Below are 72089 nucleotides of genomic sequence, written 5' to 3'. Positions count from 1 at the left end.
AACCGATGGACAAGAATTTTAAGGAGATTGTTGATACCCTACACTGCCATAACGGGACAGGACTGGCAGATTCTCTACGAGACAAATTCGTCTGCGGTCTCCTAAGTGAAGGAACACAAAAAGAGCTACTTTCTGAGAAAGATTTGACACTGGACAAGGCTTTTAGTGTGACTGTATCATACGAAGCAGCAGCAAGAGGAGCTGCAGAGATACAGCAAAAGCCACAGGACTTCGGCACCCATGAAATGACACGGGGTTTTGAGAGATGTTATCGCTGCGGCAGATCCACCCATGACCAGAGGGACTGCTGGTTCAAGGACAAAGCTTGCAGGCAATGCGGAAAGATGGGACACATTACACGTGTATGCCGATCTGGAAACAAAAAATCCACTGACAGAAAAAAAATCAATAAAGAAAAGTACAGAAAGGTACAAATGATGACAGACAGTAGCTCCAAAGACCAGAAGAGCAATAGCGACTCCGGGAACAAGAGACTAAACTCTCTCAAATTACATAATGTAATTGCCAAAGAAGATTACCAGACCATTTGGGTTACCCTCACGACAGCGGGGTCCCCAGTTAAAATGGAGCTAGATACAGGATCAGCCCTAACCATCATAAGTCGACGGGATTACGAGCGGCTATTTCCACATATAACTTTGAAAGACGAATCCATTATCTTGAAAACATATACGGGGCAGAAAGTATACCCAAAAGGGAAAATAAAGGTGCCTGTTGTATACAACGGCAACAAAATACAAAAGTTGTATTTATACGTTCTGCAAGATGGTGGTCCACCGTTGTTGGGACGTGAATGGATCAGGAAGATACGTTTAGACTGGCACTCCATTCAGGCACTGACTGTGACCAGTAAGAAAAAAAATGATGAAGACGTCATACCTGAACGATTAAAAGACATCTTGGCCAACACCAAGGAAGTGTTTCAACAGGAACTAGGAACCTTGAAAGGCATCACCGCCTCAATAAAAGTGGAAGATGCAGCAATTCCCAAGTTTTTTAAGGCAAGACCGGTGCCATACGCAATTCATCCAGCAGTCGAGGCAGAGCTGGAGAATTTGGAAAAGGCAGGCGTATTATCCAAGATAGATTGGAGCAAGTGGGCAACACCCATCGTCCCGGTCATGAAGAAAACATTGAACAATGATAAATCTGAAGAACAGAGAAAAATTCACATCTGTGGGGAATTCAAAGTGACTGTAAACCCGGTCCTTCACACGGTACAGTATCCTCTTCCGAGGATAGGAGATATTTTCGCTTCACTATCCGGAGGGAAACGTTTCACCAAAATTGACTTGGCACAGGCATATCTACAGATGGAAGTTGAAGAGGCCTCTAAAAAGTATCTCACGATAAACACACACAAAGGCCTGTACCAGTACAATCGACTGGTTTTCGGAGTAGCATCAGCTCCAGCTATCTGGCAAACAGCTATGGAGCAAGTCCTCCAAGGGATTCTGGGGACTCGATGCTACCTAGACGACATCCTTGTAACAGGAGAAAACAACAACGAGCACCTTGCCAATTTGGAGCAGGTGCTCACTAGACTGAGAGAACGGGGCCTACGAGCAAATCGCCCCAAGTGCGAATTTTTCCAGAAACAAATATCATATTGTGGCCACATAATTAACGAGGAAGGGTTGCATAAGTCACCTGAAAAAATTGAAGCGGTCATAAAAGCCCCAGCACCTGAAAATGTCTCACAATTAAGGTCGTGCCTGGGATTGATAAATTACTATCATAAATTTGTACCAAACTTGTCAACTGTTCTGCACCCTCTTAATGAACTGCTACAAATGGGAGTAATTTGGAAATGGAGCGAAGCCTGTAAACGTGCCTTCCATAAATGCAAAGGCTTGATCATGTCCAAGGAAGTTTCGGCTCATTACAACCCATCACTGCCAATCAGACTGGCGTGCGATGCATCCCCTTACGGCGTAGGAGCGGTAGTATCACATAGATTCCCTGATGGCTCGGAGCGGCCGATAGCTTTTGCATCACGCTCATTGAACTCAGCTGAGCATAACTATGCCCAGATCGACAGGGACGCACTCAGCCTAGTATGGGGAGTGAAGAAATTCAACCATTACCAACACAGACAAAAACTTACCTTGTTGACTGACCATCAACCCCTCGTCTCCATATTCAACCCTAAAAAGGGTGTTCCCATTATGACAGCGCAAAGGCTATAGAGGTGGTCCCTTTTCCTAGGGGCACACCAATATGACATAGAATACAAAGGATCAAAACAGCATGGGAATGCTGACAGGTTATCGCGTCTACCGTTGCCAACGGTAGAAGAGGCACCTACAGTGGACCCAGTGGAGATGTTCCACTCAACCATAGTGGAATGTCTACCAGTAACAAATTCTGCCATTGAAAAGGAAACGAGAAATGACCCGACTCTCTCACGAGTCTACGATTTAACAGTGAAGGGATGGCCAGCACATGGCGAACCACTGTTGCCAGCATTCTTGCAAAGAAGAGAACAGCTGTCAGTGTGCCGAGGAACCTTGATGTGTGGATCCAGATTGGTGATTCCACCCAAACTCCAGGATAAAGTGCTAAAGGAGCTTCACGAGGGGCATCTGGGTGGAGTGAAAATGAAGAACCTAGCCAGAGCGTTTGTGTGGTGGCCAGGTATCGATGGAGACATCCAAGAAATGACCAAGAGCTGCCTAGGATGCCAGAAGGTCCAAAACGACCCACCGCAAGCCCCTCTACATCCATGGGAGTGGCCCTCATCTCCATGGCAAAGGGTACACATCGACTTTGCTGGTCCATTTATGGACTCAATGTTCTTAATCACGGTTGATACACACTCCAAGTGGCCGGAGGTAATAAAGATGTCCTCCGCCACCAAGGAAAAAACCATCACAGTATTAAGGACCATATTCGACAGGAATGGGCTGCCTGAACAGATCTGTTCTGATAATGGACCGCAATTTGTGCCCGAAGAATTCAGGAAGTTCTTAAAAAACAATGGGGTTAAGCACAACACGTCCGCCCCATACCATCCCGCCACCAATGGATTGGCTGAAAGGTTTGTCCAGACCTTCAAGAAGGCCATAAAGGCCATGGGTAATGAATTCATAAATCTACAGCATAAGGTAGATAACTTCTTGTTTGCATACAGGAATGCAACACGTGGTTACAAACCAAACTCCCGCCATGATGTTCTTCAATAGAAGCCTAAGATGTCAGCTAGATTTGATCAAGCCAAACATCAGAAGGGACGTGGAGAACCGGCAATTTCAAGGCATGAATGAAAGGCCAACTAGAACCTTCCAGATAGGTCAACAAGTTTTGGCCCGGGACTACCGTACCGAGAAATGGCAGCCTGGAACTATTTGCACACGACCTGGACCACTGATGTATACCGTGGACATTGGAGAAAGCATAATAAGGCACCATGCTGACCAGATCATAGAGTCATCTGAAAAGGGACACCCTACACCACAACTCTATACGCCTAATGATGAAGCAGAGATACCCATAGTATCTACCTCCGATCCGGTGATACTGGAGCCAGATGAACCCGACACTGGCATTCAAGCCGAATCGACCTTGCCAAAAGAACCTACTACACCACCAAAAACTACTACACCAATGAGGCGTTATCCAGACCGAGTCAGGAAGCCTCCAGAGAGACTGACCTATACGTGATTAACTGCCGCAAATGTGTAGATTCTTGTTCTTGTAACATGTTAATTAATGATTACTTAAAATGTTATGTATTGGTTGTCTAAAAGGGGAGGAATTGTGGTGTATGTGCCTTTAAGAGCCCCTGTGTACTGTAATGTCGGTAATGATCACTCGGGCTATATAAGCCTGTATAGTGTCTTGTATCAGTTAGTTCACCTCCAGACTTTGTTCAGTAAACACCTGTAAACCAACTCCTGCATTCCGTGTCTTCTTTAACACACGGATACAACAAGGGGATTTTACGACCCCTACACCACTCAGTTATAGAAACCACTCAATTAGAGAAAATGTGCAATTTTAGAAACCATCAATTATAGAATCTGCTCAATTATAGAACCAACTCAATTATAGCATCTGTTAAATAAAAAATGCCGTTCATTCCCAGATCCCACTCAATTATAGAACCCGCTTAAGTATATAACCCACAATATTATAGAACCCAACAATTATAGAACCTGCTCAGTTATAGAACCCAACAATTTAGAGAATCTATTCAATTCTAGAACCCTTTCAATTATAGAACCCTCTCAATTATAGACCCCAATTGATAATAGAACATACTCAAATAAAGAACCCATTCAAAAATAGAACCCACTCAATTATAGAACCCGTTAAATTATAAAACCCATTCAATTATAGAACTCACTCAATTATAGAACCCGTTCAATTCTAGAACCCACTCAATGATAGAATCCATTCAATTATAGAACCCACTCAATTTTTGAAACCATTCAGTTATCGAACCCTTTCAATTAGAGAACACATTTAATTATAGAACCCACTCAATTATATAACAGACTCCATTATAGAACCCCCTCACATATATAACCCCATCAATTATAGATCCCACACAATTATCGAATCCATTCATTTATACAAACCATTCATTTATGAATCCATTAATTAAATAATTAAATCAATTATAGAACACACTCAGTTATAGATCTCGCTCAGTTAAAGAACCCACTCAGTTATAGAACACGCTCAATTATAGGACCCGTTCAATAATAGAACCCGTTCAATTATAGAACTCACTCAATTATAGAAGCCGTTCAATTATAGAACCCACTCAATGATAGAACCTGTTCAGTTATAGATTTCATTCAATTATAAAAGCCGTTCAGTTATAGAACACATTCAATTATGGAACCCATTAAATTATAGAAACCACTCAATTAGAGAAAAGGTTCAATTTTAGAAACCAACAATTATAGAATCGACGCAATTGTAGAACCAACTCAATTATAGAATCCATTCAATTATACATCCCGTTACTTCCCAGATCCCACTCAATTATAGAACCCGCTCAAGTATGGAACCCACAAAATTATAGAACCCACTCAATTATAGAACCTGGTAAGTTATAGAACCCGAAAATTTAGAGAACCTATTTAATTATAGAACCTGTTCAATTATACAACCCTCTCAATTATAGACTCCATTTGATTATAGAACCCACTCTATTAAAGAACCCATTCAAAAATAGAACAAACTCAATTACACAACCCCATCAATTATAGAACCCGTTCAATTATAGAACTCACTCAATTATAGAACCCGTTCAAGTATAGAACCCACTCAATGATAGAACCCATTCAATTGCAGAATTTGTTCAATTATAAAATACATTCAGTTATAGAACACGTTCAATTATGGAACCCATTCAATTAAAATCCAACTCAATTATAGAACCCGTTCAATTATAGGAAACTCTCAATTATCGAACCGGTACAAATAATGGTCCCACGCAATTATAGTACACGCACAATTATAGAACTCACCCAATTTTAGAACCGATTCAATTATAGAACCCCTTCAAATATAGAACCCACTCAATTATAGAATCCGTTAAATTATAGAAACTGCTCATTTATAGAACCCAATCAATACTCGAAGCCATTCAATTATAGACCCCGTTCAGTTATAGTAACCACTCAATTATAGAACCCGATCATTTATAGAATCCATTCAATTACTGAACCCACTCAATTGTTGAACCTGTTCAGTTATCGAACCCTCTCAATTAGAGAACCCGATTAATTATAGAACCCTCTCAATTATAGAACCCACTCAATTATATAACTGACTCAGTTATAGAACACCCTCAAAAATATAAAACCTCAATTATAGATCCCACTCAATTATCAAACCCATTAAATTATACAACCCATTCAATTATGAATCCATAAATTATAGAAGTCAATCAATTATAGAACACACTCAATATAGATCACACTCAGTTAAAGAACCCACTCAATTGTAGAGCCCACTCAATTATAGCGCCTGTTCAATTATATTACCCACTCAATTATAGAAACCACACAATTAGAGAAAATGTTCGCATTTAGAAACCATCAATTATAGAATCTGCTCAATTATAGAATCCGTTAAATTATAGATCCCGTTCATTCCCAGATCCCACTCAATTATAGAACCCGCTCAAGTATAGAACCCAAAAAATGATAGAAACCACTCAATTATAGAACCTGCTCAGCTATAGAACCTGAAAATTTAGAGAATCTGTTCAATTATAGAACCCATTCAATTATAGATCCCTCTCAATTATAGACCCCATTTGATTATAGAACACATCCCATTAAAGAACCCATTCAGACATAGAACCTACTCAATTATAGAAACCGTTCAATTATATAACCTGTTCAATTGTAGAACCCACTCAATGAGAGAACCGGTACAATTGAAGATCCCACACAATTATAGAATACACTCAATTATAGAACTCACTTAATTATAGAACCCCTTCAAATATAGAACCCACTCAATTAAAGAATCAATTAAACTATAGAAACCGCTCATTTATAGAATCCAATCAATTCTAGAAGCCATTCAATTATAGAACTCGTTCAATTATAGGAACCACTCAATTATAGAATCCGATCATTTATAGAATCCAGTCAATTATTGAACCCACTCAATTGCTGAACCCGTTCCGTTATCGAACCTTCTCAATTAGAGGACCCATTTCATTATACAACCCACTCAATTATATAACAGATTCAGTTATAGAACCCACTCAAATCTATAAGCCCCTCAATTATAGATCCCACCTAATTATCAAACCCATTCAATTATGCAACCCATTCAATAATGAATCTTTTAATTATAGAAGTCAAACAATTATAGAACACGCTCAATTATAGAACCCGTTCAAGTATAGAACCCACAATATCATAGAACCCACTCAATTATAGAACCTGCTCAGTTATAGAACCCCAAAATCTAGAGAATCTATTCAATTCTAGAACCTGTTCAATTATAGAACCCTCTCCATTATAGATCGCATTTGATTATAGAACCTACTCAATTAAAGAACACATTCAAAAATGAACCCACTCAATTATAGGACCAATTCAATTATAGAACCCATTCAATTATAGAACTCACTCAATTATAGAACCCGTTCAATTCTAGAACCCACTCAATAATAGCATCCATTCAATTATAGAACCCACTCAATTGTTGAACCCGTTCAGTTACCGAACCATCTCAATTGGAGAAAATGTTTAATTATAGAACCCACTCAATTATAGAACCCACTCAATTATATAACAGACTCCATTATAGAACCCTCTCAAATATATAATCCCCTCAATTATAGATCCCATTCAATTATCGAACCCATTCATTTTTACAAACCATTCAATTATGAATCCAAAATTTATAGAAGTCAAACAATTATAGAACGCGCTCATTTATAGATCTCGCTCAGTTAAAGAACCCACTCAATTATAGAACCCGCTCAATGATAGGACCCGTTCAATTGTAGAACCCGTTCAATTATAAAACCCGTTCAGTTATAGGACCCGTTCAATTATAGAACTCACTCAATTATAGAACCCACTCAATGGTAGTACGCATTCAATTATAGATTTCGTTCAATTATAAAACCCATTCAGTTATAGAACACATTCAATTATGGAACCCATTCAATTATAGTAACCACTCAATTCGAGAAAACTTTCAATTTTAGAAACCAACAATTGTAGAATCGACGCAATTGTATAACCAACTCAATTATAGAATCCAGTCAGTTATAGATCCTGTTAATTCCCAGATCCCACTCAAATATAGAACCCGCTCAATTATGGAACCCACAAAATTATAGAACCCACTCAATTATAGAACCTGCTCAGTTATAGAACCCAAAAATTTAGAGAATCTATTCAATTATAGATCCCGTTCAATTATACAAACCTCTCAATTATAGACCCCATTTGATTATAGAACCCACTCAATTTAAAGAACCCATTCAAAAATAGAACAAAATCAATTATAGATCCCCTTCAATGATAGAACCTGTTCAATTATAGAACTCATTCAATGATAGAACCCGTTCAAGTATAGAACCCACTCAATGATAGAACCCGTTCAATTACATAATTTGTGCAATTATAAAACCCATTCAGTTATAGAACACATTCAATTATGGAACCCATTCAATTAAAAAACCCACTCAATTATAGAACCCGTTCAATTATAGGAACCTCTCAATTATCGAACCGGTAAAAATAAAGATCCCACACAATTATTGAATACACTCAATTATAGAACTCACTCAATTATAGAACCCATTCAATTGTACAGCACCCTCAAATATAGAACCCACTGAATTATAGAATCCGATAAATTATAGAAACCACTCATTTATAGAACCCAATCAATACTAGAAACCATTCGATTATAGAACCCGTTCAATTATAGAAACCGCTCAATTATAGAACCCGATCATTTATAGAATCCATTCAATTATTGAAACCACTCAATTGTTGAACCTGTTCAGTTATCGAACCCTCTCAATTAGAGAACCTGTTTAATTGTAGAACCCTCTCAATTATAGAACACACTCAATTATATAACTAACTCAGTTATAGAACACCCTCAAAGATATAAACCCTCAATTATAGGTCCCACTCAATTATCGAATGCATTCAATTATACAAACCATTCAATTATGAATCCATTAATTATAGAAGTCAATCAATTATAGAATGGGCTCAATATAGATCTCACTCATTTAAAGAACCAAGTCAATTATAGAGCCCACTCAATTACAGAGCCTGTTCAATTATATTACCCACTCAATTATAGAAACCACACCATTAGAGAAAATGTTCAGTTTTAGAAACTATCAATTATAGAATCCGTCAATTATAGAACCAACTCAATTATAGACTCCGTTCAATTATAGATCCCGTTCATTCCCAGATCCCACTCAATTATAGAACCCGCTCAAGTATAGAACCCACAAAATTATAGAACCCACTCAATTATAGAACCTGCTCAATTATAGAACCCGAAAATTTAGAGAATCTATTCAATTATAGAACCCATTCAATTATAGAACCCTCTCAATTATAAACCCCATTTGATTATAGAACCCATTCAGTTAAATACCCGTTCAAGTATAGGAACCTCTCAATTATCGAACCAGTACAATTAAAGATCCCACACAATTATCGAACAAACTCAATTATAGAGCTCACTCAATTACAGAACCCTTTCAATTATAGATCCCCTGCAAATATAGGACCCAGTCAATTATAAAATCCATTAAATTATAGAAAACGCTCAATTATAGAACCCATTCCATTATAGAAAACACAGATTTACAGAACCAGTTCAATTATAGAACCCTCTCAATTATAGAACCGACACAATGATAGAACCCATTCAATTATAGAAACCACTCAATTATAGGACCCGTTCATTTAGAGAATCCATTAAATTATAGAACCCACTCAATTGTTGAACCCGTTGAGTTATCGATATGTCAGATTTAGAGAACGTGTTTAGTTATAGAACCAATTCAATTATAGAAACCATTCAAACATAGAACCCATTCAATTATAGAAAATTCAATTATGAATCCCTTAATTAAGGAACTCAGTCAATTAGAGAATGCGCTCAGTTATAGATCTCACTCAGTTATAGAACCTGTTCAATTATAGAACCCACTCAATTATAGAAGCCGTTCAATTATAGAACACTCAATTATAGAACACACTCATTTATAAAACCCTTTCAATTATAGTACCCGCTCAATTATAGAACACTCAATTATAGAACACATTCAATTATAAAACCCGTTCAATTTTAGTACACGCTCAATTATAGAACCTGAACATTTATAGAATCCATTCAATTATAGAACCCACTCAATTAACGTATCAATTCAAAAATAGAACCAATTCAGTTATAGAACCGGTTCAATTATGGATCCCACTCAATAATAGAACACACTCAATTATAGAACCCGCTCAATTACATAACCCATTCAGTTATATTACCCACTCAATTATAGACCCCGAGTATTTATACAATCCTTTCAATTATGGAACCCGTTCAATTATAGAACCTTATCAATTATAGAACTCATTTAATTATAGAACCCACTCAACGTATCCATTCAAAAATGGAACCTATGCAATTATAAAACACGTTCAATTATAGATCGCACTCAATTATAAAACCTGTTCAATTATATGAAGCGCTAAATTATAGAACCAATTTAATTAGAGAAAAGCACAATTTTGGAATCCACAACATTATAGAACCCATTCAATTATAGAAACCGCTCAATTTCAGAACCCGTTCAATTATAGAACCAACTCAATTATAGAATCCATTCAATTATAGAACCCATTCAATTATAGAATCCATTCAATTATAGATCCTGCTCAATTATAGAAACTGTTTAATTACTGAAACCGTTCATTTATAGAACTCATTCAATTCTAGAAGCCGTTCAAATATAGAACCTGTTCAATTATAGAAACCGTTCAATTATAGAACCCGATCATTTATAGAATCCATTCAATTATAGAACCCACTCAATTGTTGAACCCGTTCAGCTATCGAACCCTCTCAATTAGAGAACCAGTTTATTTATAGAACCCACTCAATGATATAACAGACTCAGTTATAGAACCCCCTCAAATATATAACCCCCTCAATTATCGAGCCCATTCAATTATACAACCCATTCAATTATGAATCCATTAATTATAGAAGTCAATCAATTATAGAACGCACTCAATAGAACTCGCTCAGTTAAAGAACACACTCATTTATAGAACCTGCTCAATTATAGAGCCTGTTCAATTATATTGCCCACTCAATTATAGGAACCACTCAATTAGAGAAAACTTTCAATCTTAGAAACCACCAATTATAGATTCTGCTCAATTATAGAACCAACTCAATTATAGAATCCATTAAATTATAGTTCCCGTTCATTCCCAGATCCCACTCAATTATTGAACCCGCTCAAGTATAGAACCCAAAAAATTATAGAACCCACTCAATTATAGAACCTGCTCAGTTATAGAACCCGAAAATGTAGAGAATCTATTCATTAATAGAACCCGTTCAATTATGGATCCCTCTCAATTATAGACCCCAGTTGATTATAGAACACACTCCATTAAAGAACCCATTCAAAAATAGTGGGCCCACGAGGTCGATATGAACATGATCGAATCGCCGCTCCGGTACCTCGAAAACGGCGACAGGAGCTTTAACGTGGCGCTGCACTTTCGCTCTCTGGCACACGACACAGGTGTTGGCCCAGTCGCGCACATCTTTTCGCATTCCCCTCTAGACAAACTTGGATGCTAACAACTTCTGTGAAGCCCGCACACCCGGGTGGGCGAGGTTGTGCATGATATTGAAGACTTTCCTGTGCCAGGATGACGGAACAATTTGGCGTGGGTCTCCCAGGGAGACATCGCAGAGCAAGGATGTGCCGTCTGAGTGGAAAAGTACGTCCACTGGCCGCAGGCCGGACGAATCGGAACGGAAAGCATGCGTCTCCGGGTCAGCCACTTGGTCGGCCACCATTAGTGAATAGTCGAGACCCAGTTGGATGGCCTGGACGGCCGCACGCAAAAGGCAGTCGGCAACCACGTTGTCCTTGCCGGCCACATGACGGATGTCGGTGGTAAACTTGGAGATGAAAGTGAGTTGCCGTTGCTGTCGGGCCGACCACGGCTCAGTCGTCTTGGCCATGGCAAACGTTAGGGGCTTGTGATCCACGAAAGCGATGAATTGGCGTCCTTCCAATAAAAAAAGAAAGTGGCGGATAACCAGGAACTACGCCAACAGCTCTCGGTCAAATGTGCTATAGCTACGTTCGTTACTACGTAACTGGCAGCTAAAAAACGCCAGCGGTTGCCAGGCCCCATCGACCCATTGCTCTTGCACGGCGCCGACGGCGTAGTCTGACGCATCTGTCGTGAGCGCGATGATGGCGCCGGGCAGCGGGTGCGCTAACATCGTCGCATTGGCGAGGGCCTTCTTCGTGTCCCCAAAGGCGCGGTCCATGACTGATGACCAGATGACCGGTTCTTTCCCCGGTTTCCCTCGGAGTGCCTCGTTGAGCGGCCGCATGAGCTGGGTGGCCCGGGGGACAAAGCAATGGTAAAAGTTTACCATGCCGAGGAATTCTTGGAGCGCCTTGATGGATTGTGGCCATGGGAACGCCGCGACAGCTGCCACTTTAGCCCTGAGTGGCAGTGCCCCTTCCGCGGTGATGCGGTGGCCCAGAAAATCAATCTGCCTCAGTCCAAATTGGCAGTTGTTTGGGTTAACTCTAAGGCCATGCTCCTGGAGACGGTGGAAAAGGATGCACAGGTGATGTAGGTGTTCTTCCTTTGATGCGCTGGCGACGAGGTTGTCATCGAGGCATACGAAAAGGAATTTGAGATCCCGGAGCACCGAATCCATGAGGAGTTGGAACGCTTGCGCCGCATTTTTAAACCCGAAAGGCATCCGTAAAAATTCAAAAAGGCCAAATGGGGTAATGACCGCCGTTTTCAGGATGTCCTGAGGGAGGACGGGCACCTGCTGGTATCCGCAGATGAGGTCGATCTTGGAGAACCACGACGTGCCGGCGAAATGGGCGGAAAAATCTTGAATATACGGTATCGGGTACCGGTCTGGAGTTGTGACCTCGTTGAGGCGCTGATAATCACCACAGGGCCGCCACCCACCGCCGGGCTTTGGCACAATGTGTAGCGGAGACGAGCAGGGAATATCAGATCGGCAAATGATGCACAACCGCTCCATAGTGGCGAATTCCGCCTTCGCGGCCTCGAGTTTACTGACGTCTAATCGCCAAGCCCGGGCATAAACCGGGGGGCCAGTCATCGCGATGTGGTGTTCAATACCGTGTTTGGTGGTTGTTGCAGCGAAAGTGAATCGAGCAAGCTCCGGAAATTCCTTGAGCAGGCGGGCGAACTCGTCGGGCGGCGACTCAGTGCGGGCAACCGCGTGGGTCGCGCCGGAGCCCCGAAAACAGGGGATGGGGGCTCATGAGGTGGCATGGATCAGGTGGCGATTACGTACGTCGACCAGTATGTCATGCGTGCAGAAAAAATCAGCACCGAGGATTGCCAGTGGTATCGTGGCGGTGATAAACTCCCAGTGGAAGAGTTGGCCGCCGAAACACAATCGGATACGCCACTTCTCGTACGCACGGATGGTGCTGCCATTGGCGGCCTGTAGTGGAGGACCGCGCCGCCCAGATCAGACGTCGAGAACCGAAGCGGGAGGATGCTGCACTGAGCGCCCGTGTCGCATAAGAAACGCCGGTCCGAAATGGAGTCGGTGATGTACAACAATTTCCCGGAATCACCAACTGTCATTGTGGAGGTGAAACCGACCTCGGGGCTTCCCTTCCGGTCGCGCAATCAGTGTTGCTGCTTTCTTGGTGCCGGCGGCACGAATTTACACGGGGGTTGGCAGCATCTGGTTTTCTGACCGAAACAGGCGTGGTAGTAGCAAAGGCCAGTCTGTGGAGGTGCCGAGGCGGGGTTCTTGGAGGCGGGGCGCATCGAGGTGGCGCTATACTGTTGCATCACCGGGTAAATGGTGTCGGCTTCGGCCGCGAGTGCCACACTGTCCTTAGCCGTCGACCTGGCCAGGGCTGCTTGTACCTGCTCAGGGAGCTGGCTCAGGCACAGTTCACGAAACATAAAACACTGCGGCTCAGACCCGAGGAGGTCGAGCATGTGGCTCATCAACTCGGAAGGCTTAGCATCGCCTAACCCAGGGAGTGCGAGCAAGCGTCGTGCGCGCTCCGCCTTTGTGAGACCGAATACTTGCATGAGGCACGCCTTGAGCGTTTCGTCCTTGTTCTCCATGGGCAGGGTCTCCAGCAGGCTGATAATGCGGGAAGCAGTCAAGCTGTCCAGTGCGGAGACCACATAAAGGTAACGGGTCTGATCCAGCACTATGTTTCGCAGTTGGAACTGATCCTCCGCTTGAGCGAACCAGGAGGCTGCCTGATGTTCCCAAAATTGAGGGAGCTTCAAACTCGCTGCATTTACATCCATCTTTTTCTCGAGCTTGCCTCCGTGAAAATCATCCACAAAGCTTCGGGGTCACCAATGTAGGAATCAATGAATTCTTATCTAAATCACTGAGGTCGAGTCAGTTCAGTAAATTAACTGAATTTAATTAAACTGGTGAACAAAACAAAAACATGCAGGAGCAACAGCAAACTGGTCTATACAGTAACTTGTTCCACGAGGTCTGAACTCAGAACCACCCACCTCTGACGTCATGACGTCATCACGCTTCCCGCCACTCGGGGCACCATGTGACCAACGTGATGACATCACCGCAATGTTTCAGGGTTTTTACAGAAAGCTTGTTTACGCTCAGCAAACGGACATAGGTGCTGTAACATTGCTTTAAATACAGTTATTCATTTGTACAGGAGTACATTGGTGGTTTTACCACAACCCACTCAATTATGGAACCCGTTCAATTATAGAACCCGTTCAATTATAGAACCCACTCAATGATAGAACCCATTCAATTATAGAATTTGTTCAATTATAAAACCTGTTCAGTTATAGAACACATTCAATTATGGAACCCGTTCATTTATAGAAATCTCACAAATATGGAACCCGTTCAATTATATGAACCTCTCAATTATCGAACCGGTACAATTAAAGTTCCCACACAATTATAGAATACACTCAATTATAGAACTCACTCAATTATAGAACCCCTTCAAATATAGAACCCACTCAATTATAGAATCTGTTAAATTATAGAAACCGCTCATTTATAGAACCCAATCAATTCTAGAAGCCATTCAATTATAGAACCCGTTCAATTATAGGAACCACTCAATTATAGAATCAGGGACTAGAAATTGAGTTTGCGCTGCGCCAGGGCTTTAGCGCCGGAAGTTAGCGCCGGCGCTAAGTCCCTTTGCGCGTGCCAAAAATTCAGTAGCGCCGCGCCCAAATGGCTGCTGGCGCTACTGAAGAATTTTAGCGCCTGAAAACTGGCGCTATTCCAGCGCTGCGGCGCCCGCTGCGGTGCGGCAGGCTCGGGAAGTGCAGGCCTCCTCCTTCCGTTAAGGAGGAGCTGCCTGCACCCGGCCGCGGCCCGCGCAAATCTCTGCAAAAATGAGCCCGGCACCTCGGACAAGTGCCGGGCTTGCATCTGTTCCGGTGGGGGGGGGGAGAAGTCCGGGGAGGGAGCTGCGGGCAGGCGGCCGGCGGGAAAGCGGCCGGCCGCCGCGCCTCCTTAAAGCACCGGCGCAGACTCCGGCAACACTCGTTTGCCGGAGTCTTAGTTGCGGCTGCCACTGGCGAGGCGGCCGCAACTGAATTTCGGCTTGGGGCCGGGTTACCACGGCAACCGGGACGCTGCGCACACCGATGACGTCATCGGTGCCGGCGCAGCGCTACCGGTCGACCGCCGCGGAAGGGCCCCAGGCAATTTAGGAACCGGCACCAATTGCAGCGCTAGGCCCTCTAGCGCCGCAAAATCGGTGCTAAGGGCACTGAATTTCTAGGCCCAGATCATTTATAGAATCCAGTCAACTATTGAACCCACTCAATTGTTGAATCCGTTCAGTTATCGAACTCTCTCAATTAGAGAACCCGTTTAATTATAGAACCCACTCAATTATAGAACCCAATCAATTATATAACAGATGCATTTATAGAACCCCCTCGAATATATAACCCCGTTAATTATAGATCTCAACTAATTATCGAACCCATTCAATTATACAACCCATTCAATTATGAATCCATTAACGCACTCAATTATAGAACCCGGTCAATTATAGAGCCCATTCAATAATATTACCTACTCAATTATAGAAACCACTCAATTAGAGAAAATGTTCAATTTTAGATACCATCAATTATAGAATCCGCTCAATTATAGAACCAACTCAATTATAGAATCCGTTCAATTATAGATCCCGTTCATTCCCTAATCCAACTCAATTATAGAACCCGTTCAAGTAAAGAACCCACAATATTATAGTACCCACTCAATTATAGAACCTGCTCAGTTATAGAACCCAAAAATTTAGAGAATCTATTCAATTCTAGAACCCGTTCAATTATAGAACCCTCTCAATTATAGACCCCATTTGACCATAGAACCTATTCCATTAAAGAACCCATTCAAAAATAGAACGCACTCAATAATAGAACCCGTTCAGTTATAGAAAATTCAATTATAGAACTTACTCAATTATAGGACCCGTTCAATTCTAGAACCCACTCAATGATAGAACCCGTTCAATTGCAGAATATGTTCAATTATAAAATCCATTCAGCTATAGAACACATTCACTTATGGAACCCATTCAGTTAAAAAACCCACTCAAGTATAGAACACATTCAATTATAGGAAACTCTCAATTATCGAACCGGTACAAATAAAGATCCCACACAATTATATAACACACTCAATTATAGAACTCACCCAATTATAGAACCCATTCAATTATAGAACTACTGAAAATATAGAACCCACTCAATTATAGAATCCATTAAATTATAGAAACTGCTCATTTATAGAACCCAATCAGTACTAGAAGCCATTCAATTATAGATCCAGTTCAATTATAGTAACCACTCAATTATAGAACCCGATCATTTATAGAATCCATTCAATTATTGAACCCACTCAATTGTTGAACCTGTTCAGTTATCGAACACTCTCAATTAGAGAACCCGTTTAATTATAGAACCCTCTCAATTATAGGAACCACTCAATTAAATAACTGACTCAGTTATAGAACACCCTCAAATATATAAACCCTCAATTATAGATCCCACTCAATTATTAAACCCATTCAATTATACAATCCAATCAATTATGAATCCATAAATTATAGAAGTCAATCAATTATAGAATGCACTCAATATAGAACGCACTCAGTTAAAGAACCCACTCAATTGTAGAGCCCGCTCAATTTTAGCACCTGTTCAATTATATTACCCACTCAATTATAGAAACCACACAATTACTGAAAATGTTCACATTTAGAAACCATCATTTATAGAATCTGCTCAATTATAGAATCCGTTAAATTATAAATCCTGTTCATTCCCAGATCCCACTCAATTATAGAACCCGCTCAAGTATAGAACCCAAAAAATTATAGAAAACACTCAATTATAGAACCTGCTCAGCAATAGAACCCAAAAATTTAGAGAATCTATTCAATTATAGAACCCATTCAATTATAGATCCCTCTCAATTATAGACCCCATTTGCTTATAGAACACACTCCATTAAAGGACCCATTCAAAAATAGAACCCACTCAATTATAGAACCCGTTCAATTATACAACCTGTTCAATTATAGAACCCACACAATGATAGAACTGGTACAATTAAAGATCCCACACAATTATAGAATACACTCAATTATAGAACTCAATTAATTATAGAACCCCTTCAAATATAGAACCCACTCAATTATAGAATCCATTCAATTATAGAAACCGCGCATTTATATAAATCAATCAATTCTAGAAGCCATTCAATTATAGAACTCGTTCAGTTATAGGAACCACTCAATTATAGAATCCGATCATTTATAGAATCCAGTCAATTATTGAACCCACTCAACTGCTGAACCCATTCAGTTATCGAACCCTCTCAATTAGAGAACCCGTTTAATTATAGAACCCACTCAATTATATAACAGATTCAGTTATAGAACCCCCTCAAATCTATAAGCCCCTCAATTATAGATCCCACCTAATTATCAAACCAATTCAATTATGAATCCATTAATTATAGAAGTCAAACAATTATAGAACATGCTCAATTATAGATCGCACTCAGTTGAAGAACCCACTCAATTATAGAACCCGTTCAAGTATAGAACCCACAATATCATAGAACCCACTCAATTATAAAACCTGCTCAGTTATAGAACCCAAAAATTTAGAGAATCTATTCAATTCTAGAACCCGTTCAATTATAGAACCCTCTCAATTATAGACCACATTTGATTATTGAACCTACTCAATTAAAGAACCCATTCAAAAAAGAACCCACTCAAATATAGAACCCATTCAATGATAGGACCCGTTCAATTATAGAACTCACTCAATTATAGAACCCGTTCAATTCTAGAACCCACTCAATAATAGAATCCATTCAATTATAGAACCCACACAATTGTTGAACCCGTTCAGTTATCGAGCCCTCGCAATTAGAAGAAACATTTAATTATAGAACCCACTCAATTATAGAACCCACTCAATTATATAACAGACTCCATTATAGAACCCCCTCAAATATATAACCCCCTCAATTACAGATCCCAGTCAATTATCGAACCCATTCATTTTTACAAACCATTCAATTATGAATCCAAAATTTATAGAAGTCAAACAATTTTAGAACGCGCTCAGTTATAGATCTCGCTCAGTTAAAGAACCCACTCAATTATAGAACCCACACAATTATAGGACCCGTTCAATCATAGAACCCACTCAATGATAGTAACCGTTCAATTATAGATTTTGTTCAATTATAAAACCCATTCAGTTATAGAACACGTTCAATTATGGAACCCATTCAATTATAGAAACCACTAAATTCGAGAAAACTTTCAATTTTAGAAACCAACAATTATAGAATCAACACAATTGTAGAACAAACTCAATTATAGAATCCATTCAATTATAGATCCCATTAATTCCCAGATCCCACTCAATTATAGAACCCGCTCAAGTATGGAACCCACAAAATTATAGACCCCATTTGATTATAGAACCCACTCAATTAAAGAACCCATTCAAAAATAGAACAAAATCAATTATAGATCCCCTTCAATTATAGAACCTGTTCAATTATAGAACTCACTCAATGATAGAACCTGTTCAAGTATAGAACCCATTCAATGATACAACCCATTCAATTGCAGAATTTGTTCAATTATAAAACCCATTCAGTTATAGAACACATTCAATTAAGGAACCCGTTCAATTAAAAAACCCACTCAATTATAGAACCCGTTCAATTATAGGAACCTCTCAATTATCAAACCGGTACAAGTAAAGATCCCACAGAAGTATTGAACACACTCAATTATAGAACTCACTCAATTATAGAACCCATTAAATTATAGAACACATTCAAATATAGAACCCACTCAATTATAGAATCTGATAAATTATAGAAACCACTCATTTAGAGAACCCAATCAATACTAGAAGCCATTCAATTATAGAACCCGTTCAATTATAGAAACCGCTGAATTATAGAACCCGATCATTTATAGAACCCATTGAATTATTGAACCCACTCAATTGTTGAACCTGTTCAGTTATCGAACCCTCTGAATTAGAGAATCCATTTAATTGTAGAACCCTCTCAATTATAGAACCCACTCAATTATATAACTGACTCAGTTATAGAACACCCTCAAAGATATAAACCCTCAATTATAGAACCAACTCAATGATAGAACCCGTTCAATTACATAATTTGTGCAATTATAAAACCCATTCAGTTATAGAACACATTCAATTATGGAACCCATTCAATTAAAAAACCCACTCAAGTATAGAACCCGTTCAATTATAGGAAGCTCTCAATTGTCAAACCGGTACAAATAAAGATCCCACACAATTATATAACACACTCAATTATCGAACTCACCCAATTATAGAACCCATTCAATTATAGAAACTGCTCATTTATAGAACCCAATCAGTACTAGAAGCCATTCAATTATAGACCCAGTTCAATTATAGTAGCCACTCAATTATAGAACCCGATCATTTATAGAATCCATTCAATTATTGAACCCACTCAATTGTTGAACCTGTTCAGTTATCGAACACTCTCAATTAGAGAACCCGTTTAATTATAGAACCCTCTCAATTATAGGAACCACTCAATTAAATAACTGACTCAGTTATAGAACACCCTCAAATACATAAACCCTCAATTATAGATCCCACTCAATTATTAAACACATTCAATTATACAATTCAATCAATTATGAATCCATAAATTATAGAAGTCAATCAATTATAGAATGCACTCAATATAGATCGCACTCAGTTAAAGAACCCACTCAATTGTAGAGCCCGCTCAATTATAGCACCTGTTCAATTATATTACCCACTCAATTATAGAAACCACACAATTACAGAAAATGTTCACATTTAGAAACCATCATTTATAGAATCTGCTCAATTATAGAATCCGTTAAATTATAAATCCTGTTCATTCCCAGATCCCACTCAATTATAGAACCTGCTCAAGTATAGAACCCAAAAAATTATAGAAAACACTCAATTATAGAACCTGCTCAGCAATAGAACCCAAAAATTTAGAGAATCTATTAAATTATAGAACCCTTTCAATTATAGATCCCTCTCAATTATAGACCCCATTTGCTTATAGAACACACTCCATTAAAGAACCCATTCAAAATTAGAACCCACTCAATTATAGAACCCGTTCAATTATAGAACCTGTTCAATTATAGAACCCAGTCAATGACAGAACCGGTACAATTAAAGATCCCACACAATTATAGAATACACTCAATTATAGAACTCAATTAATTATAGAACCCCTTCAAATATAGAACCCACGCAATTATAGAATCCATTAAATTATAGAAACCACTCATTTATAGAAACCAATCAATTCTAGAAGCCATTCAATTATAGAACTCGTTCAATTATAGGAACCACTCAATTATAGAATCCGATCATTTATTGAATCCAGTCAATTATTGAACTCACTCAACTGCTGAACCCGTTCAGTTATCGAACCCTCTCAATTAGAGAACCCGTTTAATTATAGAACCTACTCAATTATATAACAGATTCAGTTATAGAACCCCCTCAAATCTATAAGCCCCTCAATTATAGATCCCACCTAATTATCAAACCCATTCAATTATGAATCCATTAATTATAGAAGTCAAACAATTATAGAACATGCTCAATTATAGATCGCACTCAGTTGAAGAACCCACTCAATTATAGAACCCGTACAAGTATAGAACCCACAATATCATAGAACCCACTCAATTATAGAACATGCTCAGTTATAGAACCCAAAAATTTAGAGAATCTATTCAATTCTAGAACCTGTTCAATTATAGAACCCTCTCAATTATAGACCACATTTGATTATTGAACCTACTCAATTAAAGAACCCATTCAAAAAAGAACCCACTCAAATATAGAACCCGTTCAATTATAGGACCCATTCAATTATAGAACTCACTCAATTATAGACCCCGTTCAATTCTAGAACCCACTCAATAATAGAATCCATTCAATTATAGAACCCACACAATTGTTGAACCCATTTAGTTATCGAGCCCTCGCAATTAGAAAAAACATTTAATTATAGAACCCACTCAATTATAGAACCCACTCAATTATATAACAGACTCCGTTATAGAACCCCCTCAAATATATAACCCCCTCAATTACAGATCCCAGTCAATTACCGAACCCATTCATTTTTACAAACCATTCAAATATGAATCCAAAATTTAAAGAAGTCAAACAATTTCAGAACGCGCTCAGCTATAGATCTCGCTCAGTTAAAGAACCCGCTCAATTATAGAACCCGCTCAATTATAGGATCCGTTCAATTATAGAACCCATTCAATTATGGAACTCACTCAATTATAGAAGCCGTTCAATCATAGAACCCACTCAATGATAGTAACCGTTCAATTATAGATTTTGTTCAATTATAAAACCCATTCAGTTATAGAACACGTTCAATTATGGAACCCATTCAATTATAGAAACCACTCAATTCGAGAAAACCTTCAATTTTAGAAAGCAACAATTATAGAATCAACAAAATTGTAGAACAAACTCAATTACAGAATCCATTCAATTATTGATCCCATTAATTCCCAGATCCCACTCAATTATAGAACCCGCTCAAGTATGGAACCCACAAAATTATAGACCCCATTTGATTATAGAACCCACTCAATTAAAGAACCCATTCAAAAATGGAACAAAATCAATTATAGATCCCCTTCAATTATAGAACCTGTTCAATTAAAGAACTCACTCAATGATAGAACCTGTTCAAGTATAGAACCCACTCAATGATACAACCCGTTCAATTGCAGAATTTGTTCAATTATAAAACCCATTCAGTTATAGAACTCATTGAATTAAGGAACCCGTTCAATTAAAAAACCCACTCAATTATAGAACCCGTTCAATTATAGGAACCTCTCAATTATATAACTGACTCAGTTATAGAACACCTTAAATTACAGAACACATTCAAATATAGAACCAACTCAATTATAGAATCTGATAAATTATAGAAACCACTCATTTAGAGAACCCAATCAATACTAGAAGCCATTCGATTATAGAACCTGTTCAATTATAGAAACTGCTCAATTATAGAACCCGATCATTTATAGAATCCATTGAATTATTGAACCCACTCAATTATTGAACCTGTTCAGTTATCGAACCCTCTGAATTAGAGAATCCATTTAATTGTAGAACCCTCTCAATTATAGAACCCACTCAATTATATAACTGACTCAGTTATAGAACACCCTCAAAGATATAAACCCTCAATTATAGATCCCACTCAATTATCGAACCCATTCAATTATACAACCCATTCAATTATGAATCCATTAATTATAGAAGTCAATCAATTATAGAATGGGCTCAATATAGATCTCACTCAGTTAAAGAACCAACTCAATTATAGAGCCCGCTCAATTATAGAGCCTGTTCAATTATATTACCCACTCAATTATAGTTTATTTGCTCCAGATTATGAGCTGGTTATTTGATCCAGATTATGAGCTGGTTATTTGATCCAGATTATGAGCTGGTTATTTGATGCTGATTATGAGCTGATTATTTGATCCAGATTATGAGCAGGTTATTTGATCCAGATTGTGAGCAGTTTATTTGATCCAGATTATGGGCTGGTTATTTGATCCAGATTATGAGCTAGTTATTTGATCCAGATTATGAGCAGGTTATTTGATCCAGATTATGAGCAGGTTATTTGATCCAGATTTTGAGCAGGTTATTTGATCCAGATTATGAGCAGGTTATTTGATCCAGATTATGAGCTGGTTATTTGATCCAGATTATGAGCTGGTTATTTGATCCAGATTGTGAGCAGGTTATTTGATCCAGATTATGAGCTGGTTATTTGATCCAGATTATGAGCTGGTTATTTGATCCAGATTGTGAGCAGGTTATTTGATCCAGATTATGAGCAGGTTATTTGATCCAGATCGTGAGCAGGTTATTTAATCCAGATTGCGAGCTGGTTATTTAATCCAAATTATCAGCTGTTTGTTTGATCCAGATTATGAGCTGGTTGTTTGATCCAGATTATGAGCAGGTTATTTGATCCAGATTATGAGCTGGTTGTTTGATCCAGATTAGTGAGAGAGAGAATGTGTGTGAGAGTGTGTGTGAGAGTGTGTGTGTGAGAGTGTGTGTGTGTGAGAGAGTGCATGTGAGAGAGAGATAGTGTTTGAGAGAGTGTGCATGTGGGAGAGTGTGTGTGTGAGAGTGAGTGAGAGAGAATGGGTGTGTGTGAGTGTGTGTGTGAGAGTGTGTGTGTGTGAGAGTGTGTGTGAGAGTGTGTGTGTGGGAGAGTGTGTGTGTGAGTGTGTGTGAGAGAGATGTGTGTGTGAGAGTGTATGTGTGTGAGAGTGTGTGTGAGAGAGAGTGTGTTTGTGAGAGTGTGTGTGAGAGTTTGTGTGTGAGATTCGGTGTGTGTGAGGCAGTGTGTGTGTGAGTGTGTCTGTGTGAGAGAGTGTGTGTGAGAGTGCATGTGCGTGAGAGAGTGTGTGTGAGAGAGAATGTGGGTGAGAGTGTGTGTGAGAGTGTGTGTGTGCACGAGAGTGTGTGCGAGAGAGAATGTGTGTGAGAGAGTGTGCGTGTGTGGGAGTGTGTGTGTGAGAGTGTGTGAGAGAGAATGTGTGTTTGAGAGTGTGCATGTGAGAGTGTGTGTGTGGGAGAGTGTTTGTGTGAGAGTGTGGGTGAGAGATTGTGTGAGAGAGAATGTGTGTGTGAGTGTGTGCATGTGGGAGTGTGTGTGTGAGAGTGTGTGAGAGAGAGTGTGTGTGTGCGTGTGTGTGTGAGAGTGTGTGTGTGTGAGAGTCAGTGTGTGAGACATTGGGCCAGAAATTCGGGTCGGGTGCTTGCCGTGCGTGCAAGCCCCCAATGAGCACCTACCCGGTGCGCTGACATTTTAATTCTGGCCCGCAATGCATTTCCCCTCACTGGCCCGCTTGAGGCGCTGTGCGTGCGTGACCCAGCGGCGTACTTAGTGCGATGAGCTGGCTGGGATCACGTGGGCACTGGGCAACCAATGGGAGGTTGCAAAAGTTCATTCATAAGTTTGACAGTGAGAGCTGTCAAACTCATGAAAACTGCTGGCCCCAAAACACTACTTAATCCTGAAAGAAAATTAAAAAAAACATTGCAATACTTAAATGAACCATAAATAACTATGAAAAACTATTTTAAACAATAATTTTTAAATTTGAAAAAAAAAATTTATAAAAAATCGGGGCTAAAACTAAACTTATCTTACTGTAAATTCTTTAAAAATAACAAACCTGCGGAAAAAAAAGTTCTAAATTGTACTAAAAGCCCACTTACCTGTAAAACTAAGTACTTACACTTGTTTTTTCCTCGCGTAAAAACCGGAGGGCTTTACACACGCGCAACTCTGAAAAAAAAAGGGAATTTCACTGCGCAGTCGCACGCGCTGTGCCTCTGAACCCCTTCGTTCAGAGGACTGGAAATGCCGGCGTTCCCCGCATGCGCGGTGTTTCCTGAACGCCGGCATTTCATTCGGCCAGATGCGTGAGTACCCAAACCGTACTCACGCATTTCGACCCGAATTTCTGGCCCATTGTGTGTGTGAGTGTGTCTGTGTGAGAGAGTGTGTGTGAGAGTGTGTGTGTGTGAGAGAGTGTGTGTGAGAGAGAATGTGGGTGAGAGTGTGTGTGAGAGTGTGAGTGTGAGCATGTGTGTGAGAGAATGTTTGTGAGAGTGTGTGTGCGTGCGAGAGTGTGTGCGAGAGAGAATTTGTGTGAGAGAGTGTGCGTGTGGGAGAGAGTGTGTGTGTCAGAGTGTGTGAGAGAGAATGTGTGTGTGAGAGTGTGTGTGTGCGAGAGTGTGTGTGAGCGTGTGTGTGAGAGAGTGTGCGAGAGAGAATGTGTGTTTGAGAGTGTGCGTGTGAGAGTGTGTGTGTGTGAAAGTGTGTGTGTGAGTGTGTGTGGGAGAGTGTGTGTGTGAGAGTGTGTGTGAGAGAGTATGTGAGAGAGAATGTGTGTGTGAGTGTGTGTGTGTGGGAGTGTGTATGTGTGAGAATGTGTGTGTGAGAGTGTGTCTGTGAGTGTGTGTGAGAGAGTGTTTGTGAGAATGTGTGTGTGTGTGTGTGTGCGCGAGAGTGTGTGCGAGAGAGAATGTGTGTGAGAGAGTGTGCGTGTGTGAGAGAGTGTGTGTGTGAGACTGTGTGTGAGAGTGTGTGTGTGTGGGAGTGTGTGTGTGTGAGAGTGTGTGAGAGAGGATGTGTGTTTGGGAGTGTGCATGTGAGAGTGTGTGTGTGTGAGAGTGTGTGTGTGCAGGAGAGTGTGTGTGTGAGAGTTTGTGAGAGAGAATGTGTGTGGGAGAGTGTGTGTGAGAGTGTGTGTGTGCGTGTGTGCGTGTGAGACAGTGTGTGTGTGAGAGTGTGTGTGAGAGAGTGTGTGTGTGAGAGAGTGTGTATGTGTGTGAGTGTGTGTGAGTGTGTGTGTGTGAGCGAGTGTGTGTGAGAGAGTGTGTGTGTGGGAGAATGTGTGTGAGAGTGAGAGAGAATGTGTGTGTGACAGTGCGTGTGTGAGAGAGTGCGTGTGTATGAGAGAGTGTGTGTGAGTGTGTGAGAGAGTGTGTGTGTGAGAGTGTGTGTGTGAGAGTGTGTGTGAGAGAGTGTGTGTTTGAGGGTGTGTGTGTGAGAGAATGTGTGTGAGAGAGCGTGTGTGTGAGAGTGCATGTGTGTGAGAGTGTGTGTGTGAGCGAGTGTGTGTGTGAATGTGTGTGTGTGAGAGTGCGTGTGTGTGAGAGTGTGTGTGCGAGAGTGTGTGTGTGTGATATAATGTGTGTGAGAGAGGTGAGTAGTGGGTCTGCAGGGGTCTGCGGCATCCAAAATTGTTCTGTGAAGGTGAGTGATGGGTGTAGGTGTGGAGAGGTGTGTATCTGAGGTAATTGGAAAGTCTTAGAAAAAGTGTTTCTTCCTGCAGGCTTCAATCGGTGGGTATGTGGAGAGTCCCGCACCTCTGCGGCAGAGATGACAGATGGCCGTTGCATTCTCCAAAGCAACAACCACCTCATTTCTGCAAAAGAAAGAGGTTTGATGAGGTCTTGAATTCAAGAACTCATCAAACTACAGAGAATGTCACTGTTTGACAGCCTCACAGAGCTATCAAACAATGACAATTCTTCTATCAAAAATTGTTGACAGATGAAACGTCATACGTTTATGTTCTCTGCAACCAGCTTTCTCTTAATTGGCCTGCTAAACACACTGACACACACTGTCACATGCACTCTCTCACACACGCTCTCTCACACACAATCTCACACACACTCACATTCTCTCTCAAACTGGGGTCCTAGCACCGATCCCTGCGGTACACCACTAGTCACTGCCTTCCACTCGGAAAAAGATCCGTTTATTCCAACTCTTTGCTTCCTGTCTGCCAACCAGTTTTCTATCCAAGTCAGTACCTTACCCCCAATCCCATGTGATTTAACTTTGCACGCTAGTCTCTTATGCGGGACCTTATCGAAATCCTTCTGAAAGTCCAAATATACCACATCCACTGGTTCTCCCTTATCTATTCTACCAGTTACATCCTCAAAAAATTCCAATAGGTTAGTCAAGCATGATTTACCTTTTGTAAATCCATGTTGACTTTGTCCGATCCTGTCACTGTTTTCCAAGTGCTCTGCTATTACATTTTTTATAATGGACTCTAGCATTTTCCCCACTATCGATGTCAGGCTTACCGGTCTATAATTCTGTTTTATCTCTACCACCTTTTTTAAATAGTGGGGTTCCATTACCTACCCTCCAATCCATGGGAACTGTTCTAGAATCTATAGAATGTTGGAAGATGACCAGCAATGCATTTACTATTTCTAGGGCCACTTCCTTAACTACACTATGATGTAGGTTATCAGGCCCTGGGGATTTATCGGCCTTCTATCCTATCAATTTTCCTAACACCATTTCCCTACAAATATTGATTTCATTCAGTTCCTCCCTCTCATTAGACATTATGGCCTAGATATTCGGTTGTTTGCGCCAGCGATTAGCGCCTGAAGAGCCCAAGAATTGGGGCGTTACCCAATGTTCGAGCGGGCACAATGAAGATAGCGACACCTCCCACATTGAGTATCCATTTAGCGCCTGCGCTAACTCTTAGCACGCCCGCATGCGCAGGCAGTTCATGACATCTTTTCAGTGTGCAACGCATTTTTAGCACCTCTGACCGGATAGTCGGTGGCGCCCGGAACCTTTCTGCCTAGCGCTATTAGTGACAGTTGGATGGAACGTTCCCAGGCCCTTCTCGGAGTCAGGGGGTGCTATTTAAAGGGGACAGCTCTAGTATAAAAGCTGCAGCAACTTGGCCTGTTCATTCTGATCATTGTTGGAGAGAGTTTGTGAACTACTGTTGCACACTATTTTTCGGATTTAGCCTTCGAAGACTTGGGACCTGCAGCCCTGTCCGGAACAGTTGGAGCGCTAGACATTACTGCGTGTTGCCCGTCTGGCATAGCAATGGGAGCTGCTTTGGAGGGGAACGTCCTCATGGCCAGACACTTGGAAGGGGCACAGAGACGGCGGGAGAGAGGGCCGGGATTGGCCAGAAGGAGGAGGGGCAATGGAGGTCGCCCAATCCGACGATACGCTGCGAGGGTTTTCAGGCAGCAGGTGTCATACCTTACCATGCCGGAGGAGCAGTGTCTGCGAAGGCTCAGATTCGGTAAGGAGGTTGTGACTGAGCTGTGCTGCCTGCTTGCTGAGGATCTGCAGCCGCGTCTACGGTGCAGGACCTCTCTGTCGGTTGCCGTCAAAATGACTGTTGCCCTGAACTTCTACGCAAGCGGATCCTTTCAGTCAGCCACTGGGGACATCGCGAATATAACACAATTTGCAGTGCATTGTTGCATCCGGCAAGTGACAGCTGCCCTCTGTAAAGTATGTGTCTATACTTAATCCAATAATGAAGAGACAGCTTGGAAGATTCAACGTAGGTCTTTACTTAATACCAACAGGCGGGAACTGAGGGGAGATCAGTACCCACGGTACTATTTATACCCCTATGGCCAGGAGTGGTACTACGGTACCACTACGCCCTACAAAGTAGTGCTGCCCTGGCCATAGGTTTAAAGTAACATACCTATTACATACACAACACCCTCTATAGAAGGAGGCATCAATTAATCACCTTCCCTGTGACCCTGGAGAAGCAGGCGGAGCGCGCGCAGGGCTGCGCTGCTATTTCGGACTTCCCCATGGTGCAGGGGGCCATTGATTGCACACACATGGCTTTGCGGGCGCCATTACAGAATCCGGAGGAGTTCCGCAACCGCAAGGGGTTCCACTCCCTCAATGTCCAGCTGGTCTGTGACCACCGCCAGATGATCATGGCAGTCAACACACAAATCCCTGGGAGCAGCCACGATGCATTCATCCTGCGGCAGACCTCAGTTTCTGACCTTTTTCAGGGCCCGGCTCACCCACAAGGCTGGCTTCTGGGCGACAAGGGCTATCCTCTCTGCCCATGGCTCATGACCCCACTCCGTTTGCCCGCCACCCCAGCAGAAGAGCTGTACAACAGCAGCCATCAGGCGACCAGGAACATTGTGGAGCACACTATTGGTGTGCTCAAACAGCGTTTCCGCTGTCTAGACCATTCGGGGGGAGCCCTGCAGTACTCGCCGGAGCAAGTGGGTCGCATCATCATCGTCTGCTGCATGCACCACAAATTGGCCATTCGACAAACTCAGCCAATGCCAGCCGACCCTCAAGGTCCAGCAGAGCAGGCGGACGAGTAGGAGGAGGAGGAGGAGGAAGAGCAGGCAGACGAGGAGGAGGAGGAGCAGCATGCGGATGAGGAGGAGGAGGAGGAGGAGGAGGAGGAAGATGGGAGGGCTCCTGAAACCGGAAGGGCCGTCCATCAGAGGCTCATAAGGACTCGGTTCTAGGCCACTCTGACGGAATGATGGGTGTCATTCGTCCTGTGCACTTTGGATCGTACAAAGCCTATGAAGGCCACCATGAGTGTAAATAGTTACGAGTACCATTGTAAATAAAAAAAATTCTTTATTGTCCAAAAAGTGCTTCCTTCCAGCATAACAACATCATGTCAACAGAAACCATAACTAACAAAATAACAGTTAACTCTCTGGCAAAGCCGCAAAATGAAATAAACCATCACAATCACAACAGGTGAGGGGGTCCTTGAATTTGGAGAACTAAATCTCTCAGCAACTCCCTCTACTGCTGGCTCCTTGATGGAGACCGACTTCTCTTTCGCGGTCGGCCCCTTCCCTCCCTGCTGCTCCTACGTAATTGAACCCCAGTGGCGGCGTCAAGGCTGGGGGATGCCTGCTGACTGTCTGGAAGCACAGAAGCCCCTGAGTGATGGCCTGGACGACCTCTGGGCTTGGAGGGTGCGGAGGCTGGCTGCTTGATCTGGGCATGGCTGGAAGCAGTGTGCACTGCAGATGGTGGCAGCTGTACTGCAGACGTTCCAGCGGTGGCATGAGCAATGGTCACCTGCCGAGAGAGGACACCTGCACCATGGTCGGACGACACACTGGCTCTCTGAGGGGACCGGTTCGGCTCATCCGCCACAATCAACTGCTCCACTGATTCCTGGCCTCGTGTGGTACTGGAAGGGCCCATGATGATCCTAACTGATGCAGATAGGGTGGCAGCAGTGAGAGTTCGCGTTGCCTCAATCTGGGTGTGGACGAGGCCAGCAAGTGACTGCGTGGCAGCAGTGAGGACCTGTGTGGCAGGTGCCAGTGCTTCGGAGAAGCCCTGGACAGTTCTTTCCATTGCCTCGGACAAGGCCGGAGCTGTCCGTTCCACTGCCTCGGACAAGCCCTGGACAGACTTTTCCAGGGATTGTCCGAAGCTCTGAACAGTCCTTTCCATAGCGGCCTCGAAGCCCTGGACAGTCCTCTCCATTGCTGCCCCGAGGCCCTGGACAATCCTGTTGCCTCACAGCGCCAGGGACCCGGGTTCGAATCCGGCCTCGGGTGACTGTCTGTGTGGAGTTTGCACATTCTCCCCGTGTTTGCGTGGGTTTCCTCCGGGTGCTCCGGTTTCCTCCCACAGTCCAAAGATGTGCGGGTTAGGTTGATTGGCTATGATAAATTGACCCTTGGTGTTAGGGGGATTAAATACGTGGGGTTGCGGGGATGGGGTGGGATATGTATTGGTGTGGGGGTTACGGGGATCGGGTGGGATATGTGTCGGTGCAGGCTCGATGGGCCGAAATGGCCTCTATCTGCACTGTGGGGTTTCTGTGATTCTGATTGCTGCCCCGAAGCCCTGGACAGTACTCTCCATTGCTGCCCCAAAGTCCAGCACACTCATTGCCAGTGTTTCTATCGACTGAGGCATCCTCCCCACTGCAGCCATAAGCTCAGTGTGCCTGAGCCGGGCCTGGGTGCTCTTTTCAGCCAGGCTCCGCACCTCCTCTGCACTCTGTGCAGCTGTCATTGTTCCCTGCCTTGCCCTCCGGGGAGCCGGTGGACGAACTTGCCTACCCCCCTCGCGTTGCTGTAGGCCGCTTGTTCTGGCAACTGGCTCCTCATCAGAGCCCCCCTCCCCTCCAGGAAACTACTATCCCCAGTCTGCAGATGTGAAGGCTCCCCTGAGGCTGGAACGGATGGTCTGGCTTCCTCCTGATCCTCGCCTCTGGAGGCACTGGCACTGGCAGCTTCAGGGCCCGGATCCCGAGCTGGTGATGCAGCATCTGAAAGCAGGGAGGTGGAAGAGTGGCTTTAGCAAAAGGACAGGTTGGCAGCAAGGCATGCCAGATTACGGCAAGGCTATGACATGGCTCCACCGTGAGAAAGCATGCTGGCGGGGGGTACAAGTGGAAGGAGACAGCTGTAAAAGATGAGAACATTACCATCGCTGTCGACAATGGGGTCGGCAGCTGCAGTGGTCACAGGACCACTCAGACATCCTCCAAGAATCTGGTGCACTCTCTCCTCGAGATCCGTGAGAGTGACCACTTGTGGAGGTCCTCCATCGGTTCGAAGCTGGTCTTTGCGAATCTTTGCCAGCTTGGACTGCAGGGGAAAGAAAGGGAAGTTATGTTACATGATGCCCTGAGTGATCATCTCATGCCCCCATGATGCAAGAGCCCTTACATGATGCACTGAGTGATCATCTTATGCCCCCCATGGTGGAAGAGTCCTTACATGATGCCCTGAGACAAATGTGCATGTGTGTGCCCAGAAAGGGCCATGGGTGCTTGCTGACACATGGCCATTGGGGCATCGCACACCCTGTAGCCATAAAGTCAGGTGCAGATGGAGGGATTCAGAAGTTTGAATAAACACCACTCACCCTCACGACCCGAGTGAGGTCGTTGAATTTCTTCCTGCATTGTACAGGGCTCCTGGTCACCATGCTGCTGGAGTTGACCCTCTGTGAAACATCCCTCCAAGCTCGGCGGTATTCCTATTGATTCGGCCTCCTGCCATTATCTGGGTACAGAACATCTCGACGGTGCTCCACTGCGGCCACCAATTGCTCCAGAGCCTCATTGCTGAAGCGCTCTGCTCTCTGTCTCACCTTCTCCATTTGGTCCAAGTTTTTTGCGCCAGAGAAGGGCCTGCGCCGCTTCGGAGGCCTACAAGGCGCTGAGTGTGGAAGCTGAGGCTGACTGACCCACCCCTTTAAGAGCCAGCCGGCGCCTGGAAGTCTTGTGGTTATCGGTAATTGAGAGCACCTGCGCTGCGCCCGTCCAAGCCGATATTGGGTTGCGCCGGAAGTTTTGCGCCTTAGGAGTCCCGTGCAACATCTGAAGTCGCGCCTCAATCACCTTTGGGGGCGATGCAACCCAATATCGCGCCAGGCGGCGATAAGTTGCGTCTGGCTATAAACTTTGCGCAGTGCCAGTTCTAATTCCTCAAGTGGGGCTATACCCAATTTCTAGGCCTATGTACCCCGACACCTCTGGGAGTTTATTTGTGTCCTCCTTTGTGAAGGCAGAACCAACGTATGTATTTAATTGGTCTGCCATGACTTTGTTCCCCATTATAAATTCCCCTGATTCTGACTGCAAGGGGCCTACGCTTGACTTTACCAATCTTTTTCTCTTCACATATCTTTATAAGCTTTTACTGTCAGTTTTTATGTTCCCAGCAAGCTTACCCTCATGCTTTATTTTCCCCCTCTTAATTAATCCCTTTGTCCTCCTTTGCTGAATCCTAAACTGCTCCCAATCCTCAGGTTTGCTGCTTTTTCTGGCCAATTTATATGTACTCTCCTTGGATCTTTTGCTAACCCTAATTTCCCTTGTTAGCCACGGTTGAGTCATCTTTTTATTTTTATTTTTATGCCAAATAGTGATGAACAAATTCTGTAGCTCATCCAATGATCTTTAAATTTTGCCATTGCATATTCACCGTCACTCTTTAAGTAACATTCCCCAATCCATCCTAGCCAACTCACCCCTCATACCATCATAGTTTCCTTTATTTAAGTTCAATACCCACGTCTTTGAAACAACTACTTCACTCTCCATCTTAATGAAGAACTCTATCATATTATGATCGCTCCTCCCCAAGTGGCCTCGCACAACAAGATTGCTAATTAATCTTTCTCATTGCATAATACCCAGGCTAAGATGGCCTGATCTCTAGTTGGTTCCTCAACATATTGGTCCAGGAAACCATCCCGTATACACTCTAGGAATTCCTCTTCCACAGTATTGTTACTAATTTGGTTAGACCAATCTATATGTAAATTAAAGTCACCCATGATAACTGCTGTGCCCTTATTGCATGCATCTCTAATTTCCCATTTAATGCCATCCCCAACCTCAGCATTACTGTTTGGGGGTCTGTATACAACTCCCACTAATGTTTTCTGCCCCTTGGTATTTCTCAGCTGTACCCATACAGATTCCACATCATCAGAGCTAATATCCTCCTTACTATTGTGTTAATCTCCTCTTTAACCAGCAATGCTACCCCACCGCCTTTTCCTTTTTGCCTGTCCTTCCTGAATATTGAATACCCCTGGATGTTGAATTCCCAGCCTTTGTCACCCTGGAGCCATGTCGCTGTAATCCCAATTATATCATATCCGTTTACATCTATTTGCGCAGCTAATTCATCCACCTCATTATGAATGCTCCTTGCATTAAGACACAAAGCCTTCAGGCTTGCTTTTTAACACTCTTAGACCTTTTAGGACTATTGCTCACTGCAGCAATGTTTGAATTACACCCTTGATTTCTCTGACTTCCACTTTTGCTTTTCTCCTTCCTGTCTTTTGCTTCTATCCTTGCTTCCCTTTCCTCTGTCTCCCTGCACAGGTTCCCAACCCCCTGACATTTTAAATTAAACCTTCCCCAACAGCACTAGCAACACTCCCACTATGACATTGGTCCCGGTCCTGCCCAGGTGCAAACCATCCAGTTTGTACTGGTCCCACCTCCCCCAGAACCGGTTCCAATGTCCCAGGAATTTGAATCCCTCCCCCTTGCACCATTCTTCTAGCCACGTATTCATCTGAAATATCCTTCTATTTCTACTCTGACTAGCACGTGGCACTGGTAGTAATCCTGAGATTACTACCATTGAGGTCCTATTTTTTAATTTACCTCCTAACTCCCTAGATTCAGCGTTTATGACCTCATCCCGCTTTTACCTATATCATTGGTACCTATATGCACCACAATAATTGGTTGTTCATGCTCCCCCTCCAGAATGCCCTGCAGCCACTCCGAGACATCCTTGAACCTTGCACCAGGGAAGCAACATACCATCTTGGAGTCTTGTTTGCAGCCACAGAAATGCCTATCTATTCCCCTTACAGTAGAATCACCTATCACTATAGCTCTCCTGCTCTTATTCCTCTTGCCCCGTGCAGCAGAACCACCCATGGTGCCAGGAAGTTGTTTGCTGCTACCTTCCCCCGATAAGCCATCCTCCCCAACAATATCCAAAGCGGTATAGCTGTTTGAGAGGGGGATGGCCGCAGTGGACCCCTGCACTGCCTGCCTGCCCCTGCTACTCTGCCTGGTGGTCACCCATTCCCTTCCTGCCTGTGCAGCCTTTAACTGCGGTGTGACCAACTGATTAAAGGTGATATCCACGACGTCCTCAGCATCGCGAAAGCTCCAGTATGTATTCATTTGCAGCTCCAGCACCGCAATGCCGTCTGCCAGTAGTTGCAGCTGGATACACTTCCCACACACATGGTCGTTAGGGACACAGGAAGTGTCCCTAATTTCCCACATTGTGCAGGAGGTGCATGCCATGGGACCGAGCTTTGCTGCCATGATTACCCTTTAATTAATTTAAATTAAATCAATACCGCCAATTATACTACAATTAAATGATATAATCAGGGGCCCTTGTTTCCTAGCACTCCCACTACACAACAGAGACCTTAGAAACTATGACCACAAAATTAAGACCTTCTAAACATTATAAACTAGGAACCTTAACTGTCAAACTATAGAGTAGTATAAATTCCCACCTGGCCATACTCACCCAATCAGCTGCTTCCTCCTGCCCGCATCACGTTTTGAATCGTGACGTGACTCTGGAATGCCACCGCCGGTCTGTGAGATTAGTAAGCCTTTGTAAAAAACCCGTGAATGTGAGTTTAAGTACCTACTGTACCAGCGCTCTCTGCTACTCCCGACAATGGCCTCTGTAAAAAAGCCCGCGAAAGTGAGTTTAAGTACTTACTGTACCGCCGCTCTCTGCTACTCCCGACAATGGCCTCTGTAAAAAAGCCCGCGAAAGTGAGTTTAAATTCTCACTGAACCTCCACTCGCACCACTGCCGACACTGGCCTCTGTAAAAAAGCCCGCGAAAGTGAGTTTAAATACTCACTGAGTCCCCGCTCTCACCGCTCCCAGCAATGGCCTGTGAAAATAAGCCCGCGAAAGTGAGTTTAAATTCTCACTGTACTTCTGCTCACACCGCTGCCAACAATGGCCTGTGCAAAAAGCCTGTGAAAGTGAGTTTAAATACTCACTGTACCGCCGCTCTCACCGCTCCAACAATGGCCTTCGTTAAAAAGCCCGTGAAAATGAGTTTAAGTACTCACTGTACCACCGCTCTCTGCTCCTCCCGACAATGGCCTGTGTAAAAAAGCCCGCGAAAGTGAGTTAAAGTACTCACTGTACTGCCGCCCTCTGCTACTCCCGACAATGGCCTCTGTAAAAAAGCCCGCGAAAGTGAGTTTAAATACTCACAGAACCTCCGCTCACACCGCTCCCGACACTGGCCTCTGTAAAAAAGCCCGCAAAATTGAGTTTAAATACTCACTGAACCTCCGCTCTCACCGCTCCCGACAATGGCCTCTGTAATAAAGCCCGCGAAAGTGAGTTTAAATACTCACTGAGTCTCCGCTCTCACCGCTCCCGAAAATGGCCTGTGAAAATAAACCCGCGAAAGTGAGTTTAAATACTCACTGAACCACCGCTCTCACCGCTCCCGACAATGGTCTGTGAAAAAACCCTCGAAAATGAGTTTAAATACTCACTGAACCTCCGCTCTCACCGCTCCCAACAATGGCCTTTGTAAAAAAGCCCACGAAAGTGAGTTTAAATTCTCACTGAGTCTCCGCTCTCACTGCTCCCGACACTGGCCTGTGAAAAAAAGCCCGCGAAAGTGTGTTTAAATACTCACTGAGTCTCCGCTCTCACTGCTCCCGATAATGGCCACACAAACACATGTTTTCACACACACTCTCACACACACTCACAAACACACACTCACGCACAATCTTTCATACTCTCTCACACACATACTCTCACACAATTTCACTCATACTCTTTCACAAAAATCTCTCACACTCTCTCGCATACTCTCACACACACTCTCACTCTCTCTCAAATATATGCTCTCACACTCTCTCACACGCACACTCTCACACTCACTGTCACACTCACTCTCTCACAATCTCTCACACACGCGCATACACTCTCTCACACACACTCTCTCACATACTGTCACATATACACTCTCACACAGTCTCACACACTGTCTCACAAACACACTCACACACTCACTCATACTTGCCCTCTCTCTCACACACTCTCTTACAATTTCTCACAATCTCTCACACACACCCTCTCACATACTCTCTCACACACACACTCTCATACCCTTTCACACACACTCTCACACATATTCTCACACACAAACACACACACTCACACTCTTTCTCACATACTCTCTCACACATATGCTCACATGCACACTCACACTCTCACACACACGCTCACACACACTCTCTCATAAACACACTGACACACACTCTCTCACAAGCACACTCAACATACACTCTCTCACATGCACACTCTACACACATTCTCTCACACGCACTCTCTCAAACACACACCCTCACCCACTCTCTCACACACACACACTCTCACACACTCTCTCACACACACACACACTCTCACACATTCTCACTCTCACACACACTCACTCTCACACACACTCTTTCACACACTCTTTCCAGTAGGGGTTACTGGACAGTGATGAGTAAAATGGATCCCGACTGATGTTTCATTTTCTGACATATTGCTGCTGAGCCTGATTGTAGAAACCAAACCACCTTCCCAATGAAGGTCAACTCACCAAAGATGATAAGCCAGGACATTGATACTAAGGGCATTTATTGTCAGTGTCTGTACAACGTGACTCCTGTATCTGTATGAAGCAGAAAATAACGTTGTAGGAATTAACGAATTCCTGCGAATAACGGAGATCGACACAAGAGAACAATCAAACAGGTCTTTACTCAACGGAGATGCCATGAGGACTGCCTGGGCAGTCCCGTGGTTTGCAACGTGCCGTCATCACGTTTGCCCGCGTTTTCCCGCGCTCATAAAGGGGCCACGCCCCATACATGCAAACTCTATATACAAAACACAGTAATGCCTAACACAATGGTACAGGTTTAGGCTGGTGTTAGAACATCGTTAAAGAGAATTATATACAGTTAGACAGAGTCATTCAGTGGTTCTGCCACATGCGCCCCCCAGGATTCGCTTTAACGGACAAAGTCAAACGGTGAGGGGGAACGACTCCTGTACTCTCGAGGCAGAGGCTGCTGGGCGGCTGGTGGTCTGGCGGGCGGTCGCACTTGGTCTGCCATAACGACGACGGGTGGCCGACCCCATCTCGGCGGTTGTGCTGTCTCGGCGGGGCGGTCGAGGTCCAAATGTGCTGGCTTTAAGCGGTCGACCGAAATGTGGTCCGGTTTACCACCGACATCTACCATGAAGGTTTTGTCCCCTGCTTCCAACTCACGGAAGGGACCGGTATATGGGGCATTGAGCGGATCCCTATGTGCGTCGTGGTGAATAAAAACGTCTTCAGCCTTGTGAAGCTCCGTGGGAACGTGTGACCTCTGCGGCCCGTGGTGCAAGGTGGGCACCGGTGCAAAACATCTGGCCGCCTCTTGGTGACTAGCAAGCTGGGCAGACGCGGACCATTGCTCCGTCGATGTTGGTAGGAATTCCCCTGGGACCCGCAGCAGCTGACCATACACAAACTCCGCTGATGAAGAGTGAAGGTCTTCTTTGGGGGCTGTGCGAATGCCCAACAGGACCCACGGTAGCTTGTCTGCCCATCCAGCGTCCTGGACGCTGGCTCGCAGGGCGACTTTCATTGAGGCCAGAGGCCATTCGCCTGTAGGTGTTAGGCTGTTGTGCGGTGTACTTTGACACCGAGTCCTTGGGCCACTGCATTCCAGAGTTCGGAGGAAAACTGCAGTCCCCTGTCTGACGAAATATCGGCGGGCACTCCGAAATGGGCGATCCAGGAGGAAATGAATGCCCTGGCCACGTCTGCCGAAGTAGTGGATGACAGGGGGACCGCCTCTGGCCATCTGGTGGTGCGGTCAACCATGGTCAGGATGTGTGAAAAACCATGGGAAGGTGGGAGTGGTCCTACCAGGTCCACATTGACGTGGTCAAAATGCCGCTCCGGAACTGTGAAGGCGGCCAACGGAGTTTTGATGTGGCACTGTACCTTGGCCTTTTGGCAAACCATGCAGGTGTTGGCCCAGTCATGGAGATCTTTATGCATGCCCTGCCATAAGAATTTCGCTGACATCAGTTTCTGAAAGGCCTTCATTCCAGGGTGTGACAACGCATGTATGGCGTCGAACACTTTGCGGCGCCAGATGACCGGCACGACAGGGCGAGGATCCTGTACAGAGATGTCACACAACAGCGTGGTACCTGCCGAATGGAACTTGACGTGGGCAAACTGGAGGCCAGTGATGGCCGTTTGGTAAGCTTGGACTTCCGGGTCTGAGGCTTGGTCCGCTGCCATGAGGGCGTAGTCGATGCCCAAATGAACCGTATTGACGATCGCACGGGAGAGGCAGTCTGCCACCAGGTTGTCCTTAACGGCCATGTGCCGTATATCCGTGGTGAATTCGGATATGTAGGTCAGTTGATGCTGCTGTCGGGTTGACCACGGTTCGGCAGTCTTGGACATTGCAAAGGTCAGCGGCTTATGGTCCACAAAAGCGTTGAAAGGACGTCCATCCAGGAGCAACCGAAAATGGCGGATGGCCAGAAAAAGGGCGAGCAACTCCCGGTCGAACGTGCTGTACGATCTCTCGTTCTGCCATAGTTGACGGCTGAAGAATGCCAATGGATGCCACATCCCGTTCATCCACTGCTGTTGCACGGCACCGACTGCATAGTCCGACGCGTCGGCGGTGAGGGCGATGGTGGCTCCTGGCAGCGGGTGCGCCAGCATAGTCACGTTGGCTAAGGTACTTTTGGTGTCAGCGAACGCTCGGGCCATGTCATCTGTACAGTCTACTGGGTTCTTGCCAGTCTTGCCCTTGAGGGCCTCGTCCAGGGGCTGCATGAGTAGTGCTGCCTTAGGCACGAAATGGTGGTAAAAGTTTGCCATGCCTAGGAATTCCAGCAGGGCCTCTATGTTTTGCGGGCGTGGAAAGGATGTAATTGTGGTGTATGTGCCTTTAAGAGCAATTGTGGTGTATGTGCCTTTAAGAGCCCCAGGTGTGCGTAATGCCGGTAATTGCCACTTGGGCTATATAAGCCTGTGTATTGTGTATATCCTTTAGAACACCCCCCAGACTTGCTTAGTAAATACCTATGAACCAACTCCTGTCTTCAGTGTCTTTATCTACACACGGACACTACAGTGGCAACGAAGTGGAAACGGACTTACCTGCAATTCGGCAGCACCTCAAGGACATCGATTCCGAAGGCCACAGGACTTCGGCACCCATGAAATGACACGGGGTTTCAAGAGATGTTATCGCTGCGGCAGATCCAACCATGACCAGAGGGATTGCTGGTTCAAAGAAAAAGCATGCAGGCGATGCGGAAAGATGGGACACATTCCACGTGTATGCCGATCTGAAAATAAAAAATCCACTAACTGGAAGAGAATCAATAAGGAAAAGCACAGAAAGGTACAAATGATGACGGACAGTAGCTCCAAAGACCAGAAGAGCGATAGCGACTCCGGGAACAAGAGACTAAGCTCTCTCAAATTACATAATGTAATTGCCAATGAAGATTACCAGACCATTTGGGTTACCCTCATAATAGCAGGGTCCCCAGTTAAAATGGAGCTAGATACAGGATCAGCTCTAACCGTAATAAATCGACGAGATTACGAGAGGCTATTTTCGCATATATCTCTAAAAGACACATCCATTATCTTAAAAACATATACGGGGCAGAAAGTATACCCCAAAGGAAAAATAAAGGTGCCTGTGGTATACAACGGCAAAGAAATACAAAAGTTGTATTTATACATTCTACAAGATGGTGGTCCACCGTTGTTGGGACGTGAATGGATAAGGAAGATACGTTTAGACTGGCACTCCATTCAGGCACTGACGGTGACCAGTAAGGAAAAAAACCATGATGACATCATACCTGAACGATTAAAAGACATCTTGGCCAACGCCAAAGAAGTGTTTCAAGAAAAACTAGGAACCTTGAAAGGCATCACCGCTTCGATAAAAGTGGAAGATGCAGCAATTCCAAAAATTTTTAAGGCAAGACCGGTGCCATACGCAATATGTCTGGCAGTCGAGGCAGAGCTGGAGAATTTGGAAAAGGCAGGCGTATTATCCAAAATAGATTGGAGCGAATGGGCAACACCCATCGTTCCAGTCATGAAAAAAGCATTGAAAAATAACTCTGAGGAACAGAGAAAAATTCGCATCTGTGGGGACTTTAAGGTGACTGTAAACCCGGTCCTTCACATGGTACAGTATCCTCTTCCGAGGATAGAAGATATTTTCGCCTCACTATCCGGAGGAAAACGTTTCACAAAAATTGACTTGGCACAGGCATATCTACAGATGGAGGTTGAGGAGACCTCTAAAAAGTATCTCACAATAAACACACACAAAGGCCTGTACCAGTACAATCGACTGGTTTTTGGAGTAGCATCAGCTCCAGCTATCTGGCAAAGAGCTATGGAGCAAGTCCTGCAAGGGATTCCGGGGACTCAGTGCTACCTAGACGACATCCTTATAACAGGAGAAAATGACAACGAGCACCTTGCCAATTTGGAGCAGGTGCTCACTAGGCTGAAAGAACGGGGCCTACGAGCAAATCGCCCCAAGTGCGAATTTTTCCAAAATCAGACATCATATTGTGGCCACATAATTAATAAGGAAGGGTTACATAAGTCACCTGAAAAAATTGAAGCAGTTATAAAAGCCCCAGCACCTGAAAATGTTTCACAATTAAGGTCATTCCTGGGATTAATAAATTACTATCATAAATTTTTACCGAACTTATCAACTATTCTACACCCTCTTAATGATCTTCTACGCACAGGAGTGATTTGGAAATGGAACGAAGACTGTAAACGTGCCTTCCATAAATGTAAAGATTAATCACATCCGAGAAAGTTTTGGCTCATTACAACCCATCACTACCAATCAGACTGGCGTGCGATGCATCCCCTTACGGCATAGGAGCGGTATTGTCCCATAGATTCCCTGATGGCTCGGAACGGCCGATAGCTTTTGCGTCACGCTCATTGAACTCAGCTGAGCGTAACTATTCCCAGATAGACAGGGAAGCACTCAGCCTGGTATGGGGAGTGAAGAAATTCAACCATTACCTACACGGACAAAAATTTACCTTGCTGACTGACCATCAACCCCTCATCTCCATATTCAACCCTAAGAAAGGTGTCCCCATTATGACGGCACAAAGACTACAGAGGTGGTCCCTTTTTCTAGGGGCACACCAATACAACATTGAATACAAAGGGTCAAAACAGCATGGGAATGCTGATGGTTTATCGCGCCTGCCGTTGCCAACGATAGAAGAGGCACCTACAATAGACCCAGTAGAGATATTCCACTCTACCATAGTGGAATGTCTACCGGTGACAAATTCTGCCATTGAAAGGGAGACAAGAAATGACCCTACTCTCTCACGGGTCTATGATTTAACAATGAAGGGATGGCCAGCACATGGCGAACCACTGTTGCCAGCATTCTCGCAAAGAAGAGAACAGCTGTCAGTGTGCCGAGGAACCTTGATGTGTGGATCCAGAGTGGTGATTCCACCCAAACTCCAGGATAAAGTGCTAAAGGAGCTTCACGAAGGGCATCTGGGTGGAGTGAAAATGAAGAACCTAGCTAGGGCGTTTGTATGGTGGCCAGGTATCGATGGAGACATCGAAGACATGACCAAGAGCTGCCTAGGATGCCAGAAGGTCCAAAATGCTCCGCCACAGGCCCCTCTACATCCATGGGAGTGGCCCTCATCTCCCTGGCAAAGGGTGCACATCGACTTTGCTGGTCCATTTATGGACTCAATGTTCTTAATCGCAGTTGATGCACACTCCAAGTGGCCGGAGGTAATAAAGATGTCCTCCACCACCACGGAAAAAACCATCACAGTATTAAGGACCATATTTGCCAGGAATGGGCTGCCGGAACAGATATGTTCTGATAATGGACCACAATTTGTGTCCGAAGAATTCAGAAAGTTCTTAAAGAACAATGGGGTAAAGCACTACACGTCCGCCCCATACCATCCCGCCACCAATGGATTGGCTGAAAGGTTTGTCCAGACCTTTAAGAAGGCCATAAAGGCCATGGGTAATGAAGACATAAAACTTCAGCACAAGGTGGATAACTTCTTATTTGCATATAGGAATGCAACACATATGGTTACAAACCAAACTCCCGCCATGATGTTCTACAATAGAAACCTAAGATGCCGGCTGGATTTGGTCAAGCCCAACATCCGAAGGGACGTGGAGAACTGGCAGTTTCAGGGCATGAATGAAAGGCCAACTAGGGCCTTCCAGATAGGCCAACCGGTTTTGGCCCGGGACTACCGTACCGAGAAATGGCAGCCTGGAACTATCTGCACAAGACTAGGACCACTGATGTATACCGTGGACATCGGAGAAAGCATAATAAGGCGCCATGCTGACCAAATCATCAAGTCATCCGAAAAGGAACAACCTACACCACCACGCTATACATCTAACGATGAAGTAGAGATACCCATATCTACCTCCGATCCGGTGATACTGGAACCTGATGAACCCGACACTGGCCTTCAAGCCGAATCAGCCTTGCCAGAAGAACCTACTACACCACCAGAAACTACTACACCCCCGAGGCGTTATCCGGACCGAGTCAGGAAGCCTCCTGAGAGACTAACTTATAATTAATTAATACAGCAATGTAAATTATTTTGCATATAACATGTAATTAATAATTACTTAAAATATGATGTACTAGTTAGCTAGAAGGGGAGGAATTGTGGTGTATGTGCCTTTAAGAGCAATTGTGGTGTATGTGCCTTTAAGAGCCCCAGGTGTGCGTAATGCCGGTAATTGACACTTGGGCTATATAAGCCTGTGTATTGTGTATATCCTTTAGAACCCCCCCCAGACTTGCTGAGTAAATACCTATGAACCAACTCCTGTCTTCAGTGTCTTTATCTACACATGGACACTACAGTCACCGCCTCTACCTTCGAAGGTAATGGAACCGCTCCCTCTGAGGTGATGCGATGCCCCAGGAAGTCAATTTGGTGCAGGCCAAACTGACAGTTGGCCGAGTTGATAATCAGGCCGTGTTGGCTGAGGCATCAAAAAAGGGTGCGTAGTTGACAGGTATGTTCTTCCTTAGTAGGACTGGCAATTAGAATATCGTCCAGGTAGACGAAGAGGAACTTGAGGTCCCGCAGCACGGAGTCCATCAGGCGTTGGAAAGCCTGGGTGGCGTTCTTTAACCCAAACGGCATCCGTAAAAACTCGAAGAGGCCGAATGGGGTGATGACTGCGGTCTTCTGGACGTCTTGTGGGTGAACTGGGGCCTGATTGTAGCCCCGGATGCGGTCGACTTTTGAGAACACGGTGTTCCCTGCCAAATCGGCAGAGAAATCCTGGATATGGGGGATCGGGTACCGATCAGGAGTGGTGGCATCGTTTAGTCGTCGATAGTCACCTCATGGCTGCCATCCGCTGCCAGGCTTCGGGATGATATGGAGGGGTGAAGACCAGGGACTATTCGGTCGGCGAATAATCCCTAACCGTTCCATGGTTGCGAACTCCGCCTTTGCAACAGCCAGCTTGCCAGGTTCTAGGCGCCGGGCCCGTGCGTAGACCGGGGGGCCGTTGGTGGTGATGTGGTGTTCCACACCATGTTTCCTGGCTGCGGAGGAGAACGTGGGTCTTGTCAGATCGGGGAATTCGCTGAGCAGGCGAGCGAACTCATCAGGAGTCGGGAACGCACAGGAGACGGTGCGTGATGTAGTGTTACTGCGGTAACACGGAAGAGAATTAAAAGTTGCTGCGTTGATCAGCCGCCGGTTCCTAACCTCGACCAGGAGGCTGTTGGCGCACAGGAAATCCGCTCTGAGGAAGGGCTCGGAAACTTTGGCCGTAACAAACACCATTCGCCGTCTACCGAAGGTCCGAATTGTTCTGCCATTGGCCGCTTCAAAGGCGGGGCCGTAATTCCCCGTCTGCACATCGAGGGCGGACGCGTGTAAAATGCTGCACTGCACACCGGTGTCGCACAGAAAACGACGACCGGAGAGAGTATCAGTGATGAAGAGCAGTTTTCCCGCATTGCCGATCACCATCGTGGCCGTGGGGTGCCCGTTGGACCCGTTCCTCGGTGGTCGCAGTGTCAGTCGTTGATTTTTTGGGGGAAAACTGCAGGGAGGGCGGCAACGCTTCGCTTTCGCGCCGAACTGCGCGTGGTAGACACACAGTACAGCAGGCTGACGAGCTGGGGCAGTGTCTGTGGGGGATGGGTGCCTCGTGGCGGCGCAGTATTGCCGAGTTACAGCGAAAATTTTGTCAGCCTCCGCAGCGAGTGTTGCGCAGTCTTCAGTTTCAGATCTGGCCAGGGCAGCTTGTACCTGTTCAGGCAGTTGGCTGAGGAATATCTCGCGGAATAGGAAACATTCCCGTTGTGAGCCAAGGAGTGTGAGCATTTGGCTCATCAACTCTGAAGGCTTGGAGTCCCCGAGCCCGGGCATAGCGAGTAAGCGATGTGTGCGCTCCGATTTTGTGAGCCCGAAAACCTGCAGTAACCGCGCTTTGAGGGTTTCATACTTGTGCTCCATTGGGGGGTTTTTGAGGAGGCTGACGATCCGAGAGGCGGTAGAGCTGTCGAGTGCGGAGACCACAGAAAGATACTTGGTCTGATCCGCATCGATGTTCCTCAGGACGAACTGGGCCTCGACCTGAATAAACCACGAGGGCGCTTGCTGCTCCCAGAACTGTGGTAGCTTTAGCGAAACAGCGTTTGCTTCCATGCTGTGTCCTTCTTTTGTGAAAACGTTCACAAAAACAGGGTCACCAATGTAGGAATTAATGAATTCCTGTGAATAACGGAGATTGACACAAGAGAACAACAAACAGTTCTTTACTCAACGGAGATGCCACGAGGACTGCCTGGGCAGTCCTGTGGTTTGCGACGTGACGTCTTCGCATTTGCCCGTGTTTTCCTGCGCTCTTAAAGGGGCCACGTCCCGTACATGCAAACTCTATATACAAAACACAGTAATGCCTAACACAATGTTATAGGTTTAGGCTGGTGTTAGAACATCGTTAAAGAGAATTATATACAGTTAGCCAGAGTCATTCAGTGGTTCTGCCACAATGTCATTAATTATTTCTTTGGCTCAATATTATTTCCTTTGCTCGATTAACATTCGTCATTCTATAGTCCCTTTGTTTCAGAAGCCATTTGTCAAATATGGGATATTGTTGAGGGATGAACAAAAGTGGTTGAGGATCAGAGCAACATGATATTTGTAAACGGCTCGATGTACATTACAACAGACAGGAATGTAATGACAAATAATGATTTCATGTTTGCATTTCAGATAAGCCAATGTGTATTCTATTTTAATCAATTCTCCCTCTGGATGTTATCTTGTAAGTGTATGAGTGAGAGTTAGCCAACTAAACTGCTTCTTATAATATACAAACTTCTTGATGTAGTTAGTTCTGGGGGAAAGGTACTGTTTGTTTTGGCAAGAAACCCAACCCTGGATAAAATCTTGCCTTCACACATAATTACCATATCGGTTTGAGGCTGTGCCTGGGATTGATATTAAGTTCACTTGGAATGTCGGACTCATATTTCCATGATGGAGCTACTCTTTTCCTATTTTTCCTTTTCTTTCACCTGCCAACACATGTGGCAGGACCCTCCTTTCGCTTAGAGTCAGGGTCACTGTTTAGCAGAAATAAGAAATGGTGGCCCAGTCAGTGTTGATCTAGAACATTTAAAAAACTCTGCATAGGATCACAAATATCAGTTTGTTTCTCTCTACTTTTCCTGGCCAACATTTATCCCTCAATCAACACCCAAAAACAGATTATCTGCTCATTGCCGCATTGTTATTTCTGGGAGCTTGCTGTGCGCAAATTGGCTCCTGCTTTTCTTACATTACAGCAGTGACTACCCTTCAAAAACTATTGCATTGGCTGTAAAGCAATTTGGGATATTCTGAGGATGTGAAAGCCGCTATTTAAATGCAAGCCTTTGTTTATATGTGTTTTTTAGATGTTATGTGGATGTTTGTCACATCGGGCAGAGATTGATGCTGATTACCGTAGACTGGTGAGTGGACCAGTTGGCAGAGGATGCGGAGCCAGCACCTTCACTGGCAGACCAGAGCACCAGAGGGGATGGAAGAAGAAAAGTCTTATTGACTCTGCCACTTCTGTGTAAAGATTGCCAGGGTAATTATCTGACATTGCACCCCTGCCAGGGAAGCTTGCCTTACAGGAGCAGGTATCAGAAAGTCTGACATTCATGAAACAGAACTTTCCAGCCAGCTGATGTATTGTTTGCAAAATTCACTCTTATCTATTTATTTTTATCAGGTGAGAGAGGTGAATAATCAGAAGATGAAAACCTAAAAAACTACCGTTTGCTATATTAGCATGCACATGTTTACTGGGTTTATGTAATATTTCTTGATCTAACTGAGCAGTCTGATGAAAATACATTGGGGCTGAAATTGGTCGTTATCAGTAGGCCAATGGGCTCATAGCGAACATAAGAACACAGGAACAGGAGGAGGCCATTCAGCCCCTCGAGCCTGTTCCACCATTCAATGAGATCATGGCTGATCTGTATCTTAACTCCATATACCCGCCTTATTTCCTTATCCATTAATACCCTAACCCAATAAAAATCTGTCAATCTCAGTTTTGAAATTTTCAATTGATCCCCAACCGTAACAGCTTTTTGGGGGAAAGTGATCCAGATTTCCACCACCCTTTGTGTGAAGAAGTGTTTAATGATATCGCCCCTGAATGGCCTAGCTCTATTTTTAAGGTTCTGCCTCCTTGTCATACACTCCACCTCCAGAGGAAATAATTTCTCTCTATCTACCCCATAAAATCAATTTCAGGGTCGAGTTCTGGTGGGACTTTTATGCACTTCTCCAAATCAGTCCCGACCATAACCCAATCTCCTGGGAAAGGTGTCAGCACAGATGCCAGCAGACTCCACTTGCAGGCGGAGAGCAGAGAAGGAGCAGCCAGTAGAGGTCCCAGCAGGGCAGGGCAGGGTAAGGGAAGCTGAGCTGGTGTTTGGCCTTACTGCCAAATTTTCCCTCATTCTCCACCAGATCCCCAACTTGTTGTGTATGTAATATGTATGTTACTTTAAACCTATGGCCAGGGCAGCACTACTTTGTAGGGTGCAGTGATACAGTAGTACCACTCCTGGCCATAGGGGTATAAATAGTACTGTGGGTACTGATCTCCCCTCAGTTCCCACCTGTTGGTATGAAGTAAAGACTTACGTCGAACCTTCTAAGCTGTCTCTTCCTTATTGTATATTAAGTATAGTCGCATACTTTACACTGGCGATGAGTAACGTTCGAACTCACCAGTACAAGGTGCAACAAAGGATCGGTAGCAGTACGGGGAGAGAAGCTTCTTACCAGCCGGCAGAGTCCAGCGTCGACCGAAGGAGGCCACCCAGTTCAGGAGGAGCGGCAGCAACGGAGCGAGAGAGAGAGGTTTCCAGCGGAGGCTGAGGCAGCTGAGAGAAGAGGCTGAACGGGCGTTCCAGATACGGGGCAAAAGTCCACCCAGGGCCAGGTAAACTGCAATCCTTCCCGGGGAACGCGAGCTGCAGGGGCCAGAACGGGCAGGCGATCTGGGGAACAAACGGAGCCACGAGGACTAGCGGGCCACGAGAGGGGAAGGTCATTGTAATAGCGGTGGTGGCAAGGGCCAAAAAATAACGAACCTGGAGAGACGTCGTTGACAGCAGAGGGAGAAAAGGCGGGAAAAGCGCCATCTAGTGGACAAAGGGGAAAAGTTTTTCTCTTCAGCAGTTTAAAATAAAAACAACAGCGCCATCTAGTGGAAAAAGGCGGGAAAACCTCATCAGAAGCTTTAAAAATGGCTAAAGAAGCTCGGTTGTCAGAATTTGTTGCCGACATAGAAGAATGGGACGCATATGTAGAAAGGCATGAACTTTATTGCATAGTAAACAAGGTGAAAGATGACGAAAAGGCAGCACCCTTATTAAATTCTATGGGGGCAAAAACATACGGTCTGCTGAGGAATCTTCTTACTCCAGAAAAGCCAGCAGACAATACGTATGCCCAAATTGTTGATACGTTAAAGGAACATTTAAACCCTAAGCCACCATTTATAGCGGAAAGGTACTGCTTTTACAGACGCGACCAAAGGAATGATGAGTCGCAGGCAGCCTATTTTGCTGAGCTCAGACGGTTGTCCAAACATTGCCAGTTTGGAGCCTTTTTGGCGGAAGCGGTCAGAGACAGATTAGTCTGTGGCATGTTAAATGAGAGTACACGAAAACGGTTGCTAGCCAAGAAACAGCTCAGCCTAGATCAGGCGATGGAAATAGCATCGGTACATGAAGCAGCAGCACAGGGTGCTGCTCAAATACGACAAAATACAACCGGCTATGACACCCATGAGGTGACATTTCACAAAGGTAAATGCTACCGTTGTGGCAAAACCACCCACGACCAAAGTAATTGTTGGTTTCGTGATAAAATATGCCGGCAGTGTGGGAAAAAGGGGCATATAGCGAAAGTTTGTCGGTCGGGTACGAAACCCAATAGTGGGGGCAATCCGAGCAGTACCAAGGCAAGGACAAAAATACATAAGATATCTGACAGTGGCTCAGACGAGTCACAGGAAGGCACAAAAGCAGAGCCTAAAGGTCTGGGATGTCTCAAGTTATATGGTGTAGACAAAACGGAGGACCACAGCACAATGTGGGTTAAAATGAAGGTAGCAGGCGTCGAAGTTAATATGGAGCTGGACACAGGTTCAGCCCTATCAGTAATTAATGAACAAGATTATAACAGGCTGTTCAAACGCATTCCCTTAAAGGATACCGAAATCAAATTAAAAACATATATGGGACAAAAAGTTTACCCGAAGGGAAAAATGCAAGTAACAGTTAAATACAATGGCAGAAAAGTGCCAGGACTTTATTTATACGTCCTACCAAACGGTGGACCACCACTTTTGGGTAGGGAATGGATAAGAAAAATCCATTTTGACTGGAAGTAGATACACGAGATAAAAGTAGAGACCACCAAGGATGATACAACCATTACAAACAGGCTGTCGAAAATATTGGCAAAAACACCAGAGGTGTTCCAACAAGGGCTGGGGAACTTAAAGGACATTAGAGCAAAAATAACTATTGCTCAAGACGCAAACCCCAAGTTTTGTAAGGACAGACCGGTGCCTTACGCCATTCGGCCAGCTGTGGAAGCAGAACTGGATGCCTTAGAGAGTGCAGGTGTCCTTACAAAGATTGAGTGGAGTGAGTGGGCCACGCCCATCGTCCCAGTTATAAAGAAATCTGCAAATAACACGCCGGGGGAACCAAAGAAGGTTCGCATTTGCGGGGATTTTAAGATAACTATTAACCCAGTCCTGCACACGGTACAGTATCTGCTGCCGCGGATAGAGGACATATTCGCATCATTAGCTGGGGGTAGAAACTTTGCGAAGATTGACCTTTGTCAAGCTTATTTACAGATGGAGGTGGAGCAGGACTCGAAAAAGCTCCTAACGATTAACACACACAAGGGATTGTACCAGTACAATCGCCTGGTATTTGGTGTGGCGTCCGCCCCAGCCATATGGCAGAGGACCATGGAACAGGTCCTACAGGGCATTCCAGGAACGCAGTGCTACCTGGATGACATCCTGGTGACAGGACAAACGGATAACGACCACCTCGCTAACCTGGAGCGAGTACTTCTGCGGTTGCAACAATACGGACTCAGGGCGAACAAGCAGGAATGTGAGTTTTTCCAGGAACGTATCTCATACTGTGGTCACATTATAGATAAGGAAGGCCTGCATAAGTCCCCGGAAAAGATCGAGGCAGTAGTGAAGGCCCCACCCCCTGAGAATGTATCTCAGTTACGATCATTCTTAGGCCTTATAAACTATTACCATAAGTTCCTCCCGAACTTATCGTCCATTTTACATCCACTAAATTCATTGCTGCAAAAGGGAGTCTCCTGGAATTGGGACAAAGCGTGTGAGGCTGCTTTTAAAAAGGGTAAACAACTCATTACATCAAAGGAAGTGCTCGCACACTTTGACCCAAAAATGCCAATGAGGTTGGCATGTGACGCCTCCCCGTATGGTATAGGGGCAGTGTTGTCACACAAATTTCCCAATGGGACGGAGAGGCCAATAGCATTTGCCTCAAGGTCGTTAACTACAGCCGAAAGAAACTATGCGCAAATCGACAGGGAGGCCCTCAGTCTGGTGTGGGGTGTAAAAAAATTCCACCACTATCTACATGGGCAACGTTTCACACTACTGACGGATCATCAACCGTTGGTGTCCATATTTAATCCAACAAAAGGGGTGCCCCTGATGACGGCCCAAAGGCTACAGAGATGGTCACTGTTCTTAGGAGCACACCAGTACCTTATCGAATATAAGGGTACCAAACAGCATGGCAATGCGGATGGCCTGTCGCGGCTACCCTTGCCTACCGAGATCGAAGAGATAGTACTGGACCCCGTGGAAATATATCATACGGCGGTTATGGAACACTTGCCCATCACCAGCCAATGTATCGAGCGGGAAACACAGAACGACCCGACACTGGCAAGGGTTTACGAATTGACCGTGAAAGGCTGGCCGGCGCAGGGTGACGCATCATTGCCAACTTTTTCGGCAAGGAAGGACCAGTTGTCCGTATGCCGGGGCACATTGATGTGTGGAGCCAGGGTGGTGGTCCCTCAAAAATTACAACATAAAGTGTTGCGGGACTTACACGAAGGTCATCTGGGGGGTGTCAAAATGAAAAGCCTCGCCAGAGCCTACGTCTGGTGGCCCGTCATTGACAGGGACATCGAGGAAGTAGCAAAAGCATGCCAAGGGTGCCAGATGGCACAGAACGTACCACCCCAAGCCCCACTACATCCGTGGGAGTGGCCCTCAACGCCGTGGCAAAGGATCCACGTGGACTTCGCTGGGCCCTTCATGGATGCGATGTTCCTTATTGTAGTGGACGCCCACTCAAAATGGCCGGAGGTCATAAAGATGTCATCGACAGCCGAAAAGACGGTCGCAGCCTTAAGGACCATTTTTGCCCGAAACGGGGTGCCCGAGCAAGTCTGTTCGGACAATGGGCCACAATTTGTGGCAGAAGAATTTCAAGCATTCCTAAAAAGGAATGGAGTGCGACATTATACGTCCGCACCATATCATTCGGCTACAAATGGGCTGGCAGAGCGATTTGTACAGACTTTTAAACAGGCCATCAAGGCGATGGGGGAGGAAAGGTTGCCACTACAACACAAGGTGGACAATTTCCTATTCGCATACCGTAATGCTGCACATACGGTGACCAACCAGGCCCCCGCCGTCATGTTCTTTAATAGAAGGTTAAGGTCTCGCCTCGAATTGCTCAGACCAAACATCCGGAGAGATGTGGAAAACCGAGTGTTTCGTAGGGCTCCTGACAGACAGACACGGAGCTTCGAGGTGGGGCAGCAAGTGTTGGCCCGTGATTATAGAAATGAAAAGTGGCGGTCTGGTACGATAAAGGCCCGCCAGGGACCTTTGATGTACACAGTGGATACTGGGGATGGCATAATCAGACGACATGCTGATCAACTTGTGGAGTCCAGAAACCCAACTGATTCACTACCTCAAATGTCTCAGCACATTGTTCCAGCGGAATCACGGCCCAGCTCGTCGCTACAGAAGTCTCAGGATTGCGAGGAGTTCATCACTCCAGTGAGCTCCACGGCACAGGATGTGCCATCAGATACCGACGATTCCAACGATGAAGTGGTGACGGAAGTACCGCCGCCTACACCGAGACCGACTGGAGAAATATGTTATCCTAGTCGAGACAGGAGGCCTCCTCAGAGACTGAATCTATAACATGTTTCTTTTTATATATATATATAGGTAGACAACTCTGATGTAAATATGTTATGTATGTTGTGTTACCAAATGTTATTAGCCCTAGTTATGGGGCATCTATTGACTTAATTGCACGGGTACGTTTTAATTAAAAGGGGAGGAATGTTGTGTATGTAATATGTATGTTACTTTAAACCTATGGCCAGGGCAGCACTACTTTGTAGGGCACAGTGATACAGTAGTACCACTCCTGGCCATAGGGGTATAAATAGTACTGTGGGTACTGATCTCCCCTCAGTTCCCGCCTGTTGGTATGAAGTAAAGACTTACGTCGAACCTTCTAAGCTGTCTCTTCCTTATTGTATATTAAGTATAGTCGCATACTTTACACAACTGATTTCAAGTGGGATTGCGAGAGGATTTTTCAAATAAAGCAGTCAGTCTATACCTGAATTCTGTGCTCCAGCTTTTCTTCAAATTATTTTGAAAAACATCTAGATGGTACTGAAGCACCCTGGCAAATTGAATAAGCTCAGACTGCACAATAGGCATTCAGCTAACCAGAGTGGCAGCTCTGGGTAAAATGTCAAAGGCAGGCCCAGGCTTTTGGAAGAGGCAAGTGAAACTTTAATGAAGCATTAAAAGACACACACGACAATCCAAATAATAAATATAATCATGTTATTGCAAAATATTTAATTATTTGAATGTTTAATTTTATTCAAAAGCATCATTTGGACATCAGAAATGTCAATAACTAAGAAAAAAATGTTCCAGTAATATTTTTTGAGAAATCATTTTGAGTGATGTCTGGCATGACAGTGAGTGGTCACAGTTATGTGCTGCTTAACACTGACATTCTGATTAGAGAATGACCTTGATGTATTATAGGGAAATATTGCAGGTAAGTGTGAGTATTCTAATATTACAATTCCCCATAAGAAATGTTTACATAGCAGTATTCAGTGGAGCGTTTGACCTACACACACACACACATATGTATATATGTATATGTGTGTGTATATATGTACACATGTGTATAATAATATATATTATATAAGCATATACACATACACAAAATGTACATGCATGTACAAGTAAATACTGGTTACCCAAATTTATTTGTAACACTTTAATCCCAACTCCAGCTTTCACTTTTGAATGTCCTCACCCTCCTTTAAAGCTCCTTTATCTTCTCCCCCACTGTTGCTGGCCTAGTCAAGTAACCTCTAAACTAAGCCTCTATTCTGAATTGCGAATAACACATCGAGCTTTTGCTCGTGAGATACTAATTGTCAGTCAGCCTTTGATTTCAGGAGAATGTCATACATCACAGGCATTCTAAAGCACAAGTGGATCCCTGCAGGGTCAGCTACAGAATCTTGGGACTGATTGCTATTTGATAATTCGAGCACTAGATTGAAACCGCCTGTGCTCATTGTGCTTAGGACCCATAGCAGCTGTTTGAGGGCAGAGATACAGCTCACCTGTCTTGGGTTGGAGTTGGACCCAGATGCTCAAAAATGATCAGCCACTGAATTGCATCAATTCCTTACTCCAGCATTTATTTTGAAATGGTGTGGTCGCTAGACATTAATTGCTTAAAGGAATCCTCCAATTTAAGGCCCTATAAAGCCTCATCCTTGAATTTGTTCAAGAAATGTTTCCCCTGCAATTTTTATGGATTTATTATTATGATCTAAAAAATGTTCTTGCATTTGGATGTAACAATTTACAAAAAAATGAAGTGATTGACAAGGCATTACTACAAGCTTTGAATTGATTTGTTTCATTTTTAGTTAAAGAAGCAGGTGTCTTTGATCTTGAAGCACAAGATCAAAGGACTTGATCCAGAGACTTGAGCACAAAATCTAGGCTGAGACTCCAGTGCAGTATTGAGGGAGCGTTACATTGTCTTTCAAATAAGACATTTAACTGAGGCAAAATCTGCCTTCTCATGTGGGCGTAAAAGATCCCATGGCACTATTTTGAAGAAGGGCAGGGGAGCACCCCTCCAGAGTCCCTCAACCAGCATCACTAAAACAGTTTATCTGGTCATAGATATGTGAAGAGAAAAAGATTGGTGAAGTCAAGCGTAGATCCCTTGCACTCAGAATCAGGGGAATTTATAGTGGGGAACAAAGAAATGGCAGACCAATTAAATACATACTTTGGTTCTGTCTTCACAAAGGAGGACATAAATATCCTCCCAGAGATGTCTGGGAACATAGGGTCTAATGAGAGGGAGGAACTATATGAAATCAGTATTTGTAGGGAAATGGTGTTAGGGAGATTGACGGGATTGAAGGCCGATAAATCCCCAGGGCCTGATAATCTACATCCTAGGGTACTTACGGAAGTGGCCCTAGAATTAGTAGATACATTGCTGGTCATCTTCCAAAATTCTATAGACTCTGGAACAGTTCCCATGATTTGGAGGGTAGCTAAGGTAACTCCACTATTCAAAAAAGATGGTAGAGAGAAAATGGGGAATTATAGACCGGTAAGTCTGACATTGGTAGTGGGGAAAATGCTAGAGTCCATTATCTATATATATAAACGGATACTTCTTTCTGTCTGTCTATCTGTCTGTCCTTCTGTCTGTCCTTCTGTCTGTCTTTCTGTCTGTCTGTCTGTCGTCGGGTGTGCGTCTGTCTGGCTATGCGCTCGAAAGTTACAGAGCGTACCTACGCGTGCGTTACGTCGAAAGAAAGCTTACCTTTCCGAAACCCTGGTAAGCGTATTTACGTTTCGGCCGGATGAAAATCACGCCCGCGGTAACCGAAAAACCTTCAACATTCCGCTCATTAGCATCTCATTATCCGCTCATTAGCGACAGAGTGACCTCGAGGTTGACCAATCGTACGCCGGGTTGCTGGCGCGTGCGGCCGGGCCCTGCTATGGTCGAGTGACGGGACGATCGACCAATGCTACGCTTTGGTGACATGACGGTCGACCAATCGGTGCGTGTGTGGGCGGGCCTTATCGTTCTGAACCGAGGTGAGTCGCCGCCATCTTGATTCCAAACTTTTCCTTTCTTTTTCCCGCTTTCTGCGTCTTTCAAAAAAACGTTGCTTTTAAAACACAAATTCTTTTTAAAAAAAGTTAATTACTTTCTAAATTTTTATCTAATCTCATTAATTTTCCTACCTTTCCCTGTTTTTCCAGGTAGGCCTCGAAGCCTCGGCCTCTCCTCCGCACCCATGCCCGAGTTAGGCACCTCCCGGCCCCAGTCAACAAGCGGCCCCCGATCGCCGCCATCTTTGTGAAGGCTGGAGGGGCGGGACTCAGCCGAGCGCCGCTACCTTACTAAAGGGTGCGCGCGCAGCAGGAGCAGCTGAGACGCGGCATCTCTCTCTGTTCCCCGCTCGGCTCATGCGGAGGGGGCGGGGCTCTCGGGATTGCGGATCTCGGGCGGGGCTTAGAGAGCGGCAAGGGTTACCCTGGGAACCGGGCCCGCCGGCCGTCTCTCACAGCCGCAATCGGCTTGGAGAGCGAGAAGCGTTACCCCGGCAACCGGGCCCGCCGGCCGTCTCTGAGCCGCAATCGGTGATCTTGAAGCCAGCTCGGGAGGGCGGGGCTCCGGAGAGCGGGAGGCCGGTGCTCGGGAGGGCGGGGGGCGGTGCTTGGGAGGCCAGGGGACGGGGCTCGGGACATCGGTGGGGCGGAGCTCGCGAAATCGCGGGGCGGGAGATCGGGAGGCAGGACATTGGGAGATCGCGGGGCGGGACATCGGGAGATCGCGGGGCGGGACCTCGGGAGATGGGGGCGGGGCTAGGGAGATCGGGGGGCGGGATTCGGGAGATCGGGGGCGGGGCTCGGGGGGCGGGGCTCCGGAGATCCGGGGGGGCGGGGCTCCGGAGATCCGGGGGGGCGGGACTCGGGAGATCGGGGGGGCGGGGCTTGGGAGATCGGGGGCGGGGCTCGGGAGATCGGGGGCGGGGCTCGGGTGATGGGGGGGCGGGGCTCGGGTGATGGGGGGGCGGGGCTCGGGTGATGGGGGGCGGGGCTCGGTAGATCAGGGGTCTCGGGGAATCTCCCCTCCCCCCTCCTCCCCTCCTCCCTCCTCCACTCCTCCCCCCTCCTCCCCTCCACCCCCTCCCCTTCCCTCCCCCTCCTCCCCTTCCCCCTCCCCTTTCCTCCCCTCCCCTTCCCCCCTCCCCTTCCCCCCCTCCCCTCCCCTTCTTCCCCCCCTGCCCTCCCCACCCCCCTCCCCTTCTTCTCCCCTCCCCTTCCCCCCCTCTATCCCCCCCTCTCTTTCCCCCCTCCCCTTCCCCCCTCTTTCCCCCCTCTTCCCCCCCACCTCTTCCCCCCGTCACTCTCTCTCTTCCCCCCAGTTGCTCTCTCTCTTCCCCCCAGTCGCTCTCTCTCTTCCCCCCAGTCACTCTCTTCCCCCCAATCACTCTCTCTCTTCCCCCCAGTCGCTCTCTCTCTTCCCCCCCAGTCACTCTCTCTCTTCCCCCCCAGTCACTCTCTCTCTTCCCCCCCAGTCATTCTCTCTCTCTTCCTCCCCAGTGGCTCTCTCTCTCTTCCCCCCCAGTCGCTCTCTCTCTTCCCGCCCAGTCGCTCTCTCTCTCTCTCTCTCTTCCAACAACATGCCCTCGAATAAGCCTCGGCACCGCCGGGCACTTCAGCTAGTAAAAGATATAATAGCAGAGCACTTGGAAAACAGTGACAGGATCAGAAAAAGTCAACATGGACTTACAAAAGTTAAATTGTGCTTATCTAATCTACTGGAATTTATTGTGGACGTAACTGGCAGAATAGATCAGGGACAAAAATTGGATGTGGTGTATTTGGACTTTCAAATGGCTTTCGATAATGTCCCGCATAAGAGATTAGCATGTAAAGTTAAAGCACATGGGATTGGGGGTAAGGTACTGACTTGGATAGAGAACTGGCTGGCAAACAGGAAGCAAAGAGTTGGAATAAACGGGTCTTTTTCTGAGTGGCAGGCAGTGACTAGTGGGGTACCGCAGGGATCGGTGCTAGGAACCCAGCTATTCACAATATATATTAATGAACTAGACGAGGGAACTAGATGTAATATCTCCAAGTTTGCAGACGACACAGAGCTGGGTGGACGTGTGTGCTATGAGGAGGATGCATTGAAACTCCAGTATGATTTGGACAGGTTGGGTTATTGGGCAGATGCATGGCAGATGCAGTATAATGTGGATAAATGCAAGGTTATCTACTTTGGTGGCAAAAACAGGAAGGCAGATTATTATCTGAATGGCAATAGATTGGGAAAAGAGGAAGGCCTAGAAATTCGGTAGGCTTAGCGCCGCATTTGAGGCGCTAGAGGGCCTAGCGCCGGAGTTATGGCCAGTTGAGAAATTCCCTGGGGCCCTAAATCGGCGTTGCACCGGTAGCGCTGCGCCGGCACCGATGACGTCATCGGTGTGCGCAGCGTCCCGGTTGCCGTGGTAACCCGGCCCCAAGCCGAAATTCAGTTGCGCCCGCCTCGCCCGTGGCAGGCGCAAGTAAGACTCTGGCAACAGAGACTTCCCCCAGTGTGCGCCGGCGCATAAAGGTGGAGCGGCGGCCGGCCGCGTTCCCGGCGGCCGCCTGCCCGCACCTCCCTTCCCGGACTCCTGCATTCCCCCCCCGCGGCCCTGTTCAGTGTCTGATGCGAGCCCGGCACTTCCCCGAGGTGCCGGGCTCAGATGTCGGGTCAATCCGCCGGACAGTTGTCGGCTGCAGGCAGCTCCTCCTTAACAGGAGGAGGAGGCCTGCAGTTCCCCCGCCTGCCGCACCGCATCGGGTGCCGCAGCGGGGGATTAGCGCCGGGAAACCCAAGTTCACGCCCGTTTTGAGGCGCTAAAGGAGGGTTTTAGCGCCCGCCGCCGTCTGGGCTCGGCGCACCCGAATTTTCGGCGCGCGCTGCCGCATTTCCGCTGGCGCAAACTTTCTGGCGCTACAGCCCTGGCAAGACCAAAACCCAATTTCTAGGCCGAAGTGCAATGAGACCTGGGTGTCCATGAGCACCAGTCACTGAAGGTAAGCATGCAGGTGCAGCAGGCGGTTAAGAAGGCAAATGGTATGTTGGCCTTCATAGCAAGAGGATTCGAGTACAGGAGCAAGGATGGCTTGCTGCAGTTGTACGGGGCCTTGGTGATACCATACCTTGAGTATTGTGTGCAGTTTTGGTCACCTTATCTGAGGAAGGATGTTCTTGCCATGGAGAGAGTGCAGCGAAGATTCACCAGACTGATACCTGGGATGGCGGGAATGACGTATGAGGAGGGATTGGGTCGATTGGGCTTTTATTCGCTAGAGTTTAGAAGAATGAGAGGGGATCTCATTGAAATTTATAAAATTCTAACAAGACTAGACAGACTAGATGCAGGAAGGCTGTTCCCGAGGGTGTGGGAATCCAAAACCAGGGGTCACAGTCTGAAGATTAAAGTCTAAGTGAACCAATTAGGGCAGAGATGAGGAGGAATTTCTTCATCCAGAGAGTGGTGAACCTGTGGAATTCTCTACCACAAAAGGCAGTTGAGGCCAATTCAATAAATATATTCAAGAAGGAGTTAGATATATTTCTTAAGGCTAAAGGGATCAAGGGATATGGGGAGAAAGCAGGGACAGGGTACTGAATTTGGATGATCAGCCATGATCTCATTAAATGGCGGAGCAGGCTCGAGGGGCCGAATGGCCTACTCCAGCTCCTAACTTCTATGTTTCTATTATCACATTGCTGTTTGTGGGAGCTTGCTGTGTGCATATTGGCTGCCGCGTTTCCTACATTGCAACAGTGACTACACTTGGCTGTAAAGCACTTTGGGACTTCCTGAGTTCGAAAGACACTATATAAATTCAAATCTTTCTTCATTCTAGATTACAAGATCAAAAGGCTGAAGATTATTTTGAATCAGGCAGGCCATCGACCATCTTAATTCACACATTCACAAGACCTCACAGTTCCTACACTATTGCAGGATCCAGTTTTGTTCTGAAACCAGTTGCCTAAAGTGAGTCAGGACCAAGTATAGTGTTCAGTGGCTAGAGGGCGGAGAGTAATTGGACCCGGGTGTCCAGATTTATCACAGCTCCCATTAAAGCCCCCATTAAAGTCATACATTTGGGGGGTCCATATTTTTACATAATGGGCCATAATTTGTTGTAATGGCACACGTTATAAGTTCGGCTCGCCCTTGCCTGTTTAATCTCCTTGATAATTTGTGCTGCAAATTGTTGGAAGTGAGAGAAGGAAACAGTGCAGCATCTGGGACCTGAGTGAACAAGTCGGTACATCCTTAATCAATCAGACTGAAGTATTGTTAATGAGCAGCACAAGGCCTGAACAAGGAAGTGTTGGTTAGAGTGGGTGAATTCAATGTCAAATCAGGTATGAATCAGAAAGTGAAATAAAGAGAGGGAAAGAAAGACTGGACTAAGTGACAGTCATTTAATTTAAAAAAATCTCCAACAACAATTAAAATCTGAAGGAATGAGACTCCACACTTGTAAAGGTGCTTCACAGGAGCATTATCAACAACAACAACTTGTATTTATATAGCGCCTTCAAAATAGTAAAACATCCCAAGGTGCGGCACAAGAGTATTATAAGACAAAACATTTGACACCGAGCCACACAAGGTTAAATTAGGGCAGGTGACAAAAAGCTCCGTCAAAGAGGTAGGTTTTAAGGAGCGTCTTAAAGAAGGACAGAGAGGCAGCAAGGCGGAGAGGTTTAGGGAGGGAATTCCAGAGCTTAGGACCTAGGCAACAGAAGGCACAGCCACAGATGGTTGAGCAATTATAATCAGGGCTGCTCAAGAGGGCAGAAATAGATGAGCGCAGATATCTCAGGTGGTTGTGGGGATGAAGGAGATTACAGAGATAGAAACATAGAAGATAGGAGCAGGAGTAGGCCATTCGGCCCTTCGAGCCTGCTCCGCCATTCAATGAGATCATGGCTGATCATCCAAATTCAGTACCCTGTCCGTGCCTTCTCCCCATATCCCTTGATGCCTTTAGCCTCAAGAAATATATCTAACTCTTTCTTGAATATATTTAATGAACTGGCCTCCACCGCCCTCTGTGGCAGAGAATTCCATAGGTTCACCATTCTCTGGGTGAAGAAATTCCTCCTCATTTCAGTCCTAAATTGCTTACCCCTTATCCTTAGACTATGACCCCTGGTTCTGGACTCCCCGGCCATCAGAAACATCCTTTCTGCATCTAGTCTGTCCAGACCTGACAGAATTTTATAGGTTTCGATGAGATCCCCTCTCAATCTTCTAAACTCCAGTGAGTATAAGCCCAATTGACACAATCTCTCCTCGTACGTCGTTCCTGCCATCCCAGGTATCAGCCTGGTGAATCTTCGCTGCACTCCCTCCATGGCAAGAACGTCCTTCCTCAGGTAAGGTGACCAAAACTGCACACAATACTCAAGGTGCGGTCTCACCAAGGCCCTGTACAACTGCAGCAAGACATCCTTGTTCTTGTACTCGAACCCTCTTGCTACGAAGGCCAACATACCATTTGCCTTCTTAACCGCCTGCTGCACCTGCATGCTTACCTTCAGCGACTGGTGCACAAGAACACCCAGGTCTCTTTGCACTTCCCCTTCTCCCAATCTATTGCCATTCAAATAATAAACTGCCTTCCTGTTTTTGCCACCAAAGTGGATAACCTCACATTTATCCACATTATAGTGCATTTGCCATGTTTCTGCCCAATCACCCAACCTGTCCAAATCATACTGGAGTTTCATGACATCCTCCTCACAGCATACCCTCCCACCCAGCTTTGTGCCATCTGCAAATTTGGAGATATTACATCAAATTCCCTCGTCCAGATCATGAATATATATTGTGAATAGCTGGGGTCCTAGGACCGATCCTTGCAGTACCCCACTAGGCACTGCCTGCCACTCGGAAAATGACCCATTTATTCCAACTCTTTGCTTTCTGTCCGCCAACCAGTTCTCTATCCAAGTCAATACCTTGCCCCCAATCCCATGTGCCTTAATTTTGCACGCTAACCTCTTATGCGGGACCTTATCGAAAGCCTTCTGAAAGTCCAAATACACCACATCTACTGGTTCTCCCTTATCTATTTTACCAGTTACATCCTCAAAAAATTCCAGTAGATTAGTCAAGCATGATTTACCTTTTGTAAATCCATGTTGACTTTGTCCGATCCTGTCATTGCTTTCCAAGTGCTCTGCTATTACATCTTTTATAATGGACTCGAGCATTTTCCCCACTATCGATGTCAGGTCTATCATTCCCTACTTTTTCTCTGCCACATTTTTTGAATAGTGGGGTAACATTAGCTACCCTCCAATCCATGGGTACTGTTCCAGAGTCTATCGAGTTCTGGAAGATGACCAGCAATGCATCTACTATTTCCAGGGCCACTTCCTAAAGTACCCTGGGATGTAGATTATCAGGCCCTGGGGACTTATCGGCCTTCAGTCCCATCAATTTTCCTAACACCATTTCCCTACGAATACTGATTTCTTTCAGTTCCACCCTTTCATCAGACCCGATGTTCCGCGGTATTTCTGGGAGGTTATTTGTGTCCTCCTTTGTGAAGACAGAACCAAAATATGTATTTAGTTGGTCTGCCATTTCTTTGCTCCCCATTATAAATTCCCCCGATTCTGACTGCAAGGGACCTATGCTTGACTTCACCAATCTTTTTCTTTTTACATATCTATAAAAGCTTTTACAGTCAATTTTTATGTTCCCTGCAAGCTTACTCTCATATTCTATTTTCCCTTTCTTAATTAATCCCTTTGTCCTCCTTTGTTGAATCCTAAACTGCTCCCAATCCTCAGGATTATTGCTTTTTCTGGCCAATTTGTATGTGCTCTCCTTGGATCTTATGCTATCCCTAATTTCCTTTGTTAGCCATGTGGTAAACCACTGTTTGTATTCCACTATGTACATGCCTGGACATGCCTCGGCTGACTCCTCCCACAAGTCCTAGTATAAAGGTGACTGCTCCCCAGCCCTTTGTATTTCTGGACCGGTCGACCACTCGAGGCAGACCTTCATTCTTTTGTTAATAAAAGCCTTTAGTTACTCTCTTAACTCTCAGTCTTTTATGAGTAATTGATAGCGCATCAATTTTATTAACAAAATTTTTATAATGGAGAAGATCCTCACACCAGCATGCCTGGACTTAGATCATCGGGAGGCGGACTCATCCACCAAGTTTATTCACTGGCTTAAGTGTTTCAAAAAATTCCTGACCGCCTCCGCAGCAATCAAATTGGACGAGGACAAACTGGATGTCCTGACCTCCAAAGTGAACCACCGAGTGTACTCGGTCATCCAAGACGCGACCTCGTACGCGGACGCTATCAAGCTCCTCAAGGACCAGTACACGCGCCCAGTGAACGAAGTGTACGCCAGGCACCTTCTGGGGAGTCGTAAAAAACAACCTGGGGAATCGACCGTGGAATACCTTCAGGCACTGTCTGTGCTTGGCCGGGCCTGTGGTTGTAAGGATGTAAAGGCCGCCGTGTACACAGAGGAACTTATCCGGGACGCTTTTGTAGCGGGCCACAGATCCAATTACACCCGACAGCGACTGTTGGAGCAGAGTGACCTCGACCTCAACAAGGCCTCTGAGCTCGCACTATCATTGGATGCAGCCTACCGGGGCATGGATGCCTATTCCTCTGCACCGTGGACGCCGCGGGGAATGACAGCCTGGGACACGGTAGGACCGCCTCATAGCGCCGTGCCACCCCAGCCACACCCCAGCAACGGCCCAACTACTGCAGCAGTGTCCCAAGGCCAGACAGCAGTGCCCCAAGACCAGAAATGCTACTTCTGTGGCCAGGCAAAACACCCCAGAGCGCGCTGCCCGGCGAAAAACGCGATCTGCTCGGGCTGCGGGAAGAAGGGACACTACGCTAGCGTCTGCAGGGCCAAAGCCACCCCGAACCCCAGCAGCGCCGCGTGTGGGCCATGCGGGCCGCCATCTTGGGTTTCCCCGGCCATGTGCGAACCACCGGTACAGCAGCCATTTTGGACGCCTCCAGCCACATGGGGATCATGGACGCCGCCATCTTGGACGACAGCCAGAACACAGCAGGCCCCCAACACCGCCTCATCTGATACCCGCAGCGACGCACTGACCCCTACGCTGGCATCCGTTACACTGGACCAAGCGAGACCGCACCAGCTGGCCAGTTCCACAATGGACATTAAGGTAAATGGTCACGATACAATCTGCCTTTTTGACTCTGGGAGCACAGAGAGCTTCATCCACCCCGACACGGTGCGGCGTTGCTCTCTCCCAGTCCTGCCTGCGCACCAGCGGATTTCTATGGCCTCCGAGTCCCAGTCGGCGGACATCAGCGGCTACTGCGTGGTGACACTCGTAGTAGACGGGACTGTGTATGATCATTTTAAACTTCTGGTCCTGCCCGACCCCTGCGCTGCTGTCCTGCTGGGGTTAGATTTTCAGTGCCACCTTAAAAGTGTTACGATGGCGTACGGTGGACCTCTACCCCCACTCACAGTCCGCAGCCAGCAGCTTCCAAATTGCCCGCCGCGCACCAGGTGCAACCTCTCCACACTCAGAGTCACCCCCCCCCCACTGTTTGCTAACCTCACCCCCGACTGTAAGCCCATCGCCACAAAGAGCAGGCGATACAGTGCCGGGGACAGGGTTTTCATTAAAACCGAAGTGGAGCGGCTCCTGATGGAAGGGATTATTGAGGGCAGCACCAGCCCCTGGCGAGCCCAGGTTGTGGTCGTTAAGACCGGCGAGAAGCAGCGCCTGGTCATCGACTACAGCCAGACAATAAATCGCTACACCCTGCTGGACGCCTACCCACTCCCCCGCATAGCTGATATGGTCAACCAGATCGCGCAGTACCGCGTCTTCTCGACCATTGACCTGAAATCAGCATACCACCAGCTCCCTATCCGCCCTGAGGACCGCCAGTATACTGCCTTTGAGGCAAACGGCCGCCTCTATCACTTCCTTAGGGTTCCCTTTGGCGTCACCAACGGGGTCTCCGTTTTCCAAAGGGAGATGGACCGGATGGTAGATCAAAATGCGTTGCAGGCCACTTTCCCATATCTGGACAATGTGACCATCTGCGGCCGTGACTTGCAGGACCATGACGCAAACCTCGAAAAATTCCTCCGCACTGCCCAACTCCTGAACCTGACATATAACAAGGAGAAGTGCATATTCCGCACAAACCGCCTCGCCATCCTTGGCTGTTCTGTGGAACACGGAGTCATCGGCCCCAACCCCGACCGGATGCGTCCCCTTATGGAACTCCCACTGCCCCACTGCCTCAAGGCCCTGAAGAGGTGCCTAGGGTTATTCTCCTATTACGCCCAGTGGGTCCCCTACTATGCGGACAAGGCCCGTCCGCTGATCAAGTCCACCTCTTTTCCCTTGACGGCAGAGGCCCGCTTAGCCTTCCACCGTATCAAGGAGGACATTGCCAAAGCCACCATGCACGCAGTGGATGAATCCATCCCCTTCCAGGTGGAAAGCGACGCGTCCGAATTTGCCCTGGCCGCTACCCTCAATCAGGCGGGGAGACCCGTGGCCTTCTTTTCACGAATCCTCCAAGGCCCGGAGACCAGACACTCCGCTGTTGAGAAGGAGGCCCAGGCGATTGTGGAGGCTGTGCGTCATTGGAGGCACTACCTGGCCGGAAAAAGATTTACCCTGCTCACTGACCAGCGTTCAGTTGCTTTCATGTTTAACAACAAGCAGAGGGGCAAAATCAAAAATGACAAGATCTTGAGGTGGAGAATTGAACTTTCCACCTATAATTACGAGATCTTGTACCGGCCCGTGAAGCTCAATGAACCCCCGGATGCGCTATCGCGTGGCACATGCACCAGCGCGCAGATCGATAGACTGAAGACCCTCCACAATGACCTCTGCCACCCGGGGGTCACGAGGTTCTTCCACTTCATCAAGGCCCGCAACCTGCCTTACTCTATTGAGGAGGTCAGGACCATGACCAGGAACTGCCAAGTCTGCGCTGAGTGCAAACCGCACTTTTATAGACCAGACAGGGCCCACCTGATAAAAGCCACTCGCCCCTTCGAGCGCCTGAGCGTTGATTTTAAAGGGCCTCTCCCCTCCTCCGACCGCAATGTGTATTTCCTCAATATTATTGATGAGTACTCCCGTTTCCCGTTCGCCATCCCCTGCCCGGACATGACCAGTGCCACGGTCATTAAATGTCTGAACGACCTCTTCACCCTGTTCGGTTTCTCCAGCTATATCCATAGCGACCGGGGCTCAACGTTTATGAGCGATGAACTCCGTCAGTACCTGCTAACTAGGGGTATTGCCACAAGCAGGACCACCAGTTACAACCCCCGGGGGAACGGACAGGTGGAAAGAGAAAATGCGACAGTTTGGAAGGCCGCCCTGCTAGCCTTAAAGTCTAGGGGCCTTCCAACCTCCCGCTGGCAGGATGTGCTCCCCGATGCGCTCCACTCTATTCAGTCACTGCTCTGCACTGCCACTAACGCCACCCCCCATGAGAAAATGTTTGTCTTCCCAAGGAAGTCCACATCGGGGACATCGCTACCGCCATGGCTGACGTCCCCAGGGCCGGTCCTACTGAGAAGACACGTGAGGACCCATAAAACGGACCCCCTGGTCGAGAGGGTCGACCTCCTCCACGCCAACCCCCAGTATGCTTACATTGCATACCCGGACGGGCGGGAGGACACAGTCTCCATAAGAGACCTTGCACCCTCGGGGGCCACAGTAACCCACTACTCACTACCACCCCCCCCACGATCCGATATCCAGCCAGCCCCAGCAGACGGCAGGCCTGGGCCCCGCGACCCGCTCGACATCTACGAGGACGACACGCCTGTGCCACAGCCTACGCAGGACTCGACGCCGGAAGCTCCACTACCCCTGCCGTCGCCACGCCGATCACAGCGGCAGACAAGATCTCCGGAGAGACTCCAATACATTAACTTTTAATACACTTCACCCCGCCGGACTCAATTTTAAACAAGGGGTGAATGTGGTAAACCACTGTTTGTATTCCACTGTGTACATGCCTGGACATGCCTCGGCTGACTCCTCCCACAAGTCCTAGTATAAAGGTGACTGCTCCCCAGCCCTTTGTATTTCTGGACCGGTCGACCACTCGAGGCAGACCTTCATTCTTTTGTTAATAAAAGCCTTTAGTTACTCTCTTAACTCTCAGTCTTTTATGAGTAATTGATAGCGCATCAAGCCATGGTTGAGTCACCTTTTTTGTTTTATTTTTATGCCAAACTGGGATGAACAACTTCTGTAGTTCATCCATTCGGTCTTTGAATGTTTGCCATTGACTATCCACCGTCAACCCTTTGAGTGCCATTCACCAATCAATCCTACTCAACTCGCTCCTCAGACCATCATAGCTTCCTTTATTTAAATTGAGGGCCCTAGTTTCTGAGGGCTGAAGGAGATTACAGAGATAGGGAGGGGCGAGGCCATGGAGGGATTTGAAAACAAGGATGAGAATTTTGAATTCAAGGTGCTGCTTAACCGGGAGCCAATGTAGGTCAGCGAGCACAGGGGTGATGGGCAAATGGGACTTGGTGCGAGTTAGGAAATGGGCAGCCGAGTTTTGGATGACCTCAAGTTTACGTAGGGTAGAATGTGGGAGGCCAGCCAGGTGTGTGCTGGAATAGTCAAGTCTAGAGGTAACAAAGGCATGGATGAGGGTTTCAGCAGCGGATGAGCTGAGGCAAGGGCGGAGACGGGCTATGTTACGGAGGTGGAAATAGGCGGTTTTGTTATGCTGCGGATATGTGGTTGGAAGCTCATTTCAGCGTCAAATACAACACCAAAGTTGAGAACTGTGTGGTACAGCCTCAGACAGATGTTAGTGAGAGGGATGGAGTCAGTGGCTAGGGAATGGAGTTTGTGGCGGGGGCTGAAAACAATGGCTTTTGTCTTCCCAATATTTTCCAAAAATTTGACACTGAGTCCATAAAGAGATATTAGGCTAGATGACTAAAAGCTGGTCAAAGAGGTAGGTTTTAAGGAGCATCTTAAAGGAGGAGAGAGAGGTAGCAAGTCAGAGATGTTTAGGGAGGGAATTCCAGAGCTTAGGGTCTAGACAGTTGAAGGCATGGTCACCATGGTGGAGCGATTAAAATCAGGGATGTTCAAGAGGCCAAAGTTGGAGGAGCACATGGTTGTAGGGCTGGAGGAGGTTACAAAGAGAGGGAGGGGTGAGGCCGTGGAGGGATTTGCAAACAAGGATGAGAATTTTAAAACTGAGGCTTTGCTCAACCGGGAGCCAATGTACGTCAGTGAGCACAGAGTGATGGGCCGCAAAGCTCTCAGCCGGTCCCGCTCAGCCCGGGACTGGCTTTTCTAATGTTAAATTTCAGGCATGCGCAAAACTGTGAATAGGCCACGCAGCCCCTTAAAGGGGCCGCGCACCCAAAGAAAAAAATTAGGGAGAGCATTGGTGATGGGTGAGTAGGACTTGGTGCAAGTTATGATGTGGACAGCAGAGTTTTGGACGAGATTAAGTTTATGGAGGGTGGAAGATGGAATGCCGGCCAGGAGTGCATTGGAATAGTCAAGTCTAGAGGTAACAAAGGCATGGATGAGGGTTTCAGTAGCAGATGAGCTGAGGTTGGGGTGGAGTCAGGCAATGTTCTAGAGGTGGAATAGGCAATCTTATTGAGGGCATGAGTTTGTGGTTGGAAGCTCATCTCTGGATCAAATACAGCACCAAGGCTGCGAACAGTCTGGTTACGCCTCAGACAATTGCTTGGGAGAGGGATAGAGTCAGTGGCTAGGGAACGGAGTTTGTGGTGGGGACTGAAGACAATGGCTTTGGTCTTCCCAATATTTAGTTGGAGGAAATTTCTGCTCATCCCATACTGGATGTTGGACAAGCAGTCTGACAATTTAGAGACAGTGGAAGAGTTGAGAGAGGTGTTGAGGTAGAGCTGGGTGTCGTCAGCGTACATGTGGAAACTGACGCTGTGTTTTTGGATGATGTCGGGCATCGTGAAGATGAGAAAGAGGAGGGGGCCAAGTGCCTTGGGGGACTCCAGAGGTAATGGTGCGGGAGCGGGAAAAGAAGCCATTGCAGGTGATTCTCTGGTTATGAGTGGATAGATAAGAATGGAACCAGGCGAGTATAGTCCCACCGAGCTGGACAATAGTGGAGAGGTGTTGGAGGAGGAAGGTGTGGTCAACCATGTCAAAGGCTGCAGGCAGGTCGAGAAGGATGAGGAGAGATAGTTTACCACAGTCACAAAGGATGTCATTTGTGAGTTTGATGAGAACCATTTTGATACTGTGGCAGGGATGGAAACCTTATTGGAAGGGTTCAAACATGAAGTTCTGGGAAAGATGGGGACGGATTTTGGAGGAGACAGCACTTTGGAGGACTTTGGAGAGGAAAAGGAGGTTGGAGATGGGCTGGTAGTTTGCAAGGACAGAGGGTTAAAGGGTAGGTTTAGACTGAAATGGACAAGCCCTAAATTTCTGTGGCGAATTTTCTTCATATCTGCAGCGCAAATACAGGAGCTTCACATCATTTAATGCATTTGAAAGAGGACCAGAAAGTGAGATACTGGAGCGGCTCATCTTTGACAGCAACCTCTCGATTTTCACGTTTAACCACAAATCTCCCCTTGCCTGATTTGCACATAAATAACGAAAAGTGCCATTATCCTCGCCAATATCTTGACAGCAAATTTTGGGCCATTTTAATCGACCTCCCATTGTGTTCAACAAAGTGTCATGAGGATTTTATAGGAGATTTGGCGTGGGGAGTATGTTGAAGGCACTGGCTATTTTCAGGATGGAGTCATTGGGCACTGTTGTGTTTCAGCAAGAATAGAAAGAAGATAATTTTTTTTTAAATTCTTAGGATGTGGGCATCACTGGCAAAACCAACATTTATTGCCCATCCCTAGTTGCCCTTGAGAAGGTGGTGGTGGGCCTTCTTCTTGAACCGCTGCAGTCCGTGTGGTGATGGTCCTCCCACAGTGCTCTTAGGGAGGGAGTTCCACAATTTTGACCCAGTGACAACGAAGGAATGGCAATATATTTCCAAGTCAAGATGGTGTGTGACTAGATAATGAGGTGCCTGCATTTAAGACAGGTAACAAATCTAACCCAGACAACTACAGATGCATTAATTTATCAGTTGTCGTACGTGTCTTCACACTGTTCCCTTTGGGGAACTGTATGAAGTGGTGGAAGGATTTCTGGCCGCGATTAACGCTCCTTCCGTGACCGTAACCATCTTCGTACCAGCCATTAGGATGGTTAGTCCTATGGCGGGAGGGTTTTACGGGCTCCCACAACCCATACGAGGGGAGGGGGGGCCACCCACACACGCAAGTATCCCGCTGGATGTCAACCCTGAATTTAGAGCCGGAGCTCTGACTCCACTTGCTGGGACTGTCTGGAGCGGGGTTTGAAACCCTACGCCTTCTGGCCCAGCGGTGGGGATGCTACCGCTACGCCAAAGGCCCACTCCAATTTATCAGTGCTAATAAGTAAACTAAAGGGGACTATGCTCAAGGATTGACTGAATGAGCATCTGCATAGTAATAACTTTAGCTAGCATGAACTGGAAGATCTAGCTTAACAAACCACTTTCAATTTTAGAGGATGTCACAGATAAAGTTGATTGTGGAACTCCATATGATATTGTTTATTTGGACTTTCAGAAATCTTTCAACAAAGTTCCACATGAAGGACTTCTAATTAAACTGTCGTATGAGTCCTGGGTAGAAGATGGAACTAGATAAGACATTGGTTAAAAAGAAAGTAACAAAGAGCACTCACGAGAGTTTCAATGTCAGACTAGGGAGGGTTTGAGTGGCATTCTGGACAGGTTAGTGTTAGTACTCCTGTTATTTCCAATCTGCAAAAATGGACATGAAACCAGATCTAAATGTCTGTTTGTCCAACTTGCTGACAACACTAACTGGGGAGAGCAGTAGAGACCAAGGATGTAGCAAAGAATGACAGACTGATTTCACAGACTATGCAATTCAGCAGGCAAAAGGAAAATGAAATTCATCATTGATAAATGTAAAATACTCCACTTACATCATCAGTATCCACTGAATAATATTGGATTGCCACAGGGACACTTAGAAAGGACCCTGCTGTGATTTTAGAACCATTATTTTCAAATGCTGTGAAACAGTAAAAAAAAATTAATAAAAAGTTTAAATATGAAGATAGAAAGACTTACATTTAAATGGCGCCTTTCACAATCTTGGGACATCCCAAAGTGCTTTACAGCCAGTATTTAGAAGTGTAATCACTGTTGTAATGAGCAGCCAATTTTCACACAGCAAGCTCCCACAAACTGCAATGTGAGAATGACCAGACAATCTATTTTAGTGATGAATATTGGCCAGGACACTGGGGAGGAATACCCTGCTCTTCTTTGAACTAGTCCTGTGGGCTCCTTTACATCCACCTGAGAGAGCAGATGGGGCTTTGGTTTAATGTCTCATCTGAAAGAGGGCACCCCCAACTCGCTCAGTACTGCACTGGAGTGTCAGCCTGGATTTAGTGTTCAAGTATCCAGAATGGGACTTGAACCCACAACCTTCATGACTCAGGAGAGAGTACTACCCACTGAGCAACATGAGAAACAGCAAAGGCTACAGGTCTGGTGCTGGAATGTTGTGATGCACTGGTCAAACCGCAGTTGGAGTACTGCAGTCAGTTATGGTCACCACAACACAAAAAGATGCGTATTGAAGAAGCGACGAAGAAATAAAATCTTATTCCAAGAATAAGGGGCATGAACGAGGACAAAATATTAGAGATGGACAACAGTCTAGAAGGAATATGGTTTGGGGGGTTCCTCAATAGATTTTCTGAAATATTAAATGGTCTAAGTATGGTTAACCCAGTTTATTCCTTCAAACCAAGTCAGGAGACTATTTCATCCCTTTGTGTCTCAAATCAAGCCTATATTTCTTCTAAAATAACAACAGAAAATGATGGAAAAACTCAGCAGGCCAGCAACATCCATGGAGAGCAATAGAGTTAATGTTTCAGGTCAATGACCCTTCATCAGAACTTTGAAAAAATGGCAGGAAATGAAACAGATTAAAAGGCCAGTTTGGGGGCAGGGAAATGGGGGAGGGGATGAAAGAACAAAAGGGAAGTGAAGAGACATTAAGAGGTATTCAAGATGAAATGAGATAGTAACAGGACAAGTAAAGAGACTAAAAATGGCTCTAGATGAAGATTGAAATGCGCTGGCAGAATGAGAGACAGCTGCCATGTCAAAACAGGGAAAAGGCACAAACCAAAGGCGTGGATTAAAAATATATAATAATGTAATAGGGGCCGAGGTTATGATCTGAAATTGTTGAACTCGATATTGAGTCCGGAAGGCTGTAAAGTGCCTAATCAGAAGATGAGGTGCTGTTCCTCGAGCTTACGCTGAGGTGTACAAAATGATGAGGGGCATAGATAGGGTAGATAAAGAGGAATTGTTCTCCCTAGTAGGGGGGTCAATAACAAGGGGGCATAGATTCAAGGTAAGGGGCAGGAGCTTTAGAGGGGATTTGAGGAGGAACTTTTTCACCCAGAGGGTGGTTGGAGTCTGGAACTCACTGCCTGAAAGGGTGGTAGAGGCAGGAACCCTCACAACATTCAAGAAGCATTTGGATGAGCACTTGAAATGCCATTGCATACAAGGCTATGGACCAAATGCTGGAAAATGGGATTAGATTGTACAGGGCTTGATGGACGGTGCAGACACGATGGGCCGAAGGGCCTCTTTCTGTGCTGTATAACTCTATGACTCTATGACTCTAATGCAAGAGCCTGAGGATGGTGAGTTCTGAGTGGGAATGTGGCAGTGAATTAAAATGATAGGTGACT

At 45.8% G+C, this 72089-nt stretch overlaps 1 protein-coding gene across 1 annotated transcript; it reads right to left on the bottom strand.

The window, feature by feature from the left end:
• Nucleotides 1-29389: 29389 nt before the first annotated feature.
• On the bottom strand, nucleotides 29390-55848 carry LOC147116121 (uncharacterized). Its single transcript, XM_085989497.1, has 3 exons — nucleotides 55377-55848; nucleotides 31229-31391; nucleotides 29390-31069 (listed from the first exon to the last, which is right to left on the bottom strand). The coding sequence occupies exons 1-3, from the start codon at nucleotides 55485-55487 to the stop codon at nucleotides 30810-30812; spliced, it is 534 nt and encodes a 177-aa protein (XP_085845623.1). The 5' UTR covers nucleotides 55488-55848; the 3' UTR covers nucleotides 29390-30809.
• Nucleotides 55849-72089: the final 16241 nt, after the last annotated feature.

The sequence above is a fragment of the Somniosus microcephalus genome, chromosome 6 (assembly GCF_052327205.1).
Source record: "Somniosus microcephalus isolate GS21.2 chromosome 6, FLI_Smic_1.0, whole genome shotgun sequence".
In the NCBI taxonomy this organism is placed as follows: Eukaryota; Metazoa; Chordata; class Chondrichthyes; order Squaliformes; family Somniosidae; genus Somniosus; species Somniosus microcephalus.
Note: the sequence above shows the minus strand (reverse complement) of the source record. Positions and strands in the feature narration are given on the sequence as shown.

What these genes read in the sequence shown, in the direction of transcription:
- LOC147116121 (XM_085989497.1), bottom strand. Translation starts at nt 55,487, where the DNA reads ATGGCGGCGATCGGGGGCCGCTTGTTGACTGGGGCCGGGAGGTGCCTA. An exon ending in ACCTGGAAAAACAGGGAAAG is followed by an intron (nt 31,392 to 55,376) that starts GTAGGAAAATTA and finishes TTTCCCCTGCAG; the next exon opens with TCCAAGCTGGCAAAGATTCG. An exon ending in CCCCATTGTCGACAGCGATG is followed by an intron (nt 31,070 to 31,228) that starts GTAATGTTCTCA and finishes CCCTGCTTTCAG; the next exon opens with ATGCTGCATCACCAGCTCGG.